At 38.5% G+C, this 60,948-nt stretch overlaps 2 protein-coding genes and 2 long non-coding RNA genes across 4 annotated transcripts; 2 read left to right on the forward strand and 2 right to left on the reverse strand.

The window, feature by feature from the left end:
• Nucleotides 1–1,037: 1,037 nt before the first annotated feature.
• Nucleotides 1,038–3,657, forward strand: LOC133880463 (uncharacterized). Its single transcript, XR_009902294.1, has 3 exons — nt 1,038–1,182; nt 2,126–2,182; nt 3,385–3,657. It is a non-coding gene; the product is annotated as an uncharacterized LOC133880463 (long non-coding RNA).
• Nucleotides 3,658–34,362: 30,705 nt separating this feature from the next.
• On the forward strand, nt 34,363–46,627 carry LOC133879083 (protein ASPARTIC PROTEASE IN GUARD CELL 2-like). The gene is made up of 2 exons (XM_062317630.1): nt 34,363–35,151; nt 46,454–46,627. Exons 1-2 carry the CDS (start codon nt 34,363–34,365, stop codon nt 46,625–46,627), a joined length of 963 nt encoding a protein of 320 aa, XP_062173614.1.
• A 2,509-nt stretch (nt 46,628–49,136) lies between these two features.
• LOC133880583 (uncharacterized) lies at nt 49,137–50,105 on the reverse strand. Its single transcript, XM_062319569.1, has 3 exons — nt 49,994–50,105; nt 49,449–49,902; nt 49,137–49,341 (listed from the first exon to the last, which is right to left on the reverse strand). The coding sequence occupies exons 2-3, from the start codon at nt 49,894–49,896 to the stop codon at nt 49,169–49,171; spliced, it is 621 nt and encodes a 206-aa protein (XP_062175553.1). The 5' UTR covers nt 49,897–49,902; nt 49,994–50,105; the 3' UTR covers nt 49,137–49,168.
• A 5,528-nt stretch (nt 50,106–55,633) lies between these two features.
• LOC133879521 (uncharacterized) lies at nt 55,634–58,393 on the reverse strand. The gene is made up of 3 exons (XR_009902107.1): nt 58,360–58,393; nt 58,152–58,184; nt 55,634–55,778 (listed from the first exon to the last, which is right to left on the reverse strand). It is a non-coding gene; the product is annotated as an uncharacterized LOC133879521 (long non-coding RNA).
• Between the last annotated feature and the right edge of the window lie 2,555 nt (nt 58,394–60,948).

Here is a 60,948-nt window from a genome sequence, read left to right on the forward strand (position 1 = left end):
GATGAGGATGATGTGGATCTTGAAAACCCTTCGGCTGTTCTACATAGACTTCTTCTTGAAGAACACCGTTCAGAAATGCACTCTTTACATCCATCTGGTATAACTTGAAATCAAGGTGACAAGCAACAGAGAGAAGAATTCGAATGGATTCTAACCTGGCAACTGGGGCAAATGTTTCATCAAAATCTACTCCCTCTATCTGAGTATATCCCTGTGCAACAAGACGGGCCTTATTTCTAACCACAGTACCATGCTCATCAGTTTTATTTTTGAAGATCCACTTGGTTCTATGATATTTTGTTCTGCAGGACTGGGAAGCAAGGTCCAGACATCATTTCTGGTAAACTGATGGAGCTCATCATGCATTGCAGATACCCATCCTTCATCTTGTAGGGCTTCATCTACTTTCTTGGGTTCTGTCTGAGTAAGATAGTAGCTGTAGGAGACTTGATTTGCTACTTCATTGGCAGGCTGTGTAATGTCTGGGAAATTATTTAACAATTAAGGTATATATTTGAGTAAATAATTGATTAAATTTAATACAGTGTATTTAAAATGCAAGAGAATATTTTTAAAGACTAAAATTTATAAAATAAGTTTATTTAGTGTAATAAAATAAAACGAAGTATTTTATTTTTATCTTATTGACTTGTAAATGAAATATATATATAAGTGATATTTGTAGGTCCAAATAAAATAAAAAGAAGCAAGAAGGGGCGTGTCTCCTTAAAGGAATGAAAGAATAAAAAAAAAAGAAAAAAAAGAAATATATATATATATATATATATATATATATATATATATATATATATATATATATATGTTAAAAGAAGACAAAGGCCTGTCGGCCATGAAGAATCCAAAGGCCAATGGCCATTTAATGAAAAGGGGTATGGATGGTCTTTCAAAAAAAAAAAAAAGGACATGAGTGGCATTTTTATAAAAGAAGAAAAAGAATGAAGTGAAGGGCAAATGCCCTTCACGCACATAATGGCCATGTGGCCATTTAATTGGCCGAATGGCCAAGGCTCCAGTGAGCATTTTTCTTACAATTTCTCACTTTTTTCTTTGGGTTTTCATGGAAAATTTGTGATCCACGAAAATCCAACGGCTCGATCTTCGATCCGTCTTCGAAAACGCGATCTACACGTAAGCATCTACGTTTTCACCGATTGCTTTGAGGTAAAACACTAAACTTATAATTTCGTTATTTTGGGTTGAAATCTTGAAATGTGAGTTTAATCTAGTGTTTTCTTTAAGTAATGAGCTTGTTGAAACTTGCTTAAGGCTACCAAAATCATGGGTTTTGATTTGGTGGATTTTTGTGAGTTTTCCTCGAGCCTAAATTTTTTGTATTTAATTTTAGTTATATTTTGATGTAATTAACCTTTAGTAAATGTTATGGGTTAATGATAATATTGTGTTTGAGGTAATGATTTATAAATTATAGGTTAAGATTAGAAACTTTAATTTGATGAATTAAATTAATTTAGGGTTTTTAAATGTTTAAAACATAAACTGTTAATTTGTGGATTAATTGTGGTTATAATGATGATTAATCCCAAATTAGATATGAGTTTTGTAAAAATATGTATTTATGGGTTAGGTTCTAATGTTATTAAAAATAAATAATTATATGTATTTAGTTTAAATAGTATTTGCGAAGTTAACCCTAAAATTTTCTTATGGGTTAATGTTATTTTAAATGTGTTAATGATTTAAGTTAATAAGTTAATAATTATTGTAAAAGATTAATGAAAATAATATTAGAGTTAATGATATTGAGAAAATGTTAGTGAGAAATAATTTAGAAATTCGTGAATATAATTTTAGGGCTAATATTATTATAAGCGTTAATGAAAATAATTTATGGGTTCGTGAAATTAATTGCTGGTTAGTAATTAAAATTATGAGTAAATAGTTAAATAGTGATTTTAATATCTAATTAGTAAATACTTTGGGTTAGTATTGTTTGATTTTTAATTAGTGTCTAAGACTTATGGGTAGACGTTTGGAACCCTTAAAATATGATGGGTTTTCCAACGGTTTAGCCTTGAGCGATTCAAGTGCTAATTAGTGTGTTAATTATTTAAAGTACTAAATAGTGCAATGTCTTATTCCACAGTGATACATTGCAAGGTGGTGTCTAGGAGACCTAATGCTTAATATCCGCGCAACCAAGGTGAGTATTCTACTCACTGAGAAGTATTATTTTCATATATGATGAATTGCAAAATGTATAGTGTTTTACAAACCTGAACCAACTGTATGTTGATTATGATCTGTTTTGGATGCTTTGAATACTTTTGAGTATATTGAAATTATGATGATGTTTTGAAATATGAATATGATATGCGATTTTAGAGCAAGTATAAGTTGGAGATTTAAGTTATGAAAATTGTCTAAGAAATGACATGTAGAACTGTTTATGTTTTATGAAGAAAGCATGTGTTAAAAGCATGATTATAAAATTAAATGTATAGTATTTAAGCATGAGCATTGAGCATTGAGCATGAAACATGAACGCATAAACAAACTATTAGGGGGATCTATGCCCCATAGGCATGAACTAGAAGGGGGACATACGCCCCAGGGGGATCTACGCCCCAAACGCATGAGCTAGAAGGGGGACATATGCCCCAGGGGGATCTATGCCCCAAACGCATGAACTAGTGGGGGATATACGCCCCAGGGGGATCTACGCCCCAAACGCATGAACTAGTGGGGGATATACACCCCATACGTATGAACTAGTGGGGGACATACGCCCCATACGAACACACGCATGAACTATGGGGGGACCGACGCCCCAGGGGGATTTACGCCCCATACGAACGTACACATGAACTAGTATTGGGAGATTTACGCCCTTAGGAATATACGCATGAACTAGTATTGGGGGGACCAACGCCCCATAGGAATACAACAGAAACTTACATGAGCATGTATAGCATTGTTTTCATGAGTGTGATGTTTTTATACTATGAGTAGTTTTGCTAGACGTATTAGTATGCATAAGAGTCTCAATGGAAAAGAACTTATGTATATTTCTATCGGATGGTTGCATGATTTAAATGCCATTGTTTCCTATAACAAATCTTCTACGTATAATCTTAGATGCCTAGTATTTTTAAATGTTTTCTATTAGTCGGTGTTTGCTATATCAGTTATGGGGGATTTCAAACAAAAGTTTATAAAATTGGTGGCTGTTATAGTGTACGCATGACTAGAAAAAGAAAAGTTGGTTCTTTGCGAAAACTCAGTAAATAGTATACCTCTGAGGTCTTAGTGTATTTATTTATGCTAAGGCGGTGGGCTCATAATTCCACCTGTACGAATGCGGCAACCCCCGCAACCGTACATACATTTATACTTTGGTTGCAGGTTTTGCGGATATAAATATTGACTCGTCCACCTAGCATATGGGATGCTATGATTGGAGCATATCGCGACAGTCATAAGTCACGGACTCATGGGTAGTCCGCATTTTGGGTATTATATTTATGGCTCGTGTCCTACGTGGCACACGTATTTGTTTGGCCTGTATTTTGGTATGTAATTAGTGTAATGTGTTTTATAAGCCTTAAATAGATAGACTTGTAAATGGCTCTTGTTGTTGATTACAGTTATGTATTAGATGTAATTCCGCTATTGATACGTGTTCCGCTGCACATTGATATTTATATTTCGCTGTGTTAGGTGTAACTCTGAATATCAGGTACATGTTATGGAACATGTACGTTATGTTGGCTGAGCGACAAATAGTCGTGCCACTGTGAAGATCCGTTTGTATGTTTTCAAAAAAAAAAAAAAAAAAAGGGGTCGTCACAGGCTGAATGACTCTGCTTCTCAATTTGCGCCCCTCATCTACATTCCCAAGAATCTGCTAAGGAGGATGATTATGCCTTACTCATGATTGCCTAGGAGGATTAGCTGGAATATCCTCATCTTCGGAAGTAGTGGGAGTGGAACCCGAAGTGGTAGGAGAAGATTCATCCAGAGATTCTTTTGGAGAGGGCTTAATAATATCAATTGGAGCTACTGAAGAATCAACTGAATCAATCTGTCTTTCTTCCCCGCTGATAGATCTCTGAACTTCTTCATCATCAACAATCACATTTATTGATTCCATCACAGTCTCTGTTCTTTTATTGAAGACCCGGTAAGCCCGACTGTTTGTGGAATATCCCAAGAAGATGCCTTCATCACTTTTGGTATCAAATTTTCCCAGATTTTCCCTGTCACGAAGTATATAACATTTACTCCCAAAAGTCTTAAAATATTTCACTGTAGGTTTCTTACCTCTCCAAATTTCATAGGGAGTCTTGTTTGTTTCAGGCCTAAGGTAGACCCTATTGATGATATGACAGGCAGTGTTTACAGCTTCTCCCCAGAAGTGTTGAGCAAGATTCTTTGAGTGGATCATCACACGAGCCATCTCCTGAATTACCCTGTTCTTCCTTTCAACAACTCCATTCTGCTGAGGAGTAATAGGTGAGGAAAATTCCTGCCTGATTCCATAAAAGAGACAGAATTCTTCAAACTTGGAATTTTCGAACTCTCTTCCATGATCACTGTGGATTCTCATAATCTGGTAATTTTGCTCAACCTGAATTTTCTTGAACAAATGCTGAGCAACATCAAAAGCATCAGATTTTTCTCGAATAGGAATGGCCCAAGTAAATCGAGAGAAATCATCTACAATAACCAGAATATATCTTTTCCCACCTAGACTAGCAGTTCTAGTGGGACCCATGAGATCCATGTGCAGTTATTCTAGATTTTTGGAAGTACGAATACCTGAGGTCTTCTTATGAGCAGCTCGAGTCTGTTTCCCAAGTTGACAAGCCCCACAGACTCCTTTTTCAGTCTTCTCCATTTTGGGCAGGCCTTTAACAATATCTTTGCAAGCAATTTTACACATATCGGAGAAATTGAGATGCCCTAACCTCTGGTGCCATAGCTCACTGTCATCTATGGTTGCTTTGTTGCAGAAGATCTGAGGGTCTGCAATCAAACTAGCAAGGCCGTAGCAATTGTCAGCAGTTCTTTCTCCTCCCATGAGCCATCTGCCACTGCTGTCAAATATGTTACATTCCTTCTTGGAGAATTGCACCACCAAGTCATTATCACAGAACTGGTTGATGCTGAGGAGATTCGCCTTGAGCCCTTCAACATATAAGGCTTCATGAGATGTTCCTAGGCCTGGGATGTCGACAATCCCTTTACCGATGACTCTGGATTGGCTCCCATCTCCATAGGTGATTCGCCCGCCTTTTCCCATTTGAACTTCTTTGAGCAGAGTCTTATCACCTGTCATGTGTTTAGAATAGCCATTATCCAAATATCACAAACAAGTATCAAGAATTTTTAGTGCAGTATGGGAAACTAAGCAAAGATTATCTTCCTTTTTGACCCAGACTTGTTTGAAAGTTTTCCTATGTTTTCTATCCAGGACAAACTTTTGCTCATTAGGGGTGAGGTATGCTAACTTCTCACTAATGAGACTAACCTGATCACTTACCATGCTGACTTGTTCTTCAAGACCTGGTTCTTCTTTTCTAGGGATAAGACTTTTGTTCCAAGGTTGTTGAGACCTAATTTGGAAACAATTTGGGCGAATGTGACCACTAATACCACAATGATGACACGTAGGTATAGATTGATTTGCCCCTTTATCCCTTATGACAGAATGAGTATGATTATGAGATATGACAGGCTTAGTAAACATGGTTCTATGCATATACATATCATGAGAAATAGAAGCAACATTGTTCATACTCAATTTAGACATGGTAGAAGTCAAAAAAAATAGCACTCAAGAATTTAATCTTCTCAGAGTGTACCAAGCTCTGATACCAATTTAAAATTGAATTTTGACTTCAAATGTAAAGTGTGTGCATAAGTGTCAACAAAAATTTAGGCACAGTGGAAAGTAAATAACACACAGATTTTTGTTGACGAAGTGGAAACTCAGTTAAGAAAAAAACCACTCCGGGGCAGCCAAACCCAGGAATTCCACTATTCAGAAGACAAAGCTAGATACAAGATAGTTACACTCACATGTACCGATGCAGTGGTCGTACCTTGATCTCTGACGTGTAACCCAACACGAACGCTTCCCAACCAGGTTCACCTACCTGAAGGGGTCTTCAATGGAACTCCTTTATCTTAGAGCCAACCTCTAAGATAGACTTCGGTTTAAGCATGGCAACAGCACACTAGAAGAGGGCTTCAGAGGAAATATACGTCTCTGAGTAGTTGTGGAATTCACACCGAATTCTTGCAGCTCTAAGTGCCCAAGGACCCCTATTTATAGTCTGGGGGTCAAAATGAGCGTCAGGCAAAATTTGCCTAGGAGCCGTCCGGACGGTGGACCATGACCGTCCAGACGGACAACTGTGCGACAGGATTTTTTCGAAAATTTCACGGAGAAATCTTTCCTGTATAAGAACATCGTTCGGACGGGATGGCTCGATCATCCGGACGGTCGCACATCTGCCGCAAGTAATTTCCATATTAGGCTTCGCGCGTCCCGACCATGGGGCAAGAGCGTCCGGACGGCTAAACTTCAACACGCAATTTCCATATCTGATGCGTGTGCGGCCAGACCATGAGGGGGAGACGTCCGGACGGTTGAAGTCGAATCGGCAGTTTCCATATACGATGCACCAACGTTCGGACCACAGCTGTCAGACGTCCGAACGGTCAAATTTGAACTGCGATTCTTGCCTTACGGAGACACGCGTCCGGACGGGATACCACATCGTCCGGACGGTTGATTGATCTTCCCTTTCTTGGAACTTGGAAAGAATCAGTGAACCGTTCGAGAACTGATAGGCGTCCGGACGTGCTACTGAAACGTCCGGACGGAGTAAGCTGGAACAGAAACTTCTCGATATAGTGTAGGGGTCCGGACGGAAGGAGTACGTCGTCCAGACGGATGATGCTGGACTGTCTGGCGTCCGGACGGGATGACACGTCGTCCGGACGGATGGAGCAGTAGACAGACGGGCGTCCGGACGAGATGACACATCGTCCGAACGGCTGACAGGGAACTTGAGAATCTTCTAATCTTGACATCACTCTGAAAGTGGAATCCCTGTTTACCACATCATTACACATAAGTGATTTTGTCCACACACAGAATAAGGCCAAATACTAACAATTATTCTTCTTTGGTTGGCCCAAGCATGAAAGAATTGAGTATTGAGATCTCCGTGTTGATACCAAGTCCTTTTTGCACGCTGTTTCCACCGAGTATCCTCCATCTCCAATAAATGGTCGATTTCCTGTTGCAGCTTTGCTATAGTAGCCAAGTTACCCAGATGTTCGTTTCTTTGCAAGACTTCCAGCCTCCGAGTAAGTCTTTTCACTAATAACCCCATAGGTCTATACTTGTTAGAACTCCAGTCTTCCAAAGCTTGTTGGCACCTTCCCAGAAGCTGCTTCATTTCGTCCCTACCAGGAGTTGCCCCTGTATCGACTCCCCATGCGGTCTTGACCACCTCAGCACATTCAGTATCTATATCTCAGCAAGCCCAGTATTTGAAGGAACAGAACTTGCGAATTGGCTGATGACAGATTAGCAAATGTAAGCATATGAGCATATGATCTGAACTGCATACAACTAAGACCTCCACCCACATATCAGGGAAGTGGCCACACCAACTCGTGGTAGCCATGGCCCTATCCAGTCTTTCCTTTATAAAGCCTCCGGCCTCTCTCTTGTTGCTCCAAGTATATTTAGACCCACGAAAACCAAGGTCCACCAGTTGGCAAAATTAGATAATTGATCGAAATCTCTCCATTTGTGCCTCCTGTCTCCAAGCTCCCCCCACCTTCTCAGAATTATCAACGATTTCATTAAAATCACCCATACAAACCCTTTCCAACAGTGACAAGGTGCTGAGATGTTGGAGCAATTACCAAGATCCCTTCATTCTCGCCCTATCCGGATTTCCATAGAAACTGATAAAGGACCAAGAGGATTCAAAGGGTTCCATAAAAATTTGGGCATGTATATGACTGGTCGAATAGTTGACAATCGTTACTTCCCTTTGGTCCTTCCAAAACAGGGCCAAACCACCTTTCTGCCCAATAAGATCCACAGAGAATAATCCTTTAAAACCACACGAACTTCTAATAAATTGCAACTTTGTGTTACTCATTCGAGTTTCCATGAGAAACACAATCCCGAGGCACTTCTCCTTCACAATCTTGCGAAGGTCACGAATTCGTCGAGGGTTCCCAAGCCCTCGACAGTTCCAACTGATGATACTCATTGTTGTTGGCGGGGCTGATCCTCAACCTCCGCTAATAAATTTTCAATAGCTAGGGTTCTAGTCTCATACCTCATCTCCGCCGTAGCTTGAGAAAATGGTACCGCCTCCCTCGCCACATCTTCAGAATTTCTCTTTTCTGGCAAAGAACAGTTGCTCGAAAACTCCCCCTTCCCTGCCTTCTAGCCCTTTGCTAGCCTTTTTCACTACTTAAACTGGCCCCCTCCTGATAGGCCAGCATGTTGTACATCATCATGACCCTGCTTGGAATCAGCCTTCTCCACCCTCCTCTGGTTTCACCCCGTAGAGGTTCCAATTTTAGACTTAACGAGTGTAGGTTCTGGATGTTTGGGAACTCGGGCGTACTGTTTGCATGGAACTTCATTATTTAGAATAGGTGGGCCTCCCTTATAAGTATCCAGCCCATCCACGTGATTGGGCTTTGAGGTGCGGCTTATTTTCTTCTCTCGATATGAGACTTCCACGTCCTAGCCAACAAGGTTTGATTTCGACATGTCATGCCCGAGCTTTGACAAACGCTCCATTTTCAAATTTATGGAATCCGTTGAATCCTTTCCATAAATGGCCTCCTTCCTAACTGGATCCTTTGCCAAATTAAGCTCTCCCAGATTTTGAGGTGCCATATCTGGCTGAACATCAAGAGAAGGAAACTGTTGGTACAGTTTTCGGTATGGTGACGTGTCGACTTGTAATTTGTTGTCTCCCTTAATTGGCCTAGATCGAAACCTGCAAAATAACAAATGACTAGTCTGGGGTGCCGACTTCTCCCACTCCGATGCCTAAGTCAGTTCAAACTAATTTTTTTGAAGAATATCAATAATCTCAAAAGCTCAGAGAATCTGTGTGTAGAAGATACCTGGTGTTGTAGTCTTATTTATAGGCTTATGGTTACGTTACAAACCTACTGGGATTCTCAAAACCCAACAGGACTAAGAGTTTGAGTCCCAGTTGGTTTGAATCTCGACCTTATCTTCAAGAGATTTGAATAAGGCAGCAGAATCTAGGTTGGATAGCACTCTGCTTCTTCAATCCTTGTTCTATTCCATTACGGCCTTATCCCACTAATTATGGGATAAAGATTAGCCTCTAGGCTTCCTGGATATGGGCCTTATCTCATTGTACAGCGCTCTAGCTTCAGGGATGAACTCATACCAGTGTTCTGTTTAACATTTAATTACTTATTAGTCGAATTTAAAGTTGAGTTTAAGAAGATACTTTCGAGATTGTTGTAGAGTGCTTCAATCAATTCTCCGAGGCGCAAATATCTGAGACAAGTTTTCTCCGATCACATTAGGAGATCTCGGGATATATCACCCCAAGGCATAGATATCCAAGACATGGTCGCTCCTATCACACTAGGAGATCTCAGGATATTTCACCCCGAGGCGTAGATATGTGAAACGTGTTCTCTCCGATCACATTAGGAGATCTCGGGATATTTTGCACAGTTACTGAGTTCGGTAGGTCCGAGGTGTTACGATATCGAGACAATCTTTATACAGGGTCATGATAAATGTCCGAGATGTAACACCAAGGTGATTCACGGTTAGGATCCACGTGCCCTCAGGGTTGATTTTATCCCCAACAGTTACCCCCATAATTCTCTAATTTCAAAAATAAATTGAAATTAAGGGAATTATCTATCGCCTGCGAAGCCGTACTCTGCTATTACTTTTGTCATAAATGCTGCGCCTTTTTGAAAGTTTGAACGTTTGAACTTTACCGCTTTTCCCTCAAAATGACGGAAGCCCTGACACCGCCACTCCTTTATAATCATGATGAGATATTCTCGAGGTTGCGTTTTTTCGTGATCCATTTAATTCCTGGATTTGAAACGTACGCCCCTTCAATTTTCAGAGATACTGAAATGATGCGCCTCTTGATATTTTGGATGCGTGGGGGAATATTTAATGTTTTGACTGCTTTCATTATTCATCCTTCTACATACTTTTGAGTTCAAACCAAAAGGTCCGACGACCACATAGACCTTTCTCCCCTGGAAAGCAAGGTGGAAACCACCCTCTTTGAAAGGCATGAGGGTGTATTATGGCTGAACTATGACATTCCTCCTACGGTGAGGATGTTTTATCAGACCCCTGGGGCTTAAGTTATTGATGACGGCAATGTCACTTTATTCGAAAGGATGTTCCTGGCTGGACTCCAGCTACCCTTCTCGGAGATTGCATGGGACTTCGTCCTCTTTCTAATGGTTGCTCCTAGTCAGATCATGCCCAACGCCTAGAGATATCTATTCGCTTCGTACATCCTTTGGAGGCTAATATTGAAGAAGGAGATGAAGATTCTTAAATTCTTAAAGATCTATAGGCCGAGGCAGACTTCAGAGGGAATGATCAAGTTGTCTGTTCGTCACCCCACTATATTCATCAAACTTAAGAGTGGGTTGACAAACAACAAGTTCTGGGAGCAACAGTTCTTTTGAGTTTCTAGGGAATGGGAATGCCCTGAAGGTACTATTTTGCCTAAGAACCATAGGATGCCTCGGACCTGGCAACTATTGTGGCTTGACCGAAGTGAACCCCCTCCAATTAGCATGTCCGAATCGGGAAGATGTCATGAAAATAAGCGACTGGTCTGCAGTTAGGGTTAAAGTTGAGAGGTTTAAGGAAATTGATTTTGACAACCTTGTGACCGAGGAGAATTTGAGGCAATTTCCTGGATATAACATTCCGAGGAATAAGAAGACGATCACCAAAAGAGGGGCTGCCAAGAAAAAGGGAGATGCACCCCCGTCTCCGAGGCCTGTCATCAAGAAGAGACCTCCTGCCAGAGTTGAAGAAATTCCCGAGGATGTTCCCTTGAGGAAGAAGTGGAACATCCCACTAGCTGCCTTAGGTGCAAAAAGGACTTCTCGGAGGATATCCTCGGCAAAAACCAACACTGATGAGGGCTCAGTGAGCTTTCGGGGTTTTGTTTTGGAAGTCTCTCCAACCCGAGAAGCTGGCTCCCTACCCCATTTTGGCCTAAGAGATGAATCTAGTTCCGAGACGTCTCAAGGCTTAGATATTCCTCTCGAGGAAACAAATACTGGTGCCTATGTGGCCACAAGTCCAGTGCTAGGAAGATTAGGAGAGGAAGGCGAACCAACACTTGAAGCCCGTCCCATGCCAGCAACGCATGGAGTGAAGCATGCAGCGAAAAAAAGAAATTCAGTGCCCAAGATCGCCTAGCGGAAGATGTGGGCTAAGCCATTCATAAGGCCTTCTGATGCCGAGGAGTTTCGACAAGAATCTATTCCTTCGGGCGAGGAGTTTGCTAAAGAGAGGGATGAGAATGCTAACACCCCCCATAATGAAACTTTCTCGGAACACATGGTGGAAGAGCATACTCCTCGGACTCCTTCCATAGAGCGTCCAAGGACTCCTCCACCTCCTAATTGCGAGGGCGAAAGGGAGCATGCTACGGCTCCAGAATCATCCACGGCTTCTAATCATACCGAAGAAGTTCAAACTGAAACGCCCGAAAGGATAAGTACCGAACAGCTAGAAGTTCCTCCACAAGCTGGAGCCCAGAACAGGCCAGGTGCTGACCTTGAAGTAGAGGGCACAAATCAGTCCGAAGTGACTCAACATCTCGAAGTGTTTGAAAGGTCAAGGGACAACACCGAGTCCATCATTTCCGAGGTAACTCAACATCTCGAAGCTTCTGATCAAGACAGATCCAACATCGAGGCTAGCAATCCAAGATCTAATGAGTCAGAGGCAGCACCGAATACGGAAGCTGCTCCTTCTGTGGGACCTAGCTCTTCTTCTAGATTTATAGCGGCCTTCAAAGTTTTGGGTAGAGGCCTTCTTGGTCATCGGATGGAAGCCATTAAAAGCCTAATTCTCGAAGGGTTCCTGGGGAACGCAGGGACTTCTTCCCCTGAGAGAATTGCCCAAGGCATTCTTATCTCCCATTACCAGGTAAGCTTCCAAGAACAAATTTTTATTTGAACCAAATTTAATCACTTCATTCTAAATTTACCTTCTTTTTTCTTTATAGCTTTTGGTGAAGATGACAGCCATCTGGCAAAGATATGAAAATTGTCAAGAAGTGCAACCTGCTGTTCCAATTCCCGAAGTGCAAGCTCGATTCTCGGTCCTAGAGAAGGAAGTAGCAACTTTCAAGGCTCTCCTTCAATCCAGGGACGAAGAGCTTGCTTCCCGAGATTTAATTATATCCGAGGAGCGCTCTACCAAAGTTCGTTTAGAAAAGGAAGTGTTTGAAGCAAATGAGCGGTATACTCGCTCTGTCGCGAGTCTTTCTGCTGAACTTGATCGTGCAGATCAACTAGCTTCTCGCCTGCGGGCCGTGCAAAACGAATGCTCTGAAGTGTGCAAGAATGCTGAAAAAATGCTGAAGTCGAAAGGGAGACCGTGAAAGCCGAAGTTGAAAGGCTTGAGGCTGAAAGAGACAAAGCTGTCAAGGCACAGGACCGTTCGGAGAGTCTTTTAATTAGACTTAGAGCTAGATATGACGCAGGCCAAGCGAAACTGAAGCGCTATCTGAAGCAGCTAAGCTATGTGCCATTTCTTTGAGACTAGCGCTGGGGTCAGGGATTCAACTGGGGGTTCAAAAATTTTCAAACTTTGGTCAAGAACCCTCAATATAAGTTCGACCCCGAAACTGTTGGGCCGCTTCTAGTAGGAATTTCGGACGAAGCAGTCCAAGAAATGGAAGACTTCGGTAAAGATTTCAGGCCTGATGTTTCGAGTTGGGGTGCTGACACACCGGATCCCCGAGAGGACCCTCTTGAAGAAGCTGCGGACTAAGGGCTGTTCTCCGGGCCTGAATCTTTCTTTCTTTCTTTTGAAATCTTTGTAACCTGTAAAAGATTTTTATAAATCGTTTATTGAACTTTCAATTTCCTTACCTCTTTTCTTCCTTGCGGAGACTGTATTTACATGATCCATATCCTTAGCATCTAGAAACCTTCAATCTCACCTTGGTAACCTTTCCATAACCCTTTCGGGTCGTCCGAGGAAAAGACTCAGGCCAATTCTTAATCTTATCCCTTCGAAAACCCCCAACCGAGGGGTTTCTTCCCATTGAATCCTTTCCATGACCCCTTCGGGTTGTCCGAGGAAAGTATTTGGGCAGATTCTTATCAGGATATTCTTACTTAATTCCTTCGGAAACCCCTAACCGAGGGGTTTCTTCCCTTTGTATCCTTTCCATGACCCTTTCGGGTTGTTCGAGGAAAGGATTCGGACGGATTCTTTTCTGGATATCCTTAGCCTTATCCCTTTGGAAACCCCCAACAGAGGGGTTTCTTCCCTATGTATCCTTTCCATGACCCTTTCAGGTTGTTCGAGGAAAGGAATCGGGAGGATTCTAATCCTCATCCCTTCTGAAACCCCCAACCGATGGGTTTCTTCCCTTTGTATCCTTTCCATGACCCTTTTGGGTTGTCCGAGGAAAGGATTTGGACGGATTCTTCTCTGAGCATCCCCACCATAACTCTCTCGAGTTGTTCGAGGAGGAGAGTAGAGTGGATGTTGATGTAGCTTGATCATCTTTGGAGAAATCGGATGAAGAAGTGCTTTTAATCTGTTCCGGACTGCTGCTTTCTTCTTAGTAAAGTTCAATCAATTCCTGAGGACTGCCAGTTCTTCCTTTCTTTCGGCGTTGGACTGACAGAGGAGTTTCTTGCCTTGATATCCTTCCCATAACCCTTTCGGGTTTTTCGAGGAAAGGACTCGAGCAAATTCTTAACCTCAACTGAGGAGTTTCTTTTATTTGAATCCTTTCCATGACCCTTTTGGGTTGTCTGAGGCAAGGATTCGTGCGGATTTTTTTCTGGGTATCCCCACCATAACTCTTTCGAGTCGTTCAAGGGGGGGAGTCGGGCTATTTCTTATACTTCCACAAGTTTTAAAACGAATTGGAAAGAGATCTTCTTTATTGATGTTAAATCTTGTAGAGAAAAAACAAAAAATTAAATATAATACTTCTTCAAGTGCTCGGTGTTCCACAATCTTAGAAGCATCTTTCCTGTCTCGGCCATCAGGCGATAAGCTCCTTTCTGATGGCATCCTACTACCTTATAAGGACCTTCCCATTTTGGTGCCATTTTGCCTTCTGCTGGATCTTTTGTCATTAAGCTCACTTTCCTGAGTACCCAATCTCCGAGCTGAAACTTTTTAGGGACCACCGATATGTTGAAGTACCGAGCTGTTCGATTCTGATATGCTGCCCATGTAACTTGAGCGTCATCTCTTTTCTCCTGCAAAAGATCCAGATGTAACTTGGCTTTTTCGTCATTGAGCTCGGGATTGTAGTAAGCTACACGAAAACTCGGGGATCCCACTTCAGCTGGTATCACAACTTCGATCCCATAGGCGAGTGAGAATGGCGTCTCGCCTATTGGAGTTCTCCTTGTGGTTTGGTATGACCAGAGCACCTCTGGACTATATTCAACCCATGCTCATTTCTTCTTTTCGATCTTTTTTTTCAATGTCCTTACCAGGGTTTTGTTTGTCGCCTCGACCTGCCCGTTTGCCTTTGGATATAGTATCAAGGCATAGTAGTTTCGGATTCGAAGTTCTGAACACCACCTCCAGAATGGTTCACAGTCAAACTGCTTCCCATTGTCTGTTACAAACGCATGAGGGATTCCGAACCGACACACCACCGACTTCCAAAGGAAACTTGTGATGCTCGTTGTAGTTATAGCTGCTAATGCTTCTGCTTCTGCCCATTTAGTGAAATAGTCTACAGCTACAACTAAGAACTTCCGACCCCTTTTCCCTACAGGCATTGGGCCGACAATGTCCACCCCCTCATTTCGCAAATGGCCATGGAGAAGTGAGGGGAGTGAGCTTCTCGGGCGTTGTCTTCATAATTCTCGAGAACCTCTAGCATTTGTCACAATGCTTTACAAGAAGAGCTGAATCTTTACTGTTAGTATTTTGGCCTCATTCTGTTTGGACAAAATCACTTATGTGTAAAAGATGCTGTAAACAGGGGTTCCACTATTTAGAGTGATGTCAGAAGATTCTGTCTGCAAGTCAGAAGAATTCGAGTTCTCTGTCAGTCGTCCAGATGATCAAGCCATCCCGTCCGGACGCCCATCTGTCCATTGCTCCATCCGTCTGGACGACATGCCATACCGTCCGGAGGCCATACAGACCAGCATCATCCGTCCGGACGACGTGTTCATTCCGTCCGGACCCCATACTATAATCGAGAAGGTTCTACCCAGCTTGCATCCATCTGGACGTTTTAGCAGCACGTCCGGACGCCTCTCAGTACTCGATCAATTTCAGATTTCTTTCCAAGTTCCAAGAAAGGGAAGATCTATTAACCGTCCGGACGATGTGGTATCCCGTCCAGATGCGTGTCTCTTTAAGGCAAGAATCGCAATTCAAATATCACCGTCCGGACGTTAGTCAGCCTTGGTCCGGACGCGCATGCTACTAATATGAAAATTACCGATTCGACTTCAACCGTCCGGAAGCGCGCACTGCAGATATGGAAATTGTGTGTTGAAGAATTGCAGTCCGGACATTCATCCCCCATGGTCCAGACGCTCGAAGCCTTATATGGAAATTACTTGCAGCGAACGTGCAACAGTCCGGACGTCTGTGTCTCACTGTCCAGACGCGGCTCTTAAACAAGAAAGATTTCCCAGCAAAATTTTTGGAAAATCTTGTCGCACAGTTGTCCGTCTAGACGTCCCATGTCCACCGTCCGGACGGCGCCCAGGTATATTTTTCCTGACGCTCATTTGAGCCCCCAGCCTATAAATAGAGGCCCCTGGGCATTGAGAACTGCAAGAATTTGGTATTGAATTCCACAACTGCTCAGAGACGTGATATGTCCTTTGAAGCCTTTTCAAGTGTGCTGTTGCTGTGCCGGCTCTAAGGTAAAGGATTCCATTGAAGACCCCTTCAGGTAGGAGACCTGGTTGGGAAGCGTTCGTGTTGGGTTACACGTCAGAGATCAAGATACGACCACTGCATTGGGTATATGTGAGTGTTACTGTCTTGTATGAAGCTTTGTCTTCTAAATAGTGGAATTCCTGGATTTGGCTGCCCCGGAGTGGTTTTTCTCTTAATTGAGTTTCTACTTCGTCAACAAAAATCCCTGTGTCTTTTACTTTCTGCTGTGCTTATTTTTGTTGACACTTTTCGCACACACTTGTCTTTTAGAAGTCAATTTCATTTTTCATTTACTAATCGTAGGCCAATAATTACCTGCTCGGATGGTCTTTTGTGCCAGCATCCTTCCTCCCGAATGGTTTCCGCACACACCTTCATGGATTTCCTTAAGAACATAATCCGCCTCGGTCTTAGAGAGGCATTTGAGCAGGGGTTCAGAGTATCCCCTTTTATATAATACTTCTCCGAGGAGGCAAAACCGTGTTGCTTGAATCTTCAACTTCCGAGCCGCAACCTTGTCTTGGGGTAACAACCCATTTCTCATAAACTGAATAATCTCTGTAGCTCATTTTGGTTCGTTCGGCGTTGTATCTGCTTCCATGACATTAGTCTTCAGGGTTATGGACGGCTCGGTCAGAACAATAATCTGCAGTCTTGACGCTTCAATCTCTTCATCTGTTCCTGATGCTATCTTCGAGAATTCATCTACTCGGATATTTTCCTCCCGAGGTATCTTTGTGATAACGACCCTTTCAAAATAAGATTGGAATTGGCGCACCTGGTCTAGGTATCTGGCCATTCAATCTTCTTGTGTTTCAAATTGTCCTTGAACTTGACCCACCACTACTTGAGAATCACTTCGGATTTCAACATTAGTTGCTCCCATTTCTCGGGATAATGCTAAACCTACAATTATGGCTTCATATTCTGCTTCATTATTTGTTGTGACAAAGTCCAGTTTTATAGCAAAACCGAACTCTTGACATTCAGGATTCCTGATGAGGACACCTACCCCGCTTCTGCCCCGTGCCGAGGAACCATCCACATACACGACCCAGGTTAATTCTTTAGGAAGTTCTTCCACTTTGGGGATGTTGCAAAATTCTACCAAGAAATCCGCCAGAACCTGCCCCTTGATAGCTGTCCGAGGATGAAACTCGATATCGAATTGTCTGAGTTCCATTGCCCAGTTGAGTAACCTTCCCGAGAGGTCAGGCTTTTGCAGAACCTTCTTCATTGGATACTCCGTTAAGACTTGAATAGCATGAGCCTGAAAATATGGCCTCAATCTCCTGGTCGAGACAATCAAAGCGAACTCCAACTTTTCGATCCGAGGATATCTTTCCTCTGCTTCTTGAAGTGTCTTACTTGTAAAGTAGACTGGTTTTTGAATCCCCGCATCTTCTCTAACTAAAGTCGAGCTTACCGCTGAGGGGGACACTGCCAAATAGAGATAGAGTATTTCCCCTTCAGTAGGGCGGCTCAACAAGGGAGGGTTCGATAAGTATTCCTTCAACTTTCCGAAAGCTTCCTCACATTCCTCACTCCACGTAAACGCTTTTCTCAAAATTTTAAGAAGGGAAGGCACTTATCTGTTGACCGTGAAATGAATCGGTTCAAGGTAGCAATTCTTCCTGTCAGCCGTTAGAGTTGTTTCGTTGTTCTCGGTGCCTCCATCTCAAAGACAGCCTTGACCTTCTCTGGATTTGCTTCGATACCCTTCTGATACACCATGAACCTAGAAATTTTCCTGACGAAACTCCGAAGGCACACTTCATAGGGTTAAGCTTCATCTTGTACTTTCTTAAAGTCTAGAAAGTTTCTCGGAGGTCTTCTATGTATTTGGTTGCCCGGATGCTTTTAACCAGCATGTCATCTATGTACACTTCAACGTTTCTGCCAATGTGACTCTGAAACATCCTGTTGACCAGTCACTGATAAGTGGCTCCTACGTTCTTCAAATCGAAGAGCATTATCTTATAACAGTAGAGTCCTCGATCTGTGATGAAAGAGGTTTTCTCTTGATCTGCTTCCTCCATGTAAATCTGGTTGTATCCCGAAAAAGCATCCATAAAGCTTAGGAGCTCATGCCCGGACGTCGAATCCACCAATAGATCGATCCTAGAAAAGGGAAAACTATCCTTCGGGCATACTTTATTTAAGTCAGTGAAGTCTACACACATCCTCCACTTTCCATTGGATTTCTTTACTAGTACCACATTGGCTAGCCATTCGGGGTAATCCACCTCCCGGATAAATCCGGCTTTTAACAACTTCTCTACCTCTTCCGAAAAAGCTTGATTTCGTTCAGCAGTGAAAGTTCTTCTTCTTTGCTTCACTAGTCAATGACTCGGTTCCACATTCAGCTTGTGGACAATAATCATGGGATCTATCCCCAACATATCTTCGTGGCTCCAAGCAAATACATCACTGTTGTGCTTCAGGAATGCCACAGATCTTCCTTCACATGTTGGGGGAGTTGTGAGCCTATACGAACTTTCTTTCCCGGATCACCTATTTCGAACTCCTCCAAGCCTTCCATAGGCTCCCCCAACAGTGATTGCTATTTCCCGTCTTCCTTAACTTTCTCACCCAGATTGTGCTGCTCCGGGGTGATTTTTAGTGACAAGTTGTAACAACGTCTTGCCTCCTTTTGGTCCCCCTTAACCACTCCAACTCCTTCTTCCGTTGGGAACTTCATATTGAGATGTGGTGTTGAGGTCACAGGTTTCAAATCGTTGAGAGCTGTCCTTCCAAAAATGGCATTGTATGCGGACGTTCTGTCAACTATCAGGAACTTCACCATGATGACCTTTTGCCTCGGATAAGTCCCTGCCGTAACAGGGAGATCAATCAAACCGAAAGGCAGCACCTTCTCTCCAGCGAATCCCAATAAGTGGCATGAGACTGGGACCACCTTCTCCTGTGGGACTCCCATGTAGTCAAAGGCTGACTTGAACAGAATGTCGGCCGAGCTCTCTGTGTCAACAAGGATCCGTCGAGTTTGATAATTCGCTATTGTTAGAGTGACCACAAGGGCGTCTGTGTGCGGAAGTGAGACTCCAGCATAATCATCATCCGAAAACCCTATAACCATAGGGTTACATTTCTAAGTCATGGGGGGCTTTTGAACTGAATACACTTCGAAATCATCCAGCTGCTTGGCGTAAGCCTTTCGAGCCGAATTAGACTCTCCTCCACCTCCAAATCCTCCCAAGATGGTGTGTATGATGGGAAGGTTGCCTTACTGTTCCTGCCAAGCTCTACTCCTACTTCTTTCCCTTCTTTCATCCTCTCGAGGCCGAGGTGCTGGTTCTCTGCTTCTACCTCTTCTCTCTTCCCGCCTCGATTGATAGTTTCTCCTTTCATTTCGATCTTCTTCTCTTCTTGGCCGCGGATATTGGTCCCGCTCCTGTTGGTTTCTCTCATTGACGAGAAATCGGACCAACTTCCCATTTTTAATGAACTTCTCAATCACTTGTCTCAGTGATACACACTGCTCAGTCAGGTGACCATATGAATCATGGAATGCACAGTATTTGTGAGCCAAGCGTGGAGGCGGATTTCTTGGGATGGGCCTCGGCCTCTAGTAGTTTGGATTTTTTTTTTAGTCCACTTGTAATCTCCGAAATTCTTCTTTGCCTTCTTGTACTCCTCAGGACTAGCATCCTGTGTGGCCTCAGAATTCTTCTTTCCCTTGGGTTTCTCGATGGAAGGCTACTACTGAGAATCATCGAGAAGGGCTCGGAGCGTTTCCTCCTGATTAATGTACCTGTCCATCTTTACCATGAAGGTATGGAGATCTTTGGTGGTTTTAACACCAAGTCAGCCATCAACGGTCCATCTTTCTTCAGCCCTTGGAAAATTGCACCATAAATAAAATCGTCTGGCGCGCTTTCCATCTCCAACTTCTCCTGGTTGAACCTCCACATATAATCTTTCAAAGATTCCTGATCCTTTCGGACACAAACTAGGCCAGGAACTTCCGACCAAGGGTATCGAAATTATCAATTGACCTTGGAAGAAGGTTTCTGAGCCAGTCTCAGGCCTTTCCGGACAAGGTGAGAGAAAAAGCCCGGCATGCCACATCGTCGGGTGTCTTATGCAAGGATATATGAGAGCAGAAATTATCCAGATGCTCCATCGAGTCTCCACTTCTTGAAAAAACAGAGATTTTGGGTACCTTAAATTTTTCGGGCATGTCGAAGTTGGATACTTCTTTGGTGAATATAGACTCCTTGTACTGGAAGAGGTTATCCACAAGAGATTCTTTCCCATCGCGTTTTCGATCCATAGTTCTCGACAGTGCATCATACTTTGTATCTAGGTCTAGGACCATCTACTGCAGCATTCTTTCAGCATCCGTTGGTGGGGGTTGAACCGGGTTAACAGGCTCCGCATGGTCTTCGATCCGTGGCTCGGCTCTCTCCCCTAACCCTTCCGGGTTTCCATTAGGATTTGTTCCTTCGACCTCATGATGATTTAATGGTGGTGGTGTCTGAGCAGCTGTCAGCAAGGCATTCTGAGCCAGCAAGTCCTCCACATTCTTCTGCGCCTGAGCCAATTGTCGGCTCAGCTGGGTTATTCTGGCCTCTGGATTGGCAGACTCCGCTTCTCTGCGAACATCATCTCGGCCTAGATTAGGGCATCATTCTTCTTCATGAGTTTTGTTTTGGGCCGGATTAGAATGTCGCGTAGTCACCATGACGGATTTTTATAAGAAATGAATAATCGTTCCCACAGACGGCGCCAAATTGTTGGTACAGTTTTTGGTATGGTGACGTGTCGACTTGTAATTTGTTGTCTCCCTTAATTGGCTTAGATCGAAACCTGCAAAATAACAAACAACTAGTCGGGGGTGTCGACTTCTCCCACTCCGATGCCTAAGTCAGTTCAAACTAATTTTCTGAAGAATATCAATAATCTCAAAAGCTCAGAGAATCTGTGTGTAGAAGATACCTAGTGTTGTAGTCTTATTTATAGGCTTATGGTTACGTTACAAACCTACTGGGATTCTCGAAACCCAACTGGACTAAGAGTTTGAGTCCCAGTTGGTTTGAATCTCGACCTTATCTTCAAGAGATTTGAATAAGGCAGCAAAATCCAGGTTCGCTCCGATCATATTAGGAGATCTCGGGATATTTTGCACAGTTATTGAGTTCGGTAGGTCTGAGGTGTTACCATATCCAGACAATCTTTATACAGGGTCATGATAAATGTCCGAGATGTAACATTGAGGTGATTCACGGTTAAGATCCACGTGCCCTCGGGGTTGATTTTATCCCCAACAGAAATCTTTCCTTTCCTAGTGTCGCCTCCGTCTAGGTCTCGCCCTGCGCCTCCCCATCAACTGGAGAAGGAGACCGAGTCCCTCTTTGCCCTTCAACAAATTTAGGTCCTCAAGCTAGATCGTCTGCACAGAGCCATGAGCCTCATGCAGGGGCTCCTTCAATATGTTTTTCTTCATAGGAATCTTTTCAAGGCAACCCTTCAGGCAGTGAAGGTTTCTGCCACATCTGTAACAGAAAGATGGCAGTTTTTCATATTTGAAATGAACCCAACACTGGTTTCCCGTCATTAATAGTGTCCTCCCCCGCTCCAAAGGTCGGAAGAGATCTATAGCCACACGGATTCTCAAGCTTCTTCCCTACCCCATATTGTCTTCTGCAAATAGCCACCTCTTCCACCCGACCAAGGGATTCTCCAACCTTCCTCGCCACCACCCGATTCATACATCCCAACGGCATATCATGGATTTGAATCCATATAGGTGAACTGTCAAACACCATTTGGGACGGTGGTATTTTACCGTTGAAAACATTCAAAATCAATAGGGTGCGGTCATAAGACCACGGGCGGCCCTCCAGAACACGTCATTGATCCTCCTCATCAGAAAATTCGAATAACCATAGGTTATCCTGAATTTCCTTAAAGAAGAGATGACCTCTGATGCGCCATATTCGAGTAAGCACTGATTTGAAAGCTTCCTCATTGATCTTCTTTGCATCACCAAGTCTTCCAACAAGGCACTTTGAACCCTTTATCCTCAAATCTTCTATCTCATCATCACCAATAGAGATACCCTGTTTCTGCCCTTTAGTAAGGGGAAGAATCCCATCACTCTCAACCATTGTTAATCCTTTCGTTATTAACAAAGCCTAAACAATAGGGAGAAAAAGGGAAAACAGAGCAACCATACAACTCCTACATTGGAAGCTGGGAAGAGACAATAACCAACAACCCTAACTTTCACCTTAGAGATGAGAAACTAGAGAGCCGGACAAATAGGCGGCGGTCCAAAAAATTTGAGGTAGAACTTAAAGAGTGTATTACAATTAATTATTTAGATAAGTGGTTACAATTAAAATTTTATTTTATTTTATTTTTATGCCTTATGCAATAAATACTAAATTGTGTTCTTATACTACTCCATGAATTGTTTCATTATTGAGATGCCATTTCAAAAAGAAAAGTTCCATACATTATTACATGATTTTTTTTTTTTTATTGAGACGTTATTTTGAAAAGACAGTTTTTGAAATTATAAAATATCTTCCAAAGTTTTAGTTTTCAAATAGTAAAGAGAAAGAGACTAAGTACTTGAAAAATTATAAAGGGATAATTACACCACAGGTCTATGGGGTATGCCATAATTACAAATCACTCCCTATAATTTAAAAAAGTTAATGGGAGATCGTTGTGATAAACTATAATTACAAATCGATCATTAGAGTCAAATTCCTTTAAAATTTTTGATAGATTCTGTTAAATGCCACGTTAGCGCCACATCAAACCAATAAGATTGTGACACTTGTCCATCTTAATAAAAAAATATAAATTTATTAGAAAATAAATAAATAAACTTTTTTTTAAAAGAAAAAAGAAAAAAGAAAAAGGAAGGGGTGGCCCAGCCACCCGTTTGGGTTGGCTTGGCCACCCCCAACCAATGGGGGTCGCCGCTGGTGGTGGCGTGTAGCCATTCCTAATGGCTTGGGGGTGGCCTTCAGGCCACCCCTGGACCTACTAGGATTGGCCCTATGGCCACCCCTGGCCACTGGGGGTGGCCGCCCGCCACCCTTGGCCACCTCTGGGGGTGGTCGCGGCCTTCCCAAACGCTGGGGGTGGCTATCAAGCCACCCTAGAAGGTCTGGGGATGGCCTTCAGGCCATTGGGGGTGGCGGCATGCCACCTCCTCCCTTTTTTTTTGTTTTTATTTTGAATTTTACTTTTTTTTTTTTTTAAAAAAAAAAAAAGTTTATTTATTTATTTTTTTCATTAAGATGGACATATGTTGTCATTTTATTGGTTTGATGTGGCGCTGACATGGTATTTAACGGAATTTGTAAAGAAAAATTAACGGAATTCGGCTCAATGGATCGATTTGTAATTACAGTTAACCACAAGGACCTCCCATGAACTTTTTAAACCATATGAGTGATTTGTAATTATGGCATACCCTAAGGACCGGTGGTGCAATTATCCCAATTATAAAAAAAAGGATGAGAGAGAGAGAGAGAGAGAGAGAGAGAGAGAGCATGTATTCAAAGAAAAGAGAAAATAATTGTTTCGAGAATCGAAAACACGAAAATTTTATCCGTCTTTTTTTTTTTTGAACAAAATTTTATACATCTTTGAAATAGTAAATTTGTGCAAAACACATAATGTCTTTGAGGCCTATATTGGCCAGGCAATTAAGAGTGAGTTTGGGATTGCGATTTCGTAAGGAAAAAGTGCGATTTTAAACCAAATCGCAGAAAATGAACTATTTGAAAACTGCGTTTTTAAAAAATTACGATTTGAAAACGCGGAAAAATGCTTATTGAAATCGCAGGCAATGGGGTGTTTTTTTGAAAACGCAGTATTTTAAAAGGCTAACTTGCGATTTTAAAGGCCAAACTGCAATTTTGCCAAACGCTTAATTACATTTTTAAATCGTACATTTTAAAATTACTATTTTTAAATCGCACATTTTGAAATCTCAAACTCAAACAGACCCTAAAATGCTTATCCAATTAACTCCTAAAAAATAATATATATATATGGTTCAAGAAATTAATTAGTTTACAAAGAAAAGAAGTGAATCACCATTAATAAGTTATTCTAGTAATAATCTTTTTTTTTTATTCTAATAATTTTTTAGATTATGACTAGAATAAAATAGATTTTAAAAACAGATAAAAAAAAATGATCATTGAAATCAAGTATTTAGAATTCACTTTAATTTTTATGATAAGATTATCTAATATTTTCATGTTGCATAGAGAAAGTCAAATTAGTTCTATATAAATTCGCATAATTTTAAAATAAGTTTATAAATATCAATGATATGCTTGTACAACAAAATGATCAGTACTATGTAAAAGATTTAGTTTTCTAGTATGTAAAAGATATAGTATTTCTCTTTCATTTTCCATTTTGAACATGTAAAGAAGATGAATGTTTTTTTTTTTTTTTTTTTTCTATTCCCCATCTCCTTAGAATTTAATACATAATTTAAGAATTACTTTAATATTGTTTGATTCTCTTATTTAATGCCATCAATTTTTTTAAAGCTTATTTCAATAATGAAACGTTGAAAGTTGGAGAATCAGTTTTTAATGCGGCTGAATTGAATTAAAGTTTTAAAGAGAATCGAATGATATCAATGCTTTCTCTAATAAGTAAGTGTAATTAGAGCATTAATGACTCAGGACAGAAAGAAAAAAAAAAGTATATTAGTTCAAAGTCTCACCAAAATAATGAAGATGATAGGTTAGACCAAAGTCTCATTGACCTTGGCAGAGTCTCACCACCAAAAGAAGAGAGAAATCACGTCTCAAACAAATTATAGATTTTCATTCATCATAATCTATATTGTTGGGGAAATTATCATTCCCAAAGCCCATGAACGAGCATGTAGGGCTAGTCGGTTCAACTGACCCAAAGAAAGACCAATGAAGACTCGGTCAGTCATCACAGTCTTAAAAGCACCTTAGAGAATATTAAGAATATACTTCGGTTGCCAGGACCAAGAATTGAAAAGGCTGATAAGTCTAGGAGCATTGTTGTCCTGAGAGCACGAGAAGAATGCATACGGAATCTCCATATTCAGTTGGTCCCAAGAACGGATTTCTCGAGATTACCACGAAATGATAAGGATGGAATATACTGGAATGAGAAATGTTAGAGCTCATTTTAGTGCCCTTAGAGGGTCTTTGTATTTGACATGACCCATGTTTTTAATTAAAAAAACTACAATTTGAATTCTCTCTCTTGTTTTTATTAAAAAAGAAAAAGAAAAGTGTCATGTTAGCATCAAAGGACTCTAGAAGAACACTAGAATGAGTTCTAACATTCCTCATACTGGAATACTTGTCCCAGAATTTTCGTACGGGATTATAGGAGGATCTAATTCATGATCCCTAGAAAATCATAGAGTGAATCTATCCTAGATTTTCTAGGATAAGCCCTTATTTCACAAAATGTTGGATAAGAGGCCTGTTTAAACTTGGTTGAAGGGTAGTCCTACCTGAATTGGACTCTCCACCATATAATGTCTCATCCCACACAGTCTGAGGAGTAGAATCCTAATTGAAATATAATCAAAGCACTCGTAATGTATCATAATTATGTTTATAAATAGGTTGTTACCTTAGGTATCAAAATTCTCTGATCTCTCTGATATTCACGTGCTCTCACATTCCATGATATTTATTTATTAGAATCTAACTTAAGAATTGCAGTGGGACCCCGTCTGAACACCAGACAAGCTTATGTGTTTAATCTTATTGTCTTGTAGGTCATGGAGAGAGCATATCAAAAGAAGACACATCACCAAACCGAAAATTGTACCGACATGTATCATAGTATGCTTATTACAATCGAAAAATATATTTAAACAGACTAAGACAGTGAATCCTAACCCTAACCATAATGTGACTGACTTTTGGACTAAGCCCAATTGCATACCAACTCTTAAAACATAAATTAAATCTTAATAACGATTACAAAATAACATCCACTCTCAAAATATAAATTAAATACTAATAAATTTAAAGACCGAATGTTCTTTTCTTTTTCTGCATCATTTGCTTCTTCTTTTTTTATATAAAATAATTTTTTATTAGTAATAAGAAGTTGGGGGCTTTATTAAATTGAGAGCCTTATGCGGCTACCTGATAGTTGAGCAGGCCATAGGTCTGCAAGATAATATTAAAGTGGGTTTAATTGAATGAGTACTTATATATTTTTTATGCATGTAATATATATCTTTATGCAGGCTAAAAGATGAAGGAACTGAGCCTCATTTTTATCATATAGATTTATTTAGTTAGAAGTAAGAGAGAAGAAAGACTCCATTTTAACTATATGAATTTTCATTCAATTTTAAAGAATTTGATTTTTTTTTTCTGAACCTTTTAAAGATTTTGCTACTTCACAAAATAATAATAATAATAATAATAATAATAATAATAATAATAATAATATTTCTTTGAAGAGTAGAGAAAGAGGAGGCATCATTTTGATAACATGAACTTTAAAGTATAGAGATATGTTATTTGCACAACTCTTACACAACAATGCTGATGTGAAATAGAGATAGTTAAGTGATGGACTATGCTTCATTTTGAAAAAAAGAAAAAAAAAATTGAAAATATTTTGCAAATCAGCATTATAGCGCAATTGTTGTAAAATATCTGCAAAGCATAACTTTTGGATTTTATTTCTTTATATAGAGAAGAATTCGTTCCTATAAAAAAAAAAAAGGGATGAAATAGTTACTACACACACAAAAAAAGAAAACAAAAGTAATTCTTTCATTGTAAAGAAGCTTGTGAATTACTTTACAATGGAATAATTTTGGTTCTCTGCAAATGGACAGAAATGAAACCCCATTTTGATTTGTTGAATTTTTCTTTCTCTTATTTATTTATTTATTTATTAAGTAAGGAAAAAACCTCCATTATAATATGAGACCTAAAGGGTCAATCGCTGTAATTAGGGGTACAAAGACTTCTAAAAACAAAGTTTAGGACTAAATCCAGACTTGGGGAGCAGCTGCCTTTGCAAATGGACATAAAATAATACCTCTCTTTACAATGAGTTCCAATCTGATGAGAAAATAGAGCAGGATCTAATCTAAAAACAACTATTACAGTTTAGATATAAAATCTACCAAGACAGGTTGCAGGGGTAAACAACAAAACACAACTTAGAAAAGCAAAACACAAACTAAACAACATTGGCTGGCAAAGAGCACAGGGCGTCGCTGGTCACGCGCCCTCACCAGAACCCCTCACCATCAGAAGAACCATCAAATCTCCTGGGATCCACCGACTGCAAACTGGAGGAGATGAAGAATTAACACATGTCAACGAGGGAGGAGCACTTGCTGGCTTGTGCACACCACGCTCCGGTGTACGGACAGCTGGGAAAATCACGCCTGGTTGTAGTAGAGGTGGAAGATGACGACAAACACCCTAAAGGGGTGCGTGATATGCATAGATTGACAAGGAATCATAGATCTAGCTTCAAAAATGGCCTTAAAACCGAGAATGGCATAGTACCAAGATCAACCCAAAACATAGATTGAAGCTCACAAACTCCAAATCCTCTAAAGGATTAGAGAAAAATACATTCACCTCTTGGTTTCACATAGCGCCACCAAGAGAGAAGAAAGTCAGCAGCCCACGGCTCAATGTCGGGCCGAAGCAAACAAACAAAAAGCAAAGAACAGAGACGGAAAGCAAAAGCAGGGGGGTTAGGGGGCAAGTCTCCTCCCCCCTCAACCAAGAATCGAAGAGAAAGGAGGCGGCTAGGGTTTTTTTTACTATAATGTCATTGTCTTGGACTATGATTCTCTTGTTAAGAATTGATTACTTTATATTAAAGACAATGATTTTATTTCATTAAATAAAAGGGAGTGATTCATTGTAAATATTAATTGTATTTAATTAGATTATGGTTGGTGGTACGTCGAGTCTAGACGACTCCATACGTGAATTTTAAATTTATATGAGTTTTACCACTTGCAATAATACGAATCAATTGTACTATAGTAAGGGTTATCGAAACACAGAGATTGAAGGATTGTTTTGTGTAACAGGATATTCCAAGAACGTATTTAACTTAAATTAAAAATAAAAACAAAGTAAAGGTTGTAGAGTTGAAGCTACAATGGATCAATTTATAAAAACAAGAAAATGAAAATAAACTTAAAATAAACTTTGGGTAATGATCTTATCAAATCCTCAACCAATGTAACATACATGATATGAGCGCGTAATGGGCGTCAACCATTACGACGACCTCAACATGAAAATACTTTAGTTAAGACGTAATGATAAAATATCTAGTTTCATATCAACACTTACCATATAAAGATTTAAACTATAATGAAAAAGCAATTATACTATCAAAGGTTTGGGGGATTGATGCTCCCTAACTAGCTACTCTATAAAACATCCTAATAAGCATACACCATACATGAACACCCTAGTTAGGCCACAATGATAAGATATCTTAGTTTCACACTGATCTATTTCATGTAAAGATTAAATTAGTATGGAAAGACATTTTACACTACCAAATGTATAAAATGACCGGTGCTCCTTGGTATACCCTATAAGGTAACTCTAATAAGTAAACACATATTATGTCAAATAAAACCATTGCAAAAGACATCATTCCCTTTTAAGAACATTGGTTTTACTTAAGAAAGTAAGAAAACTCATAGACAAGTATAACTCTTTTTCATGAATAAATGGATTGGAATATTAAAAACAAAACCTTTTAGCATGAGTTTTGAGATCCTCTAGTCTTACAAAATCATCAAACATATCAAAAAAAAACTCAAGAACACTCCATGGTTTTCGGAAAAGATTTCGATCAAACCCTAAGAACGGATTTAGCTAGACATGAAAGAAACTAATCTAAGCTTGAATTCTATGAAAAACTGTACAGAAATAAGATTCAAAAAAACTAAAAACAACTATATTAATCTATGAAATTTGGATTACAAAAAGAAATTAAAAGGAAAAGAAACTAAGCTAGAACAAAGAAGAAAACGAAGAAGAAGTGCTCTCTAGATTTTGGCCCAGAGAATGTGCATCAAAGGAAATAGAAAACATAAAGAAATTAAGTGATACACTTGAGAAAATATGAAACCCCCAAAAGATGCATGAAAATAACTCTCGATCTCTACAGCCTCCTATTTATAGAGAAGAGAGTTTATAAATATCTAAGGAAGAGACAAGATAAGAGATATTTCTGAAATATCTTAGATATTTCTATATATCTAAGATATTTTAGAAATATCTAAGATATTTTGAAAATATCTGAAGAGTGACATGTTAACATTGTTATGAAAATATTCAGATTTGATCGATCGATTATAAAGTCGATCGATCGCATTCGTGGTTGCCCTGTCTTGATCGATCACATCTCGCACAATCGATTTTTCCTCGACTGATGATTAGATCTATCGATTATAAAGTCAATCGATCAATTTGCCTTAGCCGATTCTTCACTTGGCAGGAGCAACTTTAAACTCTGGAAATGACCATATCGCCCTTGATGTATTTCCAAGTTTAATTTGGTTATTTTGAACTACATTTCAATTAAGACATGAAAAATAAGACAAAACACAACTACAACAAAACGTTATATTTGCAAAAAAAAACTAGTTATAACAAATGTAAATTAAGGGGTCTTGAATAGAATATTTCAAGACTTATCAATTGTCAATTCTAAATTAATTGAACCTTCAATTCTTTGATTTTCCTTGCCTTAAAAATAAAAAACAAACACACTGTAAAATATTGAGTGGGGAGTACTTGAAATGTCATTAGCAAGCAGATACAACTATCAAGTCACTACAAACTCTCCAACACCAATATTAAGAAGATAATGGAGAAGACTTCTTTCAAAATGGGTTTTTCGATCGTCTTATTTCTTACAACTTATCAATCTTTCTTCTCTAATAGCCCTACCATATTTTATAGTCCTTATCTCTCGTAATCTTAGTTTTTTTTTTTTAAAAAAAAAAAAATATATATATATATATATATATATATATATATATATATATATATATATATATATATATATATATATATATATATATATATATATATATATGATCATAATGATTAACAAAAAACTTATATATAACAAGTGTATCATTTCACATCAACATTGTAGCGCGATTGTTATATAAGAGTTGTGCAAATAACATATCTATAAAGCATAACATTTGGATTTTATTTCTTTATATAAAGAAGAAATAGTTTCTATCAAAAAAAAAAAAGAAAGAAAGAAGAAGAGATGAAATAGTTACTTCACACAAAAAAGAAAACTAAAGTAATTCTTTAATTGTAAAGAAGTAAGTGTATGAATTACTTTACAATGGAATAATTTTGCTTCTCTACAAATGGATAGAAACCAAAACCCCATTTTGGTTTGATGAATTTTTCTTTCTCTTCTTCTTTTTCTTTTTCTTTTTCTTTTTCTTTTTCTTTTTCTTTTCTTTTATTAATAAGGAAAAAATCTTCATTATAATATGAAACCCAAAGGGCCAATCGCTGTAATTAGGGGTAATTTTGTGTTTAACCCTTAAATTGACAAAATTTACTAAATTGTTCTATCATATCTTTGCTTAATTTTTCAAAATAACCAATAATGTTTGGGGTTGAAATGGATTTCTAAAAGGATAATGCGACAATAGCATTATTCTCCTTTAATCCTTCGCTCTCTCCCGGCCATTGTCTTTTGTTCTAAATAGAAATTATAAAAAAAGATAATGAAGTTTTTTTTTTTTTTAAATTGAGTTTGAAAAAAAAAATTCAATTTAGTCTATTAAACGTACAGTTTAAATATTTTAAAGACATGTCAATTTAATAGATGATGTTAAAAAAAAAAAAAAAAAAAAAAAAAAAAAAAAAAAAAAAAAAAAAAAAAAAACTCCAACTTGAGTTAAAAGAAGACTTTGTCTATTAATTAGTATAAGGCAAAAAGCAATCCCAAATATTGGAATTTTCCATTGGAAAACATTACTTAATTATAAGCTAGCTACCCGGAAACATTGTATTATCCCATCAATCTTTATCCGGAATAAATCAATGAAAATAGTTATTGAATCTGTAGCATTTATTATTAATTGCTGGAGTGGTTAAGAATTGCGCACCGCACACCATGATTAGACATGCATATTTAATTAAATCCCAAATATAGATTTGAGGGAAGGGGTCTCACTCTCGATCACTCTCAATTGAATTCCTTCGAGCTCTTGGAAGAATTAACCCAAGCCACTTTTATATTTCAAATACAATTGTGTTAACTTGAGCATTAGAGTACTCTCGGCTTTGGCCGATCGAGGACCCTCTGACGCTCGATCTCTCTATTTTGCAAGTACAATGCCATTCATGCATGCTTAAGAACCGATCCATCTCTGTCCAACCGATAAGATGCAATCACGGTAGTATATCTTGATCAAAAAATTGCTCCATCCCATACTATGTATGTCAGACCCCACGAAATAAAACCCATAACAATATTTCAAACCATATAGACATCGCACCAATTACAGGGGCTAGCTTTAGACTTATAATTCTCACATGTCTTGTCAAACTTGTGACACTACGTACCCAATAACTCAATTTTACAACAATGGTAGATAATGCGCACCATTTTCACAGATTTAATTAACTTAAGAAATAACCCAAATTAGTTAGATAAAATTAGTTAAATACATAGAAATAAAAGCCTACATATCAACATATAATTGAATATCTGCACTACTCTTTGTGCATGGTTATGCGGAAACAGCGCTTGAATTCAGAGCATGTATTGTACGCGTTTGGTTATGAATATATAATACTTCTTAGAAATCACACTCACATTCTAGTGGCTGGGCAGGCTGGATCACTCATTAAAGCGGGAGTAGTGAAAAGTAAAGAAAAGAGAAAAAGTGGGCGGGGTTGTAAATGATCTCCTCCATTGGTTTGCTTGCTTCTTCTTTGCATGTGAGGCATATTGACCGCATCTTGTCTATTCTCGCTCGTTCCTCTTCATTAATTCCAAAAAGACATTGTGACGATGTAGATCAGAGATTATTGTAGAAAACAATCAACATTCGCTCTGATACCACTTGATGCAATCAAATAATAAAAAGAAACAAATAAAATGGATATGAGCTACTTCGAGAGAGTCGTAATCTCCAATGACTACTTCGAGAAAGTCTTGATCTCCAAAACAACCAAAATGGTATAGATTTTCATAATATTCAGCATAATATTCCATTGAGTAGGGTTACACTTATATAGAAGACGGTTAGGTCATAAGACATAACCATTAATTAGGTCTAATTGTCATAACACAATGCAAAAAAATAAACTAATAAAAAATATGTTTCTTATTAGCTAAAATACTTAAAAAAAAAATAATATATGAAGATTATACTAACTATTCTATGCGGACTTATGTGCTGCGACATAAGCCTAAAAAATCTGAAGGTATCAATATATGCTGTCGTCCTCGAACCTCTCAAAGCGTTTGGGAAAAACACACGAAAAGTCTTGTTTCAGATTCCCTAAAACGTTTAAGGAAAAAGCACTATGGGTGAACTTATCGATCGGTTGATAGCTAGAAACACATGAATGGTCCCGGCCCATAGCATATATATATTTGCATTATTTTTTAAAGTCTGTTCGAGGGAGGCGATGATAGTTGGTGACGTATGGAATATTTGGAAAACAACTCGGGACCATATATTGAACTTTAATTCCTCGCATGCAAAAGTGAGAGACGGACCACCACAATCCTAGCTTACCATTTTTAGAGTTCTTGCCTGCCCAAAATGGAAAGAGTTCTTGTATGCATGCCCTCTCGCTCACACATTGACACTAATAATTTAAGAGCCTTCCGAAAGTGGGCGGGGTTGCACATGTTCCTTTGTTTTTCAAGCAGTGCGTAATGCATTCAAACTTCTGATATTGACACACGAATATTAATCTTACATTTGGCTTTTTGGCTTATTTGCCTTTTTCTCGTTTTAACTTATCAAACGTAGAGTCTGAATGTGTACTTCAACGACCCAGGTTGATATGAGAGAGAAATAGCAGATGGATCGAAGAAGCTAGTAAATGAATGAGAAAAAGAAGCATGCCCGATGCGATGGGGAGGGTATCTATGCTGTCGTCCTCCTTCAAAGAGTTTGGGAAAAACAGACGAAAAGTTTTTTTTCAAATTCCCCTAACGTTTAAGGAAAAAGCACTATGAGCTAGACAACTTGAGTCGATAGCTAGAAACACATGAATGGTCCCCCAATATTATATATTTGCATTATTTTTTAAAGTCATTTCGTGGGAGGCGATGATATATAGGTTGGTGGCGTATGGAATTTTTGGAAAACAACTCGATGCTTTCTCCACTTCTATATAAACCACTCTCATTGATCATTATTTTCATATCAACTAGTGTTCTTTAATTTCTCGATCTACTTCCTTACACTAAGACAGTTTCCTTCTGTCTATCTTCTTATCTGTAGTTCAATCACTCCTTGTCTCTCACTCACACACTCTCAGCTTCACACTCTCAGCTACAATCTCTAACGTACCCCACTACCCATGGCATCTCTCGTCTCGCTCCTTACCATACTGACCATCATCAACCCCTTATTCACTTTAACTTTAGCACAACTTCCGACCACCACGCCCTCCGCACCATTAGTTATATCTCCAACTCTCCCTCCATTGCCATCTTCTTCGCCACCTCCCCCTCCAATGCCAACATTAACGCCACCAACACCTCCTAATCTCTTCATGTCTGCAGAGATTTTTTCCCAATCTTTTGAATTTGGATTATACTTTATTAGTATAGGGCTGGGTACCCCCCCGCTCAGCCAGAATCTGATTATAGACACGGGGAGCGACATTACATGGTTTGAGTGTAAACCATGTAATTGTGACCAAACGTCAGGGAGCCTCATATTCGATCCCCTAAATTCCTCTTCCTTTTTTGTGGTACCCTGTGACGCTGCCGCCTGTAATCACTTCGATTGCAACAACAATCAATGTCAATACGAGGTGAAATATTTGGACGGCTCCTTTACGAAGGGCTCTCTTGCACTCTAGACGCTCAAGTTTGGAAGCACCACTATTCTGAATGTGTTCACGGGGTGCGGGCACTTGAACAATTTCATGGTGCCTGATATCAATGGCTTGATGGGCCTTGGAGGTGGGCCATTTTCATTGCCGACTCAACTTCGGCTCCAAGGATTGGCTGACATGTTCAGTTATTGCTTGCCGCCCATTTCGATTTTTGGGTCAACAGGTTGGTTGAATTTCAGCCTTCCAGGTGCGGTGCTGCCAACAAAAACCGCATGGATCCCCTTGCTTCGCAACTCAAAAATGCAGACCTCTTATTCCATCGAGCTCTCGGGCCTTGGGATTGGAGACATGCTACTGCCCAATCCCCTAAACAGCTTCACAACGTCAAAAAAGGGCTTTGGAGGAGTGATTATTGATTCGGGCACGACGTATACCCACTTACCGATGCCTGTTTACGAGGTTTTTCGTAATGCTTACATTGCAAAAACCTTAAATCTTCCACGGCTCTCCTTTGTGAACCCCCTTTTTGACACGTGCTACAACCTATCTGGCTTAGAGTCGGTTCAGGTTCCGAATGTGTCATTTTTCTTTTCAGCCGGTCCAATCCTGACGTTGAAAAGAACAAACATTCTAGTTGAGCAAGACCATAGTATTTTTGGTGAGAGCATTTTCTGTTTGGCATTTATTCCAATCAATGATACTATATTCATTATTGGGAACACTCAACTAGCGGGAATCCAAACAACCTTCGATCCAACTGCAGGATATATGGGATTTGGTCCGAGTACTTGTGGTACTCTAGAAAATTCCCCACATTGTCATGGGCATTGGCCTGCTAGGAGCATAGCCTTAGAGAATTCTCCAAATCCATTATTGTTGGTATGTTTATTTACATGTTTTTTATTTGTTAATAAATACATGTGATTGATCAAACTTGTAATTAAATAAAAATTCCAAAACCGTTGCGCCCATAATGCATGTTTCCCATCTTAATCGAGATATAGATGCAGTACTCATTTAAGAGACTAATATTTGTAGCCAACTATAAATTGCCTTTTATTTTCATCAGGAGGGACATGAGAATGGCATCCTTAATTAATTGTGTGAAGACCAATAAAATAAATAAGGGGTTTAGTAATTAATAAATGGTGTAATAATATTATGGAGATAATAATATTGACAAAAAAAAACGAACTAGAATAAAAACGGACTTAGTTTATAATTTTAAAGAATTATACATAATACCTAGAGATATTTTTATGGAAGATATTTTGTAAAATAAATCCCCCTCTCTCTTTAAATCCCACGCACCTCTCTTCTTTATTTCTTATTTTTCTTCTTTCTTTCTCTCTGATCTTCGTTCCTTCTTCTTTCCTCTTCTACCCGAGAGGCACAGGGGGAGACGAGAGAGATCAGAGAGATTGAGGGTGAGAGAGAAAGAGAGAGAGAGAGAGAGAGAGAGAGAGAGAGAGAGAGATTCACGGATGAGGGAGTGAGAGAGAGAGAGACGAGATGAGACAGAGAGAGAGGGAGAGTCAGAGATCGGGAGAGAGTGAACCGGCGAGCCCGGAACCCAGGGAACGCCGGCGACTCAATTTTCGGCCGATGCTACCGGTGGATCTACTCCGGTGGTGCCTAGGACGCGAGACCCGACGAACCCAGGAGCTTGGACCCGCGACCCGTGAGCCAAACCCGATGAATTCGGGAGAACCTATGTGACCCGACCCTTCCGGAGGTCCGATCCTCCATGTCCGGCAGTCCCAGTAGCTGTTTCTGGTGAGCCCGTGACCCGTGTGTACAACCCAGCCGAACCCCGAAGCCCCGTGACCTAGAACCCGAACCTGTGACCCGCTGAACCCGGAAGAAGACCCGGTTTTATGGGTGTTTTCCGGCGGTTTTCTGGCGACTGCCAGTGGCATTTTCCGGTGGATTTATTGAGGAAAATCCCCAAGGTATAAATCCTATAATTTTGTGGATTAATTTATAGATTTTTGAAATTAGGGTTTCATGATTTTGTTTGGGGTCTCTCTACTGTTTGGCCGGTTGATTTTGTGTACTGATTTGGGTTTGGTTTTGATTATGTGTGTGATGTGTTCCCTGTTGGTGGAGGATTTGGACGGTTGAAGTAGTCGGTTAAGTGTTGGCAGTGAGGGTGTGTGTGGGCTGTTTACTGATTTGGGGATTTTTGTAGTCTTGGATTTTGATACCCCTGTTTTGATAATCTAGTTTCTTGTAGGTTGTTGATGAATTTTGGGTAGAACCGTGTATTTGGAGGTTTAAGGAATTCCCTATATTTGGTGGAAGTTGACAGTGGGTCTTTGGTGATGTTTGAATTGTATTGCGATGTTTTGATTAGGAATGGTAGAGTTTTGAGCAGTGTTTTATGTTGATGTTGGTTTGTGATGATTTTGGAAGCTAGAATTATTTTGGATTGGTATGTGTTAAGTGTAATGACCTTGGGTTGGGTATTGAGACCAAATTTATGATGTTAGCCATGAGGTGTTGTTGGCCTTGATTGGGTATTTGAGTATTTGTCTCTGTGATGTTCACTGTACGGGTATACCAGTTGTGTGTGTAATGTGATAGTGTAGCCATATTTTTGGACCAGGTGTTCATGTTGGTCGAAAGCTTGGGAAGGATTTTATGGTTTAATGTTAAGGTTCATTTTTGTGGGTTCGGTTATGTAGATCCTTAGATAAGAAATGTTGTAATTAGGTATTGACCGAAGGGTTAAAGGGCTATGTTTTTGGGAAATTAAAATAAGAAATGTAAAGCATATTTACTAGGTTGAGTGTCTTTAAAATTAAATGCATGTTTATCATATTGAGTCTCTTAAACTCATAATGATAAATATGAATGATTTTCTAAAAGAAAACGATAATTGTACTTATGTGAATATAATTAGGATTTATGAATGATGATGTTAATATCCTATGTATGTGCATATATTTGTTGCAGATGATGAGTTAAGATTTGAGAGACTGTACAAAAGGGGACTGTGAGTATTTCTTATTCACTGAGGATGATACGTGTGGTTTAGTCTTTAATGACTGGTGATCTCTGCTTTATTTGATTGTATGCTTTGGTTGGAATTATGTATATGTTGTTGTTGGCATGATTATATGATGGTGTGATGTGAATCTGTTAATAAAAAGACTGAGGTTTATGTACCAAGGCATCAATCTAATGATAAGACCGATGGATGAACCAAAGGATGAAGGGTAAACAGAGAAAAACAGATATGGAAGTAAAGCCCAGTATTAGCGAAGAAGATAGCGCTAATGATGTGTTGACAAGAGATATGGTTTTGAGTATGTGAATAGTTAATGAAAAGGGATAAGCATAATTGTAGGTGAAAATGATCATGTGTATGTGAATATATTTGTCATCATTTGAATGCATCGTATATGGTTATATAAATCAGTGTGTCACTGTGGTTGAGGATCGTTGACTCACTCGACTACAGCATGAGATTGTGGTGTTAACCACAATCACATGCGAGTTTTGCAGAAACGAAGATAGGAGCTGCTAGGTTGATTAAGGACAAGACCTTTAGTTTGTAAATTTTATATACAATGATTTCGTAATGTTCGTACCGCATGTGGTACGCTTATTGTTATTTAAATGTATGTTATTATATCAGATCAAATAGTTATTATTTTATATATTGAGTTTATTCATTAAGCTCTGATGTATTATTGTAAAAGAAAGATGTACTCCGCTGTTAATTTTTACTTCGATGACATCGTTGTTGATGTCGTAACAATACGTGAAAAAAATCAAAATTTTCACTTACGCTTTTTATTAAAAAGCGGGTCGTTACAAATTGTCACTGATATAATTGGTATAGCAGACCACTTGCTTTACATGGCATATGCTCATTCGGATTTCTGAATAAATTTACCTCCCAAAAGTAAAAAATGCTTGGCTTATATATCACTAGAGTGATCATGCACTACAAAAATTCTCAATTTTAGTAACCTAAGTTTACTAACATATAAAAGCCATTTGCACGTTAGTAAACTATAGTAACGTGAAATCAGTGGCGTGATTTTCACGTTCCTAATCCCTCAGTAATATTATTTTAGTAACGTGTAAATTGTTACCACATTACTATTTAGTAACGCGCAAAAGCGTTTTGCACGTCACTTAAATTAGTAACGTGTTAAACTTATCACATCACTAATTTTAGTAACGTGTAACACTTTTACACGTTACTAAATTAAAAAAAAAAAAAAAGCGAATTACTAACGTGTATAATATATATATATATATATGTGTGTGTGTGTGTGTGTGTGTGTGTTATTTTTAGTAACGTGTGAACACACGTTACTAAAATTATGTAAAAAAAAAAAAATACGCCAGAGCCATTGATGTGGGCATGCCATGAGGGTTTCGACGCTGCCTAAGAACTTGCCGCCGACGAAGACAGCCGGGACGAGCTTCTGGCCTTTGGTGCAGAGCTCGTAGAGGACGGCCTGTATGTCCGGGCCGGCGGAGTGCTCGTCGAGCTCAATGATGACAGAGCCGAAGAGGAGTCGCTTGGCCACAGTGCACATGCAACACCTGCTCATGCTGAACACCACAACCGCGTTGCAAGCGCGCCAGCCTCTCCTTGCTCCTTTCGGTGAAACTGTGCCGAAACAACAATTAGAGAAGAAAAAATTAAGAGAAATTGAAATATTAGAGAGACAGAAAGAGAGTTCACCTTTAAAATAAGAAACTGCCATTTTTGCAAATCGTAAAGAACCCAAACAGCAATTAGAGAGGAAAAAAATTAAGAGAAATTGAAATATTGAAGAGACAGAGAGAGTTCACCTTTATAATAGGAAACTGCCATTTTCTGCAAATTGTAAAGAGCCCAAACAGCAATTAGGAGCTTCAAACAAACTTACCCAAAAATACACAGCCGATGAAATTAGAAGAACCCAGATCTATTTGAAATTTATTCAGAAAAAACAAAGAATTCATTTCATTTTTCTCGGAAAAGTGATGGTGCCCTCGCCATAAAGTATCACTCTTTGTGATTCTCATCAATGGGATTCTAAGTTTTCAAGCTAAAAAAAAAAAAGAAAAAAAAAGAAAATGGAAGCTTTATATATAAACAATGAATTTAATAGAGGAAATCTTCAAAATAAACTTACAGACTCTTGGGCTTTGAGGCTTGAGGCAGAATTGCAGAAACGGAACCACAACCGTTAAAATGAAATCCACAAATTTTGGAGAAGAAATGGTAGGCCATTGAATTGAGAGTGAAAGAAAAGCTTTCGGAACTTTTTCTTCGCTATATGGGTCTCTTTTTGTTGTATTTTTCACGGAAAAGTGGTGAGAAAACAAACCCAAGCTGGGCTAAGCGTGTTCTTCACTGGAGAGTGGAGAGGGACAAAAATGAGAAAAAGTAAGAAGTAAAGTGTAAAGAAAAAGAGGGAGAAATGAAATAAAAAGTCTTCCTCTTCCGGTTCTTAAGAGTTGAAAATTTTGAAAGTCAAAAAATTTGGCAAAAATTTTGGGGAGTGGCTGCGCGGGACACGAAATTTTCGTGTCCCGCGAAATTTTGGGGAGTGGCTTTTTTTTTTTTTCTTTGAAAGATGGGACTTTTTTTTTAATTAGTTTTTTTTGAAAAATAAAAAATATTAGTTTTTTAAAAAATAAAAAATAATATATATTAGTTTTTTTTCTTAATTTAAATTTTTTATTTTCGTTCGTTTTTTTTTTAAAAAAAATAATTGTTCTTTTTTTGTTCGTTTTTAAAAATAAAAAATTAAAAAAAAAAATATTTTTTTTTATTTAAAATTTTTTTTTTGTTTTTCTTTAATTTTTTTGATTTGTTTTTAAAAAATAATTTTTTTAGTTTTTTTTTTCAGTTTTTTTTTTTCCAAAGAAAAAAAAAAAAAACCCTTAATTTGGAGGTGTTTTAACAAAAACGGTTCCAATTGGAGGTGTTTTAACAAAAACGGCTCCAATTGGAGGCGTTTTTGTAAGGGGAGGAAAAAGAAAAAAAAATGGAAATAATTAGTGATGTTTTATATTTGACACGTCACTAATTAGTGACAGATATTCTATCAATCCTGTGATCCAGTCATGATCAATCGGACTAATACTTATTAGGATCAATCGCACGTTCCATCAAACCTTCATTGTGTCAAGTACGGACAATCGAAGTCTATCACGATCGATCGGACGGTCTATCGATCATATTATTCTATTATGATCGATCAAACTACTAAGGATCAATCAGACGTTCACTGTATCAAGTCTGGTCGATTGAACTCTATCACGAATATAGTATGTTAAACTAACATAGTAATTAGTTATTAATATGTAATTAGTATAAATGTTTTAAACGTTTTACGTTTGACACATCACAATCACTAGAATCGATTAGACATTCGATCATGATAGATCAATAGGATCGATAGATCAGCCAATCGATTGTGATAGATCAATAGGATCCATAGATCATCCAATCCATCGTGATCGATCAATAAGATCGATAAATCATCCGATCGATCGTGATAGATTAATAGAATCGATAGATCATCCCATCGATTATGATAGATCAATGTGATCGATCGTGGAACGATCAATGTGATCGATTGTGGTACGATTCTTTTGATCCAACGATCAGGTAATCGATCGTGATATGATCTAGGTGATCAATCGTGGTACGATTTATGTGATTGATCATGGTACGATCAATGTGATTGATTGATCATGGTACGATTTTATGTGATCGATCGTGGTACAATCCATGTGATCGATCGTGGAACGAATAGGTAATCGATTGTGGTACGATCCATGTGATCGATCGTGGTACGATCAGGTGATCGATCGTGGTACGATCCTTGTGATCCATCATGGAACGACCATGTAATCGATCGTGGTACGATCTATGTTATCGATCGTGGTACTATCTATAGGATCGATAGATCATCCAATCGATCGTGATCGATCAATAGGATCGATAGATCATTCGATTGATCGTGATAGTATTGATCATATTCGATCGATTGTGATAGTATTGATCACCGTGATAGATCAATAGGATTGATAGATAATCTGATCGATCAATAGGATTGTTAGATAATCCGATCAATCGTTATAGTGTCAATCCTATCCGATCGATTGTGATCGATCAATAGGATCGATAAATCATCTGATAGATCGTGATTGATCCATAGGATCGATAGATCATCCAATCGATCGTGATAGTATCGATCATATCCGATCAATCGTGATAGATCATCCGATCGGTCGTGATCGATCAATATGATCGATAGATCATCCGATCGATAGATCATCTGATCGGATCGATAGATCATCCAATCGATCGTGATCGATCAATAGGATTGATAGATCATCCGATCGATCGTGATGGATCAACATAATCGATAGACCATCCGATCGATCATAGTGCATTAATTAGTCTGATCAATCGTGATAGAGTTCGATCAATCGTACTTGACATAGTGAAAGTTTGATCTAACGTGCGATTGATCCTAATAAGTACTAGTCCAATCGATTATGACAGAAACAAATGATCGATCAAACTTGACACAAGTGAAGGTTTGATCAAATATCTAATTCATCATAGTGCATCGGTCCGATCTATTGTGACAGGAACATCCGATCAATCAAACTTGACACAATTATAGGGTTGATCTAACGTGTGATCGATCATGACATGATCATAGGATCAATAGAATTATCCAATTGATCCTAGTGTATTACTCCGGTCGAAAAAACAAATTTTTCGAAAAAAGAAACTAAAAATTTATTTTTTAAAAACAAATTAAAGAAAAACGAAAAAAATTGTAAATTAAACAAAGAAAAAGTTTTGGTTTTTTTAGTTGAAAATTATGAAAACAATTTTTTTTTAATAAAAAAAAAATAAACGAAAAAGAAAAAAGAAAAACCAGTTTTCTATTAAAAACATAATATAATTTTTAAGAATTAGTAACATGCAAAATAGTATCGTGACTAAATATTTGAAATTGTATTATTTTTTTAAAAAAATATATTAACATAATATTTAGTAACATGCAGAATTTTGCACGTTACTAATTTAGTAACATTCAAAATTGTCCACGTTACTAATGTAGTAACATGCAAAATTTTGCACATTACTAATTCTTAAAAATTATATTATGTTTTAAAAAATATATTGACATAGTTTTTAGTAACATGCAGAATTTTACACGTTACTAAATTAGTAACGTTCAAAATGTTCCATGTTACTACATTAGTAGCGTGCAAAACTTTGCACGTTACTAATTCTTAAAAATTATATTGACATAATAGTTAGTAACGTACAAAATTTTGCACGTTACTATTTAGTAATGTGTAAAATTTTACACGTTACTAAATTAGTAACGTGCAAAATTTGCATGTTACTAAATACTTTAGTAACGTGCAAATATTTAGCACGTTACTAAATTTAGTAACGTGTAAAATTTTACACGTTACTAAATGCTCAGTTTTTTGTAGTGATGTGATTAATGCAATCAAATCGATCTTTCTTTGAAATTGACACAACACTACAAAAAAAAAGAAAAAAAAAAGGCTTTTTAAGCCGTTTTTATTAGAGCCGTTTTAGGAAAGCGACTTTAATTTGAGCCGTTTTTAACTAAAGCGGCTTTAGTTAGAGCTGTTATAGATAAAACGACTCTAATTTGAGCCGTTTTTATTAGAGCCGCTTTTTTAAAACGGCTCTAAATAAATTTGAGTATTTTGATAGTCAAAACGGCTCCAATTAGAGCCGTTTTAAATAAAATGGCTTCAATTAGTTTGAGTTAGTGTAACAAAAACAGCTCTAATTAGAGCCGTTTTAGAAAAGCGGCTCTAATTAGAGCTGTTTTTTTTATCAAAAGGGCTCTAATTAGAGCCGCTTTTCTGAAAGGGCTCAAATTAGAGCCGATTTTCTGAAAGGGCTCAAATTAGAGCCGTTTTTCTAAAAAGGGTTCAAATTAAAGCTGTTTTTTTTATCAAAAGGGCTTTAATTGCAACAATTTAATAATAATAAAAAAAAAAGTCTCACATAAATCGTACTACGATTGATCATATTGATCGTATCACGATTGATCACAAAAATTGTACCACGATCGATCACATAGATCATTCCACGATCGATCACATGATCGTACCACGATCGATCATATAGATCATACCACTATTGATCACACATGATCGTACCACGATTGATCACACAAGATCGTACCACAATTGATCACATTGATCGTACTACGATCAATCACACTTAGATCCTATCACGATCGATCACATTTAGAGCCGTTTTCTAAATAGGGCTCAAATTAGAGTCGTTTTTGTAAAAAAGGCTAAAATTAGAGCCGTTTTTCTAAAAAGGGCTCAAATTAGAGCCTTTTTTTTTTTTTTTTTTAATCAAAATGGCTCAAATTAGAGACGCTTTTCTAAAATGGCTCAAATTAGAACCGCTTTTCTAAAAGGGCTCAAATTAGAGCCATTTTTAGTTAAAACGGCTCCAATTAGAGCCGTTTTGATAAAAAATGGCTCTAATTGCAACAATTTTTTTTTTTTTTTTTTTTAAAAAAAGTCTCACATAAATCGTACCATGATTGAAAACAAAAATTGTACCACGATCGATCACATTGATCGTACCACGATCAATCATATAGATGGTACCACTATTGATCACACATGATCATACCACGATTGATCACACATAATCGTACCACAATTGATCACATTGATCGTACCACGATCAATCACACTTAGATCCTACCACGATCGATCACACTTAGATCCTACCACGATCGATCACATAGATCGTACCACGATTGATCACATAGATTGTACCACGATCGATCACATGATGGTACCACAATCGATCACATTGATCGTACCACGATCAATCACATAGATCGTTCCACGATCAATTACATGATCGTACCACGATCAATCACATAGATCGTACCACTATTGATCACACATGATCGTACCACGATCGATCACATTGATCGTACCACGATCGATCACACTTAGATCCTACCACGATCGATCACATTGATTGTACCATGATAGATAACTCTTAGATCCTTCCACGATCGATCACATAGATCGTACCATAATCGTGGTACGATCTATGTGATTGATCATGATACGGTCAATGTGATGGATCGTGGTACGATCTATGTGATCGATCGTGATACGATCATGTGTGATCGATCGTGGTACAATCTAAGTGATGGATCATGGTATGATCATATGATGGATCGTGGTACGATCTATGTGATCGATCGTGATACTATCAATTATGTCAATGTTCTCCCTCAAACTAACAAAAAACGTCAATGTTTCCCTTGATGACAAAAATACCCTTTATAAAATTATTAATTTTTTTTAATATATATATATATATATATATATATATATAAGATAACAAAAAATTATGGGATAAATAAATAAATAAATAGAAACTAGTTTTAATTTTTTTTTCGTTTGTTTATTTATTTTTTATAATTTTCAGTTTATTTTTAAACAAAAATTTGTTTTTAATTTTTTTTCCTTTTTTCTTTAATTATTTTTAATTTGTATATATTTTTTATAAATTTTTTATTTTTTTTTAAAATTATTTTTGTTGGAGCCCTTTAGGCAAAAACAATTCAAACTTGGAGTCGTTTTCTCCCAAAACGACTCCAAGACGTTTTGGAGGGGGTGCGCGGGACACGAAAATTTCGTGTCCCGCGCGCCCCCTCATCATTTTGTTCAAACAGTTTCAAACTTTTTTTGTTTCTTTTTCTCTCTTATAAAATGAGCCCACTGGCACTGCCCCACACGGCCACACTGCTCTTTTCTCTCTTCTTTCTTTTTCTTCTTTCTCCTCTTCTCGCCTGAACCCAGAGATATGAAAAGAGAGAGTTTGTGAGAGGGTGAGACTAAGAGATGGAGATCGAGAGAGAAGAGAGTCTGAGAGAGGGTGAGACGGAGAAGGAGAGATCGAGAGTGAGGGAGTTCGAGAGAGAGAGCTGGGAGCTAGGAGAAACGCCGCCGATAGGAGCAGAGAGGAGATCCGGCGAACCCGTGACCCAGATCCGGTGAACCCGTGACCCAGATCCGGCGAACCCGTGACCTAGATCGGCGAACCCGTGACCCAGATCGGCGAAGCCGTGACCCAGATCGGTGAACACGTGACCCAGATCCGGCGAACCCGCTGTAGCAGCCTACAGCCTACAACAGCCGACTCCCTCCCCTTGATTTCCTCTGGATTCTCCTCAGTCGCCTGACAGCATCGACTTGATTTGCAGAATCTCATCCCTGATTTCCTCTTCTTTATTTCCATGTTTTCTCCATATTTTACTACATGATTTATGGGATGTACTCCCCTTAATGAGCCTATATATTGTTCACTCTTGTAACTAAAGAATGTAACGAAATCAGTGAAGATGTAGTCTTATTTTTCCTCTTTATTTCTCTGAATTTGTTTGTTGCTGTTTTTTGCTCTGGCCATGGCAGAGTTTTGTTTCTGTTGTGTTTTGTTAACTTTTGTTGCTAACTGCGTGTGGTTGTAGTCATTTAGTCCAGCTCATTGGTGTTCCTGACTAGAGGGATTCTTGATCGGATGTATATAGTGTACAGAAAAGGGGTTTTGAATTTTTTTTTTTGTTTAATTTTTTTATTTAGAGTCGTTTTAGAGTCTAAAACGACTCCACATTTTTTTGTAATTTTTTTTTTTTTATTTAGAGCCGTTTTAGGGACCCTAAAACGGCTCTAAAAAGATTAATGTTTTTTTTAAAAAAATAAAAATAAAAATTTAGAGCCGTTTTAGGGTTTTTAAAAGGGTTCCAATTATTTAGAGTCGTTTTTATCCAAAACGGCTCAAACCGATTTGAACCGTTTTTACAAAAGCGGCTCAAACCAGTTTGAGCCTGTTAGAATATATTATATTATATTATTCTATGTTTATTGTCTTTCCTATTAGAGTTTATTCCCTACCTTAATTACTTTAGGGTTTCTTGATCACTACTCATAACCTCTTTATATGTAGAGGTTTCTTGTAATATGTTAGTTGTATCAAGACTCAATACAATGTAGTCCTTAATATATTTCCGCTCTCTCTCTTTCACATATATTCCCTATTTCACATATTTATTTCAACATGGTATCAGAGCCATTGTCTTATGGCTTCCAATAAACGTCTTTGAAGTTTCCTGGCCTTCCCTCCGGTGACCTCCATTTTTCAGTTGTTTGCGCTCCGCCGCTCAAAATCTCTTCCACGCCTTCATCGCAGCCTCATATGGGAAAATTTTATCCCAGTTCAATGCTTGCGAGGTATAGATCTACCTATGGAAGATCCGCCGCCATTGCCCTTTTCCGGTGACTTTCCGGCTTTGTTGTCAACTTTTGGCCTCTTTCGGGACTTTTCCGACGGCTTTGTTGTCGACTTTTGGCCTCTTTCCAGACTCTTTTCGGGCGACTTTTTGGCCTTCTCTAGCGACTTTTCCGGACAACTTCGGCTACATTTAAATCTGGATTCTAATTTCAAACTCAAGATTTCAGAATCTTTCACCTTGAGTTTGAGGGGGGATGTTAGAATATATTATATTATATTATTCTATGTTTATTGTCTTTCCTATTAGAGTTTATTCCCTACCTTAATTACTCTAGGGTTTTTTGATCATTACTCATAACCTCTTTATATGTAGAGGTTTCTTGTAATATGTTAGTTGTATCAAGACTCAATACAATGTAGTCCTTAATATATTGGATTAGCTATATTTTTTAATAATTTTTATTAACTTTAATATTTTTTCATTTATCAAAAAAAAAAAAAAATCTTACCCCTGAACTAAGATATACCGACTTCGCCACTGAACTGAGTAGAAGGTTTACCAACTTTACCCTAAGCAAACATTTTAAAGCATGACAAGGTCATTGAGAAGAGAGAGAGATTGTGCTATGGAATTTGCTAGACGATGTGGAATTGAAGTCGAATCACAATATAACGCCACCTGGTCACAACCAAAGCAGCCACGTGTTTGTGTTATCTCTATTTTCCGAAATAGGAAAAAGCAAACGCAGTCTTTGTATAAGTCTGAATGTACTTGAATGACCTGGCCTATATAGGTTGATATGTGAGAGAAATAAATATGTAGCAGAAGCCAGGAGGAAGAGGTTTCCTTCCTCCATTGCTAGCTAGCTTTCTGCATGTCGTCACTTTGAAGTCTTCTGTCTCTCTCTCTTATCTCTCTCAAAAGTAAGAAAAAAAGAAAGGGAAATTCTTTGCTGTCAGCCTCTCATTACGACGATTTGCTATGCTTCTTTTTTATTCGAAGAATTAATATTACATCAACGATATATTGGGCGGTGAAGGTGTCCATCAGAAGCAGTACAGTTACGATACGTTAAAAAATAAGAAGGTCCATCAGAAGCAGTACAGTTTCTTGCGATACGTTAAAAAATAAGGTTAAATACCTTTATGATTCTTGAATTTTGATAATTTTATTTTTTAATTTTTGAGTTTTAATTCGCATAGTATTTCAATTTTAAGAAAGGGTCAAATTAGAATCTCAGTTAAGTTTTTCGTTCAAAAACTAACAGTTTGTCAGAGGTTGACACGTGACACTATATAAAAAATATTTAATAATTAAACTTTAAAAATTAATTAAAAAACTGAAAAATAAAAAATAAAAAATAAAAAAAGGGGTGGCTCTTGGCCGGTCTGGGGTGGTCAGCCACCCTAGACCGACCCACCCCCTTGTTTTTTTTTTTTTTTTTTCTCATTTTTTTTTTTTAAATTTTATTATTTTTTAATTAATTTTTAAAGATTTTTTATTTTTGTTTTTAATTTTTAAAGAAAACTTAACTGAAGTATCAATTCTGTATGTATTTTCTTAAAATTGAAGTACCATCTATATATGATACAAATCAAAATTCAAAGACTAAAAAATAAGATTATTAAAATTCAAAAATCAAAAGTGCATTTAACCCGAAAAAATAAAGAGATCGAAAAAGGCAATCTTTATCCCTATGCAGAAATAATCTTTTAACAACACTCCAGTCCACCCTTTTACCAAAGAGTAATGATTCATTGACACATTTTGATACAACTTTTCACCACTTTTCTTATGTGGCAAGATGGTCTCCTACTACTTTTTAAGTTTTAAAAATAAAAGAGTAATGATTCATTGCCACCTTTTGATACAACTTTTCACCACCTAGCTTGCTTATGTGGCAAGATGGTCCCCCACACTACAAAAATCGCATGAAATAGCCACGTGCAGTTTGACACGTGTACAGTGTCGTACACGTATCAAACATTTAGACACGTGTAGTTTGACACGCGTATTACGCGTGTCAAATGTGCATGTTACAAACTGCACAGTTTGACACGCGTATCGGAATACACGTGTCAAATTTGACACGTGTATTCCAATACGCGTGTCAAATTTTTTTGACACGTGTATCGGAATACACGTGTCAAATTTGACACGCGTATTCCAATACGCGTGTCAAAATGTTTTGACACGTGTATCGGAATACACGTGTCAAAATGTTTTTAATTAAAAAAAAAACTAAATTCAGTTTTTTATTTAATTAAAATTTTTATTTAATTATTTAATTGTATTTTTAATTAAATTAAAAATACAATTAAAAAATTAAATAAAAATTTTAATTAAATAAAAAACTGAATTTGGGTTTTTTTTTTAAAAAAAAATAAATTTTTTATTGTTTTATAAAATTTATTTGGGTTAATTAAATTTTTTTTTGAATTTTTCAAATTTTGTAATTTTCGACCATAAATAACGCAGCATTTATTTTACCCAAAACCAACACGAAATCATACTACACAAACAAATAATTAATAACATATTTGTTAACAAGCAAATATTTACGAACAAAAAATAATTACACAAAATATCTACAAATCTGAAAGGCGTCTCTGCGAATCACGAGGTACCGTCCCAGGCGTGTTCTCGCCCACCGGCGATTGCTGCGCAATGAATGGTGTAGCGGGCGAAGGTGTAGCGACAGTGGAGTGCTGGCTCAGCTGTCGTCCAACAGGCGACAACGTACCAACCGTTGTCGAATTACCTGCAAATAATATAGACAATTAAAGTATATAATATTACTTGCAAAATTAAAGGGGTAATGAAAACAAATTGAAATTAATTTTGTCCTATACACAATATAAACCATACCTGCAGATGCACTACCAACGGACGACGTACTACCTACGTGTGCAGGAGAAGACTGATTACCAACACATGGTGCTGGTACTGCCATGGAGGACATGAAGACCTCCATCTCTCGCAAGCGCTGCTCTATGCCGTCGAACTGTTGCACGCGCTGCTCCAACCGGTCATTCCTCGCTCGCTCAGCATGTAGCTCCGCTTGCATCTCTTCCATCTTCCGAGACTGTTCGGCCCAATCCCGAGACGTCCCCTGAGATGGTCCCCCCTGTGACCGAGGCCTATATGAAAAACATGTCCCTCGAACAGGTGTGACGTTCGGGCCAACCTGCCGAACCCTCCCTGCATACTCAGGCCTCCCAATCGCCTGTTCGTAAGCGTCGTTCGGTGCCCAACGCACCGTGTCTGCGGAGACGCTTTGCGTGGCGGCTGGATCACTGGCTAAACTCTGCGTCATCCTCTCCTGTACGTCGTCAACATGAAAAAGTCATATATTGAATAATGACATATCACACATAATTTAAAAATATTAGTAAACTAAATCAGTAGCATACGCATAAGACCCGTGTACGGTCGTTCACGAAAGTGCCGTCCTTCTTTGTGTGGGTCTTCACGAACGACGCGGCGCGAGTGGGGGGCGTGCCAGATGTACATGCCTGTCGTCATGCAGTTGACATATATAACAAACAGATAGCGATAAAAATAGTTTAAAGAAAAAGAAAAAGAAAAACAATTACCAACAAATATTAAAAACATAAACATATATATTTAATTACCTCCTCGTGATTAAATCTGGCATAACTTTTAGATCCTGCACAATAGGGTAGGTCATTCCGCTCCCGCAACCTCTTCATCCGTTCAGAGGTTGCCTACGCATTGAACATGAAAATAAACATGTAACAATTGACACACTTAAATTAAAACTAAAATTAAATGAACTGTTATTAAAAAATAGTTGACAATTTTTTGGCCTACATACGATTTTATGCTCTCTGCACCAATCTCTCAGCAGGAATTCTACATCTTCTGCATCATACTGCTCAAAAAATTTCTCCGGCATTCTCGCACGGATACTCTCGGGCGTGTCACCGTCTCCAATTCGTAGTTGGGTTTTGAACCTCGACTTCCACGAGCGGTGCTTACGTCCAATATCATTCCACGCCTCCTGTTGTGCCCTGCGCATGTCAACTGATACAGGTAGATAGAACTCCTCCTGCACATTTCAATCAAAGCATTATAGGTTTAAAAACTTCAACCTAAACATTAAGCTCAAGTTTAATTCAAATAAATAATTAAATTATATTCATAAACATACCATCAGTGCGTTCCACATTGCCTGCTTAATCTGCCTATTTACCCTCGCCCATTCGTCCCGCATGTGTATGTAGGACCCACTCCTGATCATCTTGCCCACTTCCCGCCGAAAACGATTGCAGGCTCGTCCTACAGGTTGTATAGCAGCATTGTACTGCAATACAACCTTCTTCCCCCTCGGGAGCACCCAGTTTCTCGCTGGGTCGTCAATCACCTCATAATAAATGGTCCCGTCTGGGTTGTACCCTAATGAAAAAATATATTCAACATTAATTTAATTGGTTAACACTAAATAACACACACACACATATATAAACAAAATGTAATCAAATAGTTATTTTTTTCCAAACCAAAAAAAATATTTTGGTAAAATAATATGAGTTTTAAGGCTGTCTACATATGTACTTACCCATCAACCGAATCTGCCCAGTCCCTATGTGCTGCGTCGCTGGGTCGCCTGCAACCTCCTCGCCAACCTCTCCGGCTGGTGGAGGGTGCTGATCATCATCTGAATCCATACCCTGGGGGCTACCGGGGGCCAACTGATCGGTACCCAACATCGCAACGTCCTCCTCATGGGTAGTCTGGCTCCCCCCCACATCTGGCATCTGACTCTCACCGGAAAGCGGCATCTGACTCTCACCGGAAAGCGGCATCTGGCTCTCACCAGGTAATGGCATCTGCCTCTCTACATGCCCCGGGCCCTGACTCGCCCCCGATGCTGGCATCTGTCTCGGCCCCAAAATCTGGCCCTGCATCGCCGCCTGTGCCGGTATCTGTCCCAACCCCACAGCCGGCATCTGCATCTCCCCGGTCTGTGACAGTGGAAATCTACAATCCTGCGTCTCACTATCAGGGTTACACGTCATAGGTCGACTATACGTATACGGAAAGTACGGCGCATAACCCTGTGACCCCACCCCCTCTTGCACCCACCATCGATAGGCGTTACCCGGTTGGGTGAACCCTATCTGAGATAATGTCGGCAGCTCCGACAATGGAGAGCTGCAAGGTCCAGCTGTGCTGGTCTGCCCGTGATCTGACGTGGGCACGGCCACCATACCCGGCAACAATGGTCTATAAGCCCCGTCTGGGTGGTGTGGCCACGCCGCAGTATATACTGGCGTCGAATCAGTGGGCGTGGTCATGGGGGCACGGGTGGCCGAGGTGCCCGATATGCATAAGGATGGCGTCCCTGGTCCATCAATACCTGCGAACAAATGTAGACAAATTAATTAGAATATTTTTTGTAATATATTTTTAATGAATATGCAAATTATACAACGAAATTTATGCAAATAATAGAAATTCGTATTCAGTTCAAGCGAATTGTACAAACAATATATATATCAGTCAAGTGTGTTGAGTTCAAGCTAATTACACTCACAAGAAATACATCAATCATTGTATCACGGGAGCTTCAATCGGATCAATGTCGGGCCTGTCGTACTCGAATTCATCATTCGTATCGGGTAGGTCATCAGTGGCTAGTACGAGCGGTACGCATTCATGGTAGGTTGTACCATCCTCATTACTCCCATCCCCCTGGCCAACGTCGTACACGTTGCGCGGTTTGGTCCTAACCGCACAAACCCAATTTGGGTTCCTTCCATCTTCGACGTAGAATACTTGATCCACCTGAGATGTAAGCACGTACGGCTCGTCCTGAATCAGTTCTCCCCTGTGGACGAGGTGATTGAAGTTGACAAACACTAGGCCATACTCGTCTATTGTGAATCCTCTTTCCATCGTGGGGTCTGCCCAATTGCACTTAAATAGGACGTACGTAGTCCTATCATAGTACTCGACCTCAACTATATCGGTTAACTGCCCGTAGTACGTTTCGCCTTCAACGGTAGGAACACATACGCCGCTGTTCTGAGTCCTCCTTCCCACATCATGGGCAAGCGTGCGAAACAATTTTCCATTTACCACGTACCTGTTGTACTTGACCGCTGTCTCCTTCAGCCCTCTACAACGCATAACCAAGTTGTGGCCCAATTCCTCCCTACGTTGATCGTCAAGGCCATCGACCTATGTTATAATTACAAATATTAAACACGTGTATTGGGTAATTATATTGAACCCGCATAACTTTATCCAACTTAAAAATTACAACTATTTCCTTACATATGCAGGGTACCATTCGCAGAACTGCTCATGATGTTCTGCTTCAATAAGAGCCTCCGTAATGCGACCTCTAGTGCATGATCGCCTAAGCGCGTCTTTGTGCATCCTACATTCAGCGTATACAATTATGTAGTAAAATCAATTAATTGCGTTATTCGAATTCTGTTAAATATAAAAACACTACTTACGTCCGCAAATTGTGAAACTCTTCAGAGTTGAACACAATATAACGATGAATCTGGTGCATTATCAACCGGTTCAGGGTAACACGCGTGCCCGCCCCCTTGGATCCATCAGGATTCCTCTGAGGTCTGTTGTGGAATGTTGGTGCGTTATTCAGATACCTTGAACAGAACGTTACCAGCTCGGTCGCTATGTACCCCTCCGCAATGCACCCCTCAGGAGCCGCTTTATTGCGCACAGTAGACTTGAAATGCCCCAGACTCCTGGTGTACACACATACACGACAATTTAATTGTCGTCAATTATGGTTACATTTAAATCAAATTATATATTTACATATTACGCCGAATTTTACCTCTCTGCCGGGTACATCCATCTATACTGCACGGGTCCGCCGAGTCTACACTCGCGCACAAGATGCACGACCAAGTGGACCATGCTCGTAAAAAACCCTGGAGGGAATATCTGTTCTAGTTTGCACAAAGTGATACAGACGTCACCCTGCAGTCGGTCCATATCTTCTTGTGATAGCTTTGTTGAGCATATGCCTCTAAAAAATGCCGAAATCTCCACAAGAGGTCTAACAACTTTATCAGGCAATGACTTACGCAGTGCAATTGGAAGAAGCTGTTGTATCAGTATGTGGCTATCGTGGCTCTTCAACCCGGAAATTGTACGGTCCTTCAGCCGAACACATCGTGAAATGTTCGAGGCGTATCCGTCCGGGACCCTCACATTTCGAAGAACCTTCAGAAAACTTTCTTTGTCCTCTCTAGTCATGGTGTGACAGGCAGGGGGAATATACGTTTTACCATTGGCGGCCGTGAACGGATGCAACTTAGGTCTCAACCCCATTTCCTGCAAGTCCAGCCGAGCTGCCAAGTTGTCCTTCGTTTTCCCTTTTATATCCAAAATAGTGCCAAGTATATTGTCCATGACATTTTTCTCTATGTGCATAACATCAAGATTGTGCCGAAGCAAATTGTCTTCCCAATACGGCAATCTGAAAAATATACTTTTCTTCTTCCATATAACATCGGAACTCCCTGCACCCTTCTTCCGCTTCTTCCGTTTCTTCTTCTTACCCGCGGTCTCATCCCCAAACGCAACTCCGTCCAACTGTTGGAGAACCTCGTATCCGCATGGCACAATCGGGGCGCTGTCAAATTCTTCAGTACCGTCAAATGTCCTCCTGTTAAGCCGCCACAGATGTTCAGGCGGCAGATATCTCCTGTGCCCCATATAGCAAAATTTGCATCCGTTCTTTAAGCGTATAGAACGCGTCGATTGCATACAGCAAGGACATGCCTTCGCACCCCTGTTAGGCCAACCAGATAAATCTGCATACGCTGGAAAGTCGTTTATCGTCCACATCAACTGAGATCGCATAATAAAATTTTCCTTCTTTGAAGCATCGAATGTTCGTACCCCTACATTCCACAGTTCCAGCAACTCATCAATCAATGGCTGAAGGTAAACATCAATATCCATACCTGGTGAGCTCGGTCCAGGGATAACCATGGAAAGGATGAAGGACGACTGTTTCATGCACATCCAAGGTGGCAAATTGTACGGCACAAGCATTACGGGCCATGTGCTGTGGGATGTGCTCATGTTCCCAAATGGATTAAATCCATCTGCTGTCAAACCAAGCCGGACGTTCCTACTCTCTGCCATAAAATCTGGGTGTAAAATGTCAAACGATCTCCATGCCTCACCGTCGGCCGGGTGCCTCAATACGCCATCCCTAGTGCGGCCTTCTGCATGCCATCTCATATGGGGCGCAGTATGCTCAGACATGAATAACCTCTGCAACCGTGGGATGAGTGGAAACCACCTCAAGATCTTCACCGGGCGTTTTTTTCTCGCTGATATGATCTCACCATCATCATCTACATGTGTATCAGCCCTCCACTTAGACTCTCCACATACGGTACATGAATCTAATTCTTTATTGTCTTTCCAGAATAACATACAGTCATTACGGCACGCCGGAATCTTCTCATACCCCAGACCCATGCCACTTAGGAACTTTTTCGCCTCATACGTGTTATCTGGCAATGCCTCATCGCAAGGAGGCAACAACTGATTGATGAATTCGAGAATGTCTGAAAATATCTTGTTACTAATACCTCCAACGCACTTCAAGTTGTACATGTGTACAGTAGCACTCAATTTACTATGCTTCGTACCAGGGTGAAGGGGCTTCTCGGCAGTCTTTAACAGCTCTTGGTACTTCAATGCGTCCCCGCACGAGGTATCTTCATCAACTTGTTGCGGAAGAGATCTGACCCCTTCAGGAACATCGTGCACGCCGAAGGCGTCACGCAACATGGCGTGCATGTTATCATCCTGTTCCACGGCGGCACCCTCATGTTCTGTGACATGATCACCATGTTCAGTGCTACGGTCAGCGGCCTCTGTGCCACTGTGATGACTCGAACACTGACCAGGAATAGCGGAACCAGTCGTAGTCTCACCGTGCATATACCACAAATTGTATCCCGGATTCATCCCCCGACCTCCAGTCAGGTGGGCAAGAACGTACTCAGAAGTGTGACGCTGGTTATTTCGACAATACTTGCATGGGCAGTAAATTTTTCCATCGCCGGCCGTACAATTACTAACGGCAAATGCCACAAACGCCCTACACCCATCGTTATACCGTGTCGTACCCCTAGGTGTTGACATCCAAGACTTGTCCATGTTTATCTGTATAGGGTTAAGAGGACAAGACAAATCATACGGCTTACAGTATAAACGTGTACAAATATAGTGCATGTCACGCAACATGGGGTGTACGAATTTATTTCCCTTTTAAAGGGTTTATGGTTAGAGTTTAGGAGTTTTGTTTTTTTTTTTATAAAGTGTAAGAAATTGTTTTATTTTTTTTTTAAAAGGGTTTAGGGTTAGGGTTTAGGGTTATAACCCTAATTAGGGTTTTATTTTTTAGAAAGTGTAGGATTATTTCATTTTTTATTTTTAAGGGTTTAGGGTTAGGGTTATGGTTTGTTAGGGTTTAGGGTATTTTTTGTTTTGAAAGTGTAGGATTATTTTATGTAGGGTTTTAGTTTTTTTTTAGAAAGTGTAAGTGTTTTTATTTTTTTTATTCTTTTAAAGGGTTTAGGGTTAGGGTTTGTTAGGGTTTAGGGTTAGGTTTTATTTGTTTCTTTAAAAGTGTAGGATTTTGTTTTTTTATTTTTAAGGGTTTAGTGTTAGGGTTTAAGGTTTAGGGTTAGGGTTTTTTTCCTAGAAAGTGTAGGAATTTTTTTTTTTCGGTTTAGGGTTAGGGTATTTTTTTAGAAAGTGTAGGTTATTTTTTTTTTTAAGGTTTAGGGTTTAGGAGTTAGGGTTTAAGGTTTAGGGTTAGGGTTTTTTTCCTAGAAAGTGTAGGATTTTTTTTTAGGGTTTAGGGTTAGGGTATTTTTTTTAGAAAGTGTAGGTTTTTTTTTTTTAGGGTTTAGGGTTTAGGATTTAGGGTTTGTTAGGGTTTAGGGTTTAGGGTTTAGGGTTTAGGGTTTAGAGTTTACGGTTAGGGTTTGTTAGGGTCTAGGGTCTAGGGTTAGGGTTTAGGGTTTTAGGTTTTTTTTTTTTAAGCGATTAGGGTTTAGGGTTGTAGGTAAAAATTTTTTTTTCAAGGGTTTAGGGTTTAGGATTTAGGGTTTTTTTTTTTTAAGCGATTAGGGTTTAGGGTTTAGGGTTTTAGGGTTTATGGTTTAGGGTTTAGGGTTTGTTAGGGTCTAGGGTTTAGGGTTTTAGGTTTTTTTTTTTTTTTTAGGGTTTAGGGTTTAGGGTTTGTTAGGGTCTAGGGTCTAGGGTTAGGGTTTAGGGTTTTAGGTTTTAATTTTTTAAGGGTTTAGGGTTTAGGGTTTTAGGTAATTTTTTTTTTTTTTAAGGGTTTAGGGTTTACGATTTAGGGTTTTATTTTGGTTTAAAGCGATTAGGGTTTAGGGTTTAGGGTTTTAGGGTTTAGGGTTTGTTACGGTTTAGGGTTTAGGGTTAAGAGTTTTTTTTAAGAAAGTGTAGGAATCTTTTTTTGTAAGGATTTAGGATTAGGGTTTAGGGTTTTCGTTTTTTTTTTCGAAAGTGTAGTAAGTTTTTATTTTTTTTAAAGGGTTTAGGGTTTTATTTTATTCTTTTTATAAGAGTTTAGGGTTTGTTAGGGTTTAGGGTTTAGCAGTTTAGGTTTTTTTTAGAAAGTGTAGGATTTTTTTTTAGGGCTTAGGGTTTAGGGTTTAGGGTAAGGGTTTTTTTTTAGAACGTATAGGATTCAAAGTTTATTTAAGGGTTTATTATTGTGTTGGTTTTATGGTTATGATTTTAGGATATAAAGTTTATATATGCATATGAGAGAAATTTTAGTTTTTTTTTTTTTGAGTTTTTTTATCCGAAGATACCAAATTCTTCTTATAAATCTGTAGTCTCTTCACATGAATAGTTAACGTTAAAAATGGAAGATAAAAAACAAATTCGTCGCAATTGATGATTTATGACGTTTGTTTTAAGGTTTTTTTTACGAATATGATTGTAAATGGTGGACAGTGGAATATTTGTTTTTTTGTTTCTTTTTTTCCCGAAAATACCACAATTTATATATATTAGTAGCACAATTTATTTTCCCCACAATTTATATATATTCATAGCACAATATGTTGATTATAATTTTGTATTTTAATTTTACTTTGCCATTATTGCTCACGATCATATTTTTATAAAATTAAAATGATAGCGGATATTTTTTCTTTTTGCCACTTCATAAAAATACCAAAATTCACAATAGCACATTAAATCCATAGTAGCACACTAAAATATATCTCAAATATCCTCACATCAAGAGTTTTTTTTAAAAAAAAATTAAATATAATCACCAATAAATTCCATATTTCCATATTCCATATTTTCCATATTTCCACCAACTAGACAATGATTCAGTAATAAAAAATCAGTAATAAAAAATCTACAAGTATATATTCCATATTTCCACAAACTAGACAATGAAAAAAATTAGACAAATATCACAAAAAAAATTAATAAAATATACAAACTTATAGCAAAAAATTCAAAACAAAAATAAAAATAACTCACAGTGATTTTTGTAGTGCAAGCTTGTACGTGTACCTGGAATTTTTGACAGAAAAAAAAAAAAAAAAAAAAAAAAAAAAAAAAAATTAAAGCTGAAAATGTTAGAACAGATATGCACTGTAAACCGAGAGAGAGAGAGAGAGAGAGAGAGAGAGAGAGAGAGAGAGAGATTGAGAAGATGAGTGAGAGTGAGAGGAAGTGGAGGGAATACCTTGAACGGACGCGAGGGCTGTGGTGGGCGGGGGATAGTGGCGAGAGCTGAGAGAGAGAGAGAGCTAGAGAGAGAGAGAGAGAGAGAGAGAGAGAGCCGGTACCGGACAGTACTGGCCGGAACGGGAGGTGAGAGAGCTAGGGAGAGCGAGAGAGAGGGAGGGTCGCCGGCAGAGAGCACCGGAATGGGCTGTCGCCGGCCAGAGCTCGACGGAGAGAGAGAGAGAGAGAGAGAGAGAGAGAGAGAGAGAGAGTCAGAGAGAGAGAAATTTACGTAAGAAATGGGTAGCTTCCTCTGGAAGCTACCCATTTCTTTTATATAAATTAAATATAAAATTTAAAATTTAAAATATATTTAAAAAAGTATATAATTTGAATAATATATAATTTAAATATAATATATAAAGCTAAATTATATCCTAAGATTGGCCAGGTGGCGCGCGGGAGAATTCCCGCGCAGTACCTGGCCAATCAATTGGACACGTGTACGTAGTACACGTGCCCAATTGGGGACGTGTATGTAAATACACGTCTCCAAATGTCATTTTTTTTATTTTTTTTTAATATATTATATATATATATTTAATATATTATATATATTTTATATAAACCCATGCAACCCATAACGTGTATGCACTGCATGTACTGCATGTACACATTGCTAAACCCTAAGACCTAAAACTAAAACATAAACTATAAATTAAAACTAAATATAAACCCTAAATTTAAATCATGACACTAAGTATAAGTATATATACTATACTACCCTAACCCTAAGTATATGTACTATATATTATTTTGAATTTTAAAATGGCGGCGCGCGGGAGACGTGTAATTAAAATACACGTCCCCCATTGTAGAAATTGTATGTAATTAAAAAAAAATAATTATATATATATATATATAATTTAACAACGTAAAAAATTGTTAGGGTTTAGGGTTTTAGTTTCTTAGGGTTTAGGGTTTAAGGTTAGGATTTTTGTTTTTAGTGTTAGGAATTTTTTTTTTAGAAAGTCTAGGATATTTTTGTTTAAGGGTTTATGGTTTAAGGTTTAAGGTTAGGATTTTAGTTTTTAGTGTTAGGGTTTCTTTTTTTAGAAAGTGTAGGTTTTTTTTTTCTTAGGGTTTAGGGTTTAGGGTTCGTTATGGTTTAAGGTTAGGGTTTGGTTTTAGAAATTGTAGGATTTTTTTTATTTATTATTTTTTTTTTTTAAGGATATAGGATTAGGGTTTAGGGTTTAGGGTTTTACTTTCTTAGGGTTTAGGGTTTAAGTTTATGATTTTTGTTTTTAGTGTTAGGAAAAAAATTTTAACAAAGTGTAGGATATTTTTGTTTAAGGGTTTAGGGTTTAAGGTTAGGAATTTTGTTTCAGTGTTAGGGTTTCTTAATTTAGAAAGTGTAGGGTAATTATTTTTTTAGGGTATAGGGTTTAAGGTTTAAGGTTAGGAATTTTGTTTTTAGTGTTAGAGTTTCTTTTTTTAGAAAGTGTAGGATATTTTTGTTTAAGGGTTTAGGGTTTAGGGTTTAGGGTTTAAGGTTAGGAATTTTGTTTTAGTGTTAGGGTTTCTTTTTTTAGAAAGTGTATGATATTTTGTTTTTTTAGGGTATAGGGTTTAAGGTTTAAGGTTAGGAATTTTGTTTTTAGTGTTAGGGTTTCTTTTTTTAGAAAGTGTACGATATTTTTGGGGTTTAGGGTTTAGGGTTTAGGGTTTAAGGTTAGGACTTTTGTTTTTAGGGTTTAGGGTTAGGGTTTTTAGGGTTTGAAAGTGTAGGAATTTTTTATTTTTTAGGGTTTAGGATTTAAGGTTTGGGGTTTAGGGTAAGGGTTTTTTTTTAAGAACGTGTACGATTCAGAGTTTATTTAAGGGTTTATTATTGTGTTGGTTTTATGGTTATGATTTTAGGATATAAAGTTTTGGGATACAGTTTTTGTTTTGTTTTAAGAGTTGAATGTTCTTTATTTAAAAAACAAAAACAAATACGGGTTTAGGGTGTTTCTTCTTTTTATAAAAAGGGTTTATTGTTCCGTGTTTAGGGTTAGGGTGTTAGGGGATATTTTTTAAAAAAATGGTTTAGGGTTAGGGTTAGGGTTTTTGTTTTGTTATAGGGTTTGGCCACGTGTACTGAGTACACGTGTCCAATCCGGGACGTGTATTTAAATACACGTCCCGAAATGTATTTGCATGCATAAAAATATATATATATATATATATATATATGTATTTATATAATTTAACCACATAAAAAAAAAATATAAACCCATGCAGCCTGAAATGTATATACCGTACATATAGCTAAATAAAAAATAAAAACTAAAACCTAACCATAAAATTAAACTCTAACCCTAAGTGCATAGACTATATATAGCTATAAACTACAATCCTAATTAATGGTACGTATTGTATATAGTCATAAACCCTAACCCTAATCCTCGTGATTTAATATATATATTTAAAAGTATACAATAATAACACATGAAAAATATATTGACATTATTATTCATAAAATGTAAAATCAATTAAATCATAACCCATAGCTTTAAGTGTATATATTATATATACCTATACAACATAAAACCCTAACCCTAAG

The sequence above is a fragment of the Alnus glutinosa genome, chromosome 10, assembly GCF_958979055.1.
Source record: "Alnus glutinosa chromosome 10, dhAlnGlut1.1, whole genome shotgun sequence".
NCBI lineage: Eukaryota > Viridiplantae > Streptophyta > Magnoliopsida > Fagales > Betulaceae > Alnus > Alnus glutinosa.

Coding starts and splice junctions, on each gene's coding strand:
- LOC133879083 (XM_062317630.1), top strand. CDS start 34,363: ATGGTGCCTGATATCAATGGCTTGATGGGCCTTGGAGGTGGGCCATTT. Junction 35,152..46,453: donor CTCCAAATCCATTATTGTTG/GTATGTTTATTT, acceptor ACGTCTTTGAAG/TTTCCTGGCCTTCCCTCCGG.
- LOC133880583 (XM_062319569.1), bottom strand. CDS start 49,896: ATGACGCAGAGTTTAGCCAGTGATCCAGCCGCCACGCAAAGCGTCTCC. Junction 49,342..49,448: donor CGTTGGTAGTGCATCTGCAG/GTATGGTTTATA, acceptor TATTATTTGCAG/GTAATTCGACAACGGTTGGT.